Raw genomic sequence first — 66,703 nt, forward strand, 5'->3', positions numbered from 1 at the left:
CCGAAGGAAGGCCCAAGCCCCTAGGAAGGGCGAGGACCAATGAGCCACATGGTACTCAAGTGGGGCACCACTCCACATGAGCCGGGAGCACCGCAATCGGTTTCCCTTTCGGGAGTGGGAGCTGCTCTTGAGCACTTCCTTGGATGGCCCCTCTGGCACCAGCCAAGTCCATGCTCACTCCCACCCAAGGCCCCTCGGTCCCAGTCCCAACCTCAAGTCAGTTTGGAAGCCCAACTGGAGAGTCCCTTCAAAACTGGTTCCTGGACCTCACTATCCCTACTATACTTTTGGAACCCCCTGCAGCCCCCCCCCCCTTGGGAGACGCACGCTTTGGGCTTTCACCCCTTGACCCGTATTAGTATTTGGACTTAGTCTCTGGCTCGATCTCGGACCCGATTTCGGATCCGACTTCGGATTCGGGTTCGGACTCGATCACGGACTCGATCTCGGACCCGATCTCGGACCCGACCTCGGACTCGACCTCGGACTCGGTCTTGGACCCGATTTCAGATCTCGGACTCCGTCTCGAACTCGGTCTCGAACTCGGACTCGAACTCGGTCCCTGAGTCGGTCTCGGACTCGATTCCGGACTCTATCTCGAACTCGGTCCTAGAGTCGGTCTTGGACTTGATCCTCGACTTGGTCCCATCCGATGAACTCTTTGTCATTTCGGTCAAGCTTTTTGGGGATCCTTTTAGCCTACGACATCTCGGGGAGTCGGTTCCTTACAACTCCACCACCCATAGAAGAAGTTCGATGCCCACATCGAACGTCTCGTTTTATCCTACGACTTGTTGTCCATGTCTCCGGGGGCATCCCCCCACTTAGCGGTGTGCCTAAGTTAGCCTCCCCGGCCAAGAGCCCATGACAACGGAGTATAGGTGTCCCTATACTCCTCACCTCACCACGCCCTAGTATAGGGTCGGGACTTGAACCCAGCCTTGCTTTACTAGGGGGTTGGGACTCGAACCCAACCTCCGTAGAATACGTCTACAGATTCGACATCCCCGCGGGGAGTCGGGCGTAGTGCCCTACGCCTGGTCGACCTATCCAACCCATGCTAATTAGCTTACCTTTGGCGCGCCTTCGGGTCCCAACATATTGCACTTGCTCAACTTTGCAAATTGATATTTTTAATTGAATTTTGCATAAGTACATAGAGTTCTGCCTTGCAGAAATTCCTCCACTAGTTCTCGAGCGTTCGTTAGGTTCTCCTCCGGTTCCCATGTTGCTTCGCAGTGTGGAAATCCTTTCCACTTCACATGGAACTCTCTCACCTCGCGTCCTTGTCGCTTGCTCTTGCGCGCATTGAGGATGGCCTCGACTTCGTATTCCTCTTCCTCTTGGATAACCTCAGGTAAAGGTCTCACTTGGTCCTTGCGAAGCGGATCCTCAAAGTACGGCTTGAGTAAGTTCACGTGGAACACTGGGTGCATCTTCCCCATCTCTCGAGGAAGTCGGAGTCGGTAAGCCACTTTACCGATTCGTGCCTCAATTTCATAAGGCCCCGCGAACCTGCTTAAGGAACTCAAGATCAATTCATTTACAGGAATACATGCATCTTTACCTTTGGGTCAACTTTCGGCTGATCCCACTTGGTAGTCTGAGGTTCTTGGTGTTCAGCCACACCTTCTCCCCAGCTTGGAACTCCACATCCCGACGCTTTTGGTTCGCGTACTTAGTTTGCCTTTGTTGAGCCCGTTCCAAGGAATCCCTCACTAGATTCCAAATGTTGAGTCTTTCCGCCGTGAATGCCTCCACTGCGGGTAACTCTCCATGATACTCGGCCACGCCGAGTTCCACAGGACCTTCAATAGCTCGCCCATTGATGACTTCCCATGGACTCACCCCGATGCTTGCGTGTGGTGAGTTGTTATAACACATTTCCGCAAGTCCCAAATGACTTACCCAGTCGGTCTGGTCTCCCGAGACATAGCATCGCAAATAATCCTCCAGCTGCCTATTCACCCTTTCCGTTTGTCCGTCTGTCAAGAAGTGTTAGTGCCATCAATCTTGACTTAATACCCATTACCTGTCTGTGGGTGATAGGCTGTGCTGAATTTCAATTTGGTGCGATACTGTTCTAGGAGTGTCCTCCAGAACCTACTAGTGAAGATCTTATCTCGATCTGAGATAATCTCTTCCGGCCTTCCCCGCACTCGAACCACTTGTTCGAAGAACAGCTTCGCCACACCTTCCGCATCCACTTCCGTTGTGGTGGGTATGAAATGTGCCATTATCGAAAATCGGTCCACCACCACGAATATCGCATCAAACCCCTCGCTTGGGGGGAGTCCCGTGATGAAGTCCATCGTAAGACATTTCCACGGGCGATCTAGAATGGGGATGCTTTGCAACAAGCCCCCACTAGCCTTAGTCACGGCTTTTACCTGCTGACATGTTGGGCATGTCTTTACATAGTCTTGGACGTCCTTAGCCATATCTGGCCAATGGTACTTCCTTTTGAGTAAGCCCATTGTCTTGGGCACTCCGCCGTGTCCCGCAAGAGGTCCGTCATGACACTCTTCTAAGGCCACCTTCCTTAGTTCCCCTTCTGGAACATACACCCTCGTTTGCTTGTAATAAATGAGTCCGTTGCGTTCCGCATAGCCCGTTTTCTCTTCCGTTGGCAGCTCACCTCTCTGGTGAGCTTCCCGCGCCTCTAGATTCCTCAGCAACACTTCCTGTGCTAGACCATCGTTCTCATATGCTGTCCGCACATCGTCCCAAAAGGTTGCTGTTGCGCTGGATATTGCCAACCTCAAGCTCGCTTTTCGACTTAGCGCATCTGCCACGATGTTGCTCTTCCCAGGCTTGTACAGAATTTCGCAATCAAACTCGGCCAAGGCATTGGCCCACCGACCTTGTTTCCCTCTTAGGTCGGGCTGTGACAAGAAGTGTTTCGTTGCCACATTGTCCGTGTAAACCTTGAAGTGTCTCCCAAGGTAGTGTCGCCACTCCTTGAGCGCCTTGACCACCGCAAACAATTCCTTCTCGTGGGCAGGCCACTTCCGTTGAGCCTTGTCCAGCTTCTTCAAGAAGAACGCTACCGGATGGTTGTCTTGCTTTAAAACTGCGCCCAACGCAAAGTCCGAAGCATCCGTTTCTACCTCAAAGTCCTTACCAAAGTCTGGTAATGCCAATACGGGAGCCTTCCTCAACTTCCCTTTGAGGTGGACGAATGCCGCCTCGCATTCCGCTGTCCACACCATCTTCCCTTTTCCTGTTTGGTCCGTTAAGGGCAGGGCTACTCTCGAATAGTGTCTGATAAACTTTCGATAGTAGTTGCATAGCCCCAGGAATGCCCTCAACTCATGTACATTGGATGGTCGCTCCCATTCCTGGATCGCTTGGACCTTCTCCGGGTCCACCTTGAGCCCGTCCTGGCCCACCACATGCCCGAGAAACTTTACCTCTTGTTGAGCAAAGTCACATTTGCTCTCTTTAGCATACAGTTTGTGTTCCCTTAGTTTCTCAAACACCTTCGCCAAGTGTTCAGCATGCTCCTCTAGCGTCTCGCTATAGATCAGGATGTCGTCAATATAGACGACCACGAAGTGATCCAGATAGGGTACAAAGATGTGGTTCATCAACGCCGAAAACGTTGCCGGCGCATTGCACAGCCCAAAGGGCATCACTAGAAACTCAAAGCTCCCATACCTTGTTCGACAGGTTGTCTTCTCGACATCTTCCTCAGCTACCCTGATCTGGTAGTATCCTGACCTTAGGTCAATCCTCGAGAAGTATTTTGCCTTTCCCAACCTATCGAACAGGTCCTCAATCCTTGGCAAAGGGTACTTGTTCTTCTTTGTATACTTGTTGAGCAAGCGGTAGTCTATGCACATGCGCATAGATCCATCTTTCTTTTTCACAAATAACACCGGCGCCCCATACGGCGACTTGCTCAACCTAACATACCCTTTGTCCACCAACTCCTCTAGTTGGCACTTGAGCTCCTTGAGTTCTTTTTCGTTCAAACGATAAGGGGGACGAACCACTGCCTCAACACCCTCGACCAGCTCAATCTTATGTTCTATCGGTCGTGCTGGGGGCAGCCCCGCCGGTAGCTCCTCCGGCATGGTATCCTGGAATTGGTCCAACACCCGTTGGATCACTAAAGGTACTTCTTCCATTCCTGTCTTTCTGTCACTCTTCACCGAGAGTAAGCACAAAAAGGCCGCCTTAGTTCCCTTAGTGAGTTGTCCTCTCATAGACACCAGGTTTAAGCAGGAATCTTTGGCCTTGCTTTGCCCTACCTTTAGATCTTGGGCCTCCACCCTAGATCTTCTTCCTTGGGCATTCGCCAGTACCACAAGGTTTCTACCTTGACCATGCAGGGCTACCACGAATCGATTGAACCAGTCCATTCCGAAGATCACGTCAAATCCCGCCATGTCCAACACGGTGAAATCCATGTCCACCTTCCAAGTCCCCACTTCGACTCTCGCTTGTCGAAGTACCTCATCGGTGCTTTGGCTACCTTGAACAAACTCTATAGTCCTTGGTTCGCCTAGCCGCTGCACCGTTAGTCCGGCTTGCCGGACTATGTCTGCAGCCACAAAATTATCCGAAGCACCCGTGTCAATAAGGATCTTAACAAAGCTACCTCCGAGCTTCCCTCGGAGGGCTAGTAGATGTCGCGAACGACTCTCTACCAAAGTTGCTCGTGTAATGAGTAACTTTGAGTTAAGGACTGGATCACATACCTCATTTTGGACTTCACCCGACTTGATGGCCATATTGGCTCTGGCCTTCTTCGGGTAGGGACATTCCCTCGAGAAGTGTCCCGCTTCACCGCAGTTGTAACATACGTTGTTTCCCACGCTGCTATATGACTTGACCTTCTTATCCGTGGGTTTGTCTCTTTTCGCCTGACTCCCCCACGTACTCGCTCGCTGGCCCCCGGATTTGCCTTTCCGGAACCCCGAGGACTCATTCTTAGAGAAACTCCTCTTGAATTTCCCTCTGCTAAACGTTCCCCTTGGTTTGGCCCCTTTGCTGAACGTGGATCCCGACCCCGTCGTGTTCCCCTTTCGCAGGTTATCGTTGAAATGCACCTTGATGGCCGCATCCAACGCTTCTTTGTAGTTGGTCGGGTTCCACCGCATTACTTCACCGCGAGCCCAGGTTTGCAAACCTGATATGAAGGCATGGAACGCATCCATATCCCCCATGTCCGTGACAAGTATCCTCTTTGCCATAAACCCATTCACATACTCCTGAATGGTTCCGGTCTGCTTCAGCCTACTCAGCTCGTCCCTTAGATGCAGAGTAGCATTCGGAGGAATGTAAGTTGCGCGGATCCTCGCCTTCATCATTTCCCAAGTGGCCACCAGTCCTTCGTTGGCCTCTGTCGTTCTCCACCAAGACTTGGCATTATCTGCCAAGTATGGTTTCGCACATGGGACCTTCTCCGAGCTTGGTAATCGCAACGCTCGGAAGTAGTCCTCCATATCGTAGAACCAATCCTCCACCACCTTATAGTCGTTCACTCCCTTGAAGACCGGTGGGGGCTTTGGTTTGTACTTGGGAACTGCCTGAGGGACTGATTCCACTTCGGTCTGTTCGACCTTGTCTGGTTTTGCCTCAGTCCCTGCCGAAGGGTCCGCACCTTCTGCGCTGCCAGCATCCGCAGTCTTTCGCTTTTTCTTCCGCTTCTCGTCACGCTTTAGCTTGCATACGAGAGTCTCTAGCAGGGCATTGGTCTGTGCCAATTGTCCTTCTAGGACATCCAATCGAGCCTTGGACGACCGAACCTCACCACCAGACTCCTGTTTGGAAGTTGCCTCACTGGAGTCCTCCTCATGCAAGGATTCCTCATCCATCGCCTCCTGTTCGACCGGAGGCTCCAGCTCTGGAGGAGGTTCCGTCTCTGCCTGGGTTCGCTTACGTCCTGCCCTTGCCATCTCCCAGCAATCCGCCTCTATCCTTCGCTAGAACTGAGGAAGAGGCTCCGATACCAAATTGTAAGCCACAAATTTTTCCTTTCCACTTTGCCAGCTTACCTCGCCTATCCGTCCAACACTGCCTTGGCTTTTGCTAAGTTCCCTCGCCAAGGTTCTCGCCTATGGTACCAGCTCCTACTTGGTTTCAGCTACTCACTGCACGAGCACCGGAGTGTTAGCCATCCTTCCACGGATTCCCAAATCACTCCCAATCCCCCTCCCCGGGTTAGACTGGACTTAAGGTTCGGCTACACTCCCCACAAGCACAAGCAGCCAAGCACACCAAGCTTCCAGGTTCCTAACATCCCTTGGTACCACAAGACTTGATCATGGGACCCTCTAAATCCCAAGTCTTGAGTGCAACACTTGCTTCGGGACGCCGGGGCGAAACACCGTGGCCTAGCGGCCCGGTATGGGTACCTCTCGCCCCCCACTTCCATCCCGAAGGAAGGCCCAAGCCCCTAGGAAGGGCGAGGACCAATGAGCCACATGGTACTCAAGTGGGGCACCACTCCACATGAGCCGGGAGCACCGCAATCGGTTTCCCTTTCGGGAGTGGGAGCTGCTCTTGAGCACTTCCTTGGATGGCCCCTCCGGCACCAGCCAAGTCCATGCTCACTCCCACCCAAGGCCCCTCGGTCCCAGTCCCAACCTCAAGTCAGTTTGGAAGCCCAACTGGAGAGTCCCTTCAAAACTGGTTCCTGGACCTCACTATCCCTACTATACTTTTGGAACCCCCTGCAGCCCCCCCCCCCTTGGGAGACGCACGCTTTGGGCTTTCACCCCTTGACCCGTATTAGTATTTGGACTTAGTCTCTGGCTCGATCTCGGACCCGATTTCGGATCCGACTTCGGATTCGGGTTCGGACTCGATCACGGACTCGATCTCGGACCCGATCTCGGACCCGACCTCGGACTCGACCTCGGACTCGGTCTTGGACCCGATTTCAGATCTCGGACTCCGTCTCGAACTCGGTCTCGAACTCGGACTCGAACTCGGTCCCTGAGTCGGTCTCGGACTCGATTCCGGACTCTATCTCGAACTCGGTCCTAGAGTCGGTCTTGGACTTGATCCTCGACTTGGTCCCATCCGATGAACTCTTTGTCATTTCGGTCAAGCTTTTTGGGGATCCTTTTAGCCTACGACATCTCGGGGAGTCGGTTCCTTACAACTCCACCACCCATAGAAGAAGTTCGATGCCCACATCGAACGTCTCGTTTTATCCTACGACTTGTTGTCCATGTCTCCGGGGGCATCCCCCCACTTAGCGGTGTGCCTAAGTTAGCCTCCCCGGCCAAGAGCCCATGACAACGGAGTATAGGTGTCCCTATACTCCTCACCTCACCACGCCCTAGTATAGGGTCGGGACTTGAACCCAGCCTTGCTTTACTAGGGGGTTGGGACTCGAAACCAACCTCCGTAGAATACGTCTACAGATTCGACATCCCCGCGGGGAGTCGGGTGTAGTGCCCTACGCCTGGTCGACCTATCCAACCCATGCTAATTAGCTTACCTTTGGCGCGCCTTCGGGTCCCAACATATTGCACTTGCTCAACTTTGCAAATTGATATTTTTAATTGAATTTTGCATAAGTACATAGAGTTCTGCCTTGCAGAAATTCCTCCACTAGTTCTCGAGCGTTCGTTAGGTTCTCCTCTGGTTCCCATGTTGCTTCGCAGTGTGGAAATCCTTTCCACTTCACATGGAACTCTCTCACCTCGCGTCCTTGTCGCTTGCTCTTGCGCGCATTGAGGATGGCCTCGACTTCGTATTCCTCTTCCCCTTGGATAACCTCAGGTAAAGGTCTCACTTGGTCCTTGCGAAGCGGATCCTCAAAGTACGGCTTGAGTAAGTTCACGTGGAACACTGGGTGCATCTTCCCCATCTCTCGAGGAAGTCGGAGTCGGTAAGCCACTTTACCGATTCGTGCCTCAATTTCATAAGGCCCCGCGAACCTGCTTAAGGAACTCAAGATCAATTCATTTACAGGAATACATGCATCTTTACCTTTGGGTCAACTTTCGGCTGATCCCACTTGGTAGTCTGAGGTTCTTGGTGTTCAGCCACACCTTCTCCCCAGCTTGGAACTCCACATCCCGGGAAGTCCAAACTCAGGAGCTTACAGAGAGATGGTCGTCGGGGTAAATGTTGTTGTTGCCTTGAAAAATCTTTAGAAGAAAGAAGATGTTGGGGACAGCACAAGTGCGACGCATGTTCCCTCCGTGGATCTTAAGAACCATGCTACATGGATTCAGGCAAAGGTGTTTCTAAACAACCCCGAGGGGGAGGTGGTACCTGAGGGCTTAGCCACAGTTGTCGATCCAAGAGATGCGGTTGCTAATCAAGAATTGGGCTAGGATGATATTGGAGTTGCGATTTTAGAGGTTGTTGACACAGAAGAAAACAGTCTGACTATTAGAAGCATTGTGCGGTGGAAATTGAGGCACTTAGTGTTTGAGAATGTGAAGGATTCACAATCAAACACCACTACAACTGATGACAGAACATCTCTTCATGGGAAAAGAAAGTACACCTTCCTAGAGCGCAGCCAAAAGGATCTGAGCAACGAACCGAAAAGGCAGAAAATGGCGATGGAGGTTCGAATGGTCTTGACAGTTGCTTGTTGCAAGAGGAGGTGCTGTCAACATGCTGATTGGGATGCTATTGAAGAGGATGTGAGACACAGAATCCCTAGGCCCCAAAGTGGAGCCAGAAAGGGTGCCACGTGGTAGTGGCCGAAGCGAAAGCCCAAACGAGTGTAACACATTTGGACTAAAAGCTCTGACTTGGAAGGTCGAGAGCGGGAGTGGAACTCCCAACAAAGTGCTCAAGGAGTGAGCACGAAGCGAGCAATAAGCAAGGCTCCAAAAAGGGACCCAAAAAGGACCAACACATGACACGTGGAAGTGTCCGAGGCGGACCCTAGTTGGAGTCCGAGATGGACCCGAAGTGGAGTCCGATATGGAGTCCGAAGTGGAGTCCGAGATGGAGTCTGATATGGAGTCCGAGATGGACCCGAAGTGGTGACCGAGATGGAGTTTGATATGGAGTCCGAGATGGACCCGAAGTGGAGTCCGAGATGGAGTCCGAGATGGAGTCCGAGATGGACCCGAGATGGAGTCCGAAATGGAGTCCGAGATGGAGTCCGAGGTGGACCGAGACGGAGTCCGAGATGGACCCGAGATGGAGTCCGAGATGGACTGAGACGGAGTCCGAGATGGAGTCCGAGATGGAATCCGAGATGAAGTCCGACATGGACTGAGACGGAGTCCGAAATGGAGTCCAAGATGGAGTCCGAGAAGGACCCGAGATGGAGTCCGAGGTCGAGACCGAGACCGGGACCGAGACCGAGACCGAGACCGAGACCGGGATCGGGACCGAGACCGAGACCGAGGCCAAGGCTGAGACCGAGCCCGAGTCCGAGTCCGAGTCTGAGTCCGAGTCCGAGTTCGAGTCTGAGAGGGTGAAAGCCCAAAGCGTTCGTCTCCCAGACCCTGGGGGGTTTGGTGAGCTCCAAAAGTATAGTAAGGGGGAGGACTGCAGTGGAGCCAGTTTGGCCAGGAAAGGCCAGTTTGGCCCAGGAAGGCCAGACCCAGTGTTGGGTGATGAACTCACCACTGGGAAGTCCAAGACTAGAGTGAACACGGACCGACAAGCGGGGTAGCTTGGTGAAGTGTTCAAGAGCCGGCTCTAGTTCCCCCGGGAGATCGACTGGCCGATGCTCCCAGTCCAAGTGTGGGTGGCACTACCTACTTGGATACCAGGCGTGGCTCAATGGAACCTCGCTCTAAGCCCATGGCTAGAGCACCTAAAGGCAAAAGGCAGGGAGAGTACCCAGGTGGCTTGCGTAAGGCCACGGTGTTCCGAAATGTTGTCCCAAAGGCCTAGACTGTGGAAAGGAAGAGGAGCAGTCCTCTGGGGACGTGACCAAGGACACAGTCGTGTGGTGAGGAAGTCCCACAGGACCATGGGACTTAGTGGTCGGGCCTGTGGGCCTCGATCCAGTGGCAATGTTGGCAAACACGGCCAGGGGCAGAAAGGGACTTGGTAGGAACTGACAAAGGGACTTTGGGGAAGGCGATTCCCCATATCTGTGGGCATCCTAAGGATGCTAAGGTGTGGATCTAGGATGACCACTCGTGGACAGATGGCCCAGTCTTGGAGAGACGGGATGGTGATGCAAGTGGTATTGGACCACTAGTGCAGCAAAGGTGAATGGGCATGGCCTTAGCGTAACGGGCCGAGACGTCAGTGGTACCTTTGGGTGTCAGTCTTGGGACCGGACACGTGGAGCACTTGGACCAGGTGCAAGTGTTGAGTGGCATGGATGCCATTTTTTGGGCTAGCAAGTCCCAAGTCCTGAATTGGGCTGATGGAGGTTGTGAATGAGACTCCTCCAAGTGGTCGGAGGTGTGGTTAAGTGACTAAAGTAGAATGGAAAAATTAGTCTCTTACAACTTGGTATCGGAGTTGTTCCTTAGTCCGACTTTTATTGGTGCTCAAGTATATCACCATTGATGTTGGCATTGGAAGGTCCTAGGAGTGGGCCTATCCTTGAGGAGTAGCATGTCGAGAGGACATGGCTCTCCACTCAAGTTCATGCGTGAACTTGGGCACGATGTGGTGGATAGAAAAGGGCCAATAATAGAACGACTTTGGGATCTTGGGAACAGTATAAGGTTTCCTCAGAGAGCTGAGGATGTGATCCAGATGAGCGTTTGATGCAGCAAACGGGCTAACGTAGTTGTGGTGAACAACTATAATTGGGATCACGGGAAAGATGTAGACTCCAAAATAATAAAGGAGTCACAAAATTACCCTCATATAGTTGAGGCCGGTGCTCATAACTTTAAGACCAGAATTGATGACCATGGGAGGTCAAATATAGGAGAGGACACAAGTCCTCGAAATGGTAGCTGAGGTTACCCTTGATAAATGCTGGAACAACACAAGGAGTTGGGGATGTACTTAGAGGATGAGTTGGTATTCTTATCACATAGACAAGTGGTCCTAAGAGGCAAAAGGCTGCCCTAAGAGAACAAATCAAGTGTCGGAGTAACACTTGCAAAGATGGTCCTTGTGAGTAGGACCTGAATACAAGAAGTTGTATTCCAGTGAGCTGGCACCTCAAAGGTAGGACCTCATGGGTCGTCGGATGACAAAGTCCAAAAAGCTGGATGACTCCAATAGAGTCAAGGAATAATCCTAAAGGATTGATGGAAGCATTTAGACTGAGGTGTGTGGTACCCCACGAAGGATGGGGGGGATCATAAGATCCAAGGATGAGAACAGAGGGTATCTCATCGATGGCAAAATGTGCCATGCTAAAGTCGTGGGAAGGGTGTTCCCAAAAGAAAACAACTTTGAAACAAAGTTGTGTGTGACCTCTATGGTGCAGTGCTAACAGATGGTTGGCATGAGAAAGAGTGGTATTAGTCTTAGCAAAGACTTAGACACAAAGAAGAAGTGTCATAGAGGTAGGCTCGTGGAGCCGATGGTGTGGAGACACCAAATGTGCCAAGGTGTGATACCTTGAGGCTATGTTGGTGGGTTCATGAGAACCCCTTGCCAAAGAAATCCCAATGGAAATGGGAATGGCATAGCCTAAGTTGCAGAGCATGCAGTTGGAGTGTGGTGACCCAGATAATGATGGAGGTGTGGAAACACCAGCAATGAGTTGTAGGACTTAACAACTATGAGGCAACTAAGCGAGAGGTGCAAAATAATTGGTTAAATGGGTAGAAAGTAGCTACCCAAGCCTTCTTAATGGCATAGGGAAGTTGGATATACCCTTACGGGGGATAAGTTGTTTATGTTGCGATATAGTAAGTCAATGTCATGAAAGAAAATACTCATTGTCAAGGAAGCCGTCATTGGGACACCCGAACACTCTAGAACACCAGGAGGTGGTGTTTGATGTCGCGAGGGCAATAGATAAGGCCCAAGGGACTAAGTCCCTAGCGAATGATGGATAGAAGGTGCTATCCAAATGTCCAAGGTGGCAGAGACAGGAGAAGACTGTCTACTCGAATTGGACAAAGCCAAAAATGGAATTTTGGCAAGGCTAGTGATGGGCATGTAAAGGCCCATAAACAACAACGTAATCTCGGTGTGTGGGATTATAGGGTGAGCATACCTGGATTGAGGAACCACTCCCTAGGCTATCGAGTAGGTTCATCCCTAAGAATACGTGCTAAGGCATGATAGAAAGTGCAAAGCTATCCTCCTGGTCTAGAGGAGAATGACCAAAGGAAAGGTGTGAAGCCAAAAGCAAGAAGTAAGGGGGTAGAACCGAACCATCGGAATCGAAGGGCATAACCAAAAAGGAGGTGTCCACTAGCGCTTAGGCTTATAATGGCGTGTGCCCTCATGCCATTTACTTGATCACCAAATACCTTTTTCCCTTTGCACTAGTATATCTTAATACTGGTCTGAGAAATAGAATGGCATGTGCCCTCAGGCCTTTTACTAAATCACCTTTGAAAGAAATGCAAGCCTCTATGTCATAAAAAAAAGATACTAGAGAAATTCCTTAATAATATAAATGTTATTTAGTTTCATGAAAATACACTAATGGTCAAATGAGTTAAATGACTTCTCCAGACTAGCAATGCCTCTTGCTACACCTTCACAATTAGATTCGTTAGAAAAAGATAACATTGAATAATATCTAAATGTTCTCACCATTAAGTTATATGTCTGGCTAATAGGAATGACGTTCATCTTGGAAAGCTCACCACACGCTCAATGAACAAACAAATAGTGTGTGCGCGCATGCCATCGCTCTTCTTTAGCTTCAGATTCGGCTTGTTCACCTTGACAATGAGATTTATTATACAACCAGATGGACTCAGTCTGGACACAAAGTCACCGCGCTAGTCACCATGCCCCAGATATGTCTAGCCCCTGGACAAAAAACATATAATTTCACGTCATTTTCAAATACTTGAAAATTTGTACCTAGTCCCATTTTACTGAATAAATCCCACTTTAACGAAATAGAGCTTAGGTGTACTTTCTTTTCCCATGAAGAGATGTTTTGTCATCAGTTGTAGTGGTGTTTGATTGTGAATCCTTCACATTCTCAAACACTAAGTGCCTCAATTTCCACCGCACAATGCTTCCAATAGTCAGACTGTTTTCTTCTGTGTCAACAACCTCTAAAATCGCAACCCCAATATCATCCTAGCCCAATTCTTGATTAGCAACCGCATCTCTTGGATCGACAACTGTGGCTAAGCCCTCAGCTACCTGTGAGACACAAAATCCCTAGGCCCCAAAGTGGAGCCGGAAGGGCGCCACATGGTAGTGGCCGAAGCGAGAGCCAAACGAGCGTAACACGTTTGGACCAAAAGCTCCGACTTGAAAAGTCAAGAGCGGGAGTGGAACTCCCAACAAAGTGCTCGAGGAACGAGCACGAAGCGAGCAAAAGGTGAGGCTCTAAAAAGGGACCCAAAAGGACCAACACATGACACGTGGGAGTGTCCGAGATGGACTCTAGTTGGAGTCCGAAATGGAGTCCGAGATGGAGTCCGAAGTGGAGTCCGAGGTGGACCCGAGATGGACCCGAGTTGGAGTCCGAAGTGGAGTCCGAGATGGACCCGAGATGGAGTCCGATATGGAGTCCGAAGTGGAGTCCGAGGTGGACCCGAGATGGACCCGAGTTGGAGTCCGAAGTGGAGTCCGAGATGGACCCGAGATGGAGTCCGAGATGGAGTCCAAAGTGGAGTCCGAGGTGGACCCGAGATGGACCCGAGTTGGAGTCCGAAGTGGAGTCCGAGGTGGACCCGAGATGGACCCGAGTTGGAGTCCGAAGTGGAGTCCGAGATGGACCCAAGATGGAGTCCGAGATGGAGTCCGAGGTGGACCCGAGATGGACCCGAAATGGAGTCCGAGATGGAGTCCGAGATGGACACGAGATGGAGTCCGAGATGGAGTCCGAGATGGAGTCCGAGATGGAGTCCGAAGTCGAGACCGAGACCGGGACCGAGACCGGGACCGAGACCGGGACCGAGACCGAGACCGAGATCGGGACTGAGACCGAGACCGAGGCCGAGACCGAGACCGAGCCCGAGCCCGAGTCCGAGTCCGAATCCGAGTCCGAGTCCGAGTCCGAGTCCGAGTCCGAGTCCGGAGCCTGAGAGGGTGAAAGCCCAAAGCGTTCGTCTCCCAGACCCTGGGGGGTTTGGTGAGCTCCAAAAGTATAGTAGGGGGAGGACTGCAGTGGAGCCAGTTTGGCCAGGAAAGGCCAGTTTGGCCCAGAAAGGCCGGACCCAGTGTTGGGTGATGAGTTGCCCACTGGGAAGTCCAAGACTAGAGTGAACACGGACCAACAAGCGGGGTAGCTTGGTGAAGTGTTCAAGAGCCGGCTCTAGTTCCCTCGGGAGATCGACTGGCTGATGCTCCCAGTCCAAGTGTGGGTGGCACTACCTACTTGGATACCAAGTGTGGCTCAATGGAACCTCGCTCTAAGCCCATGGCTAGAGCACCTAAAGGCGATAGGTGGGGAGAGTACCCAGGTGGCTCGCGTAAGGCCACGGTGTTCCAAAATGTTGTCCCAAAGGCCCAGACTGTGGAAAGGAAGAGGAGCAGTCCTCTGGGGTAGTGACCAAGGACACAGTCATGTGGTGAGGAAGTCCCAGAGGACCGTGGGACTTAGTGGTCGGGCCTGTGGGCCTCGATCCAGTGGCAATGTTGGCAAACACGGCCAGGGGCAGAAAGGGACTTGGTAGGAACTGACAAAGGGACTTTGGGGAAGGCAATTCCCCAGGTCTGTGGGCATCCTAAGGATGCTAAGGAGTGGATCTAAGATGACCACTCGTGGACACATGGCCCAGTCTTGGAGAGACGAGGTGGTGATGCAAGTGGTGTTGAACCACTGGTGCAGCAAAGGTGAATGGGCATGGCCTTAGCGTAACGGGCCGAGATGTCAGTGGTACCTTTGGGTGTCGGTCTCGGGACCGGACACGTGGAGCACTTGGACCAGGTGCAAGTGTGGAGTGGCATGGATGCCATTCTTGGGGCTAGCAAGTCCCAAGTCCTGAATTGGACTGATGGAGGTTGTGAATGAGACTCCTCCAAGTGGTCGGAGGTGTGGTTAAGTGACTAAAGTAGAATGGAAAATTTAGTCGCTTACAACTTGGTATCGGAGCTGTTCCTTAATCCGACTTTTATTGGTGCTCAAGTATATCACCACTGGTGTTGGTAATGGAAGGTCCGAGAAGTGGGCCTATCCTTGAGGAGTAGCAGGTCAGGAAGACATGGCTCTCCATTACAGTTCATGTGTGAACTTGTAGACAAGGTGGTGGATAGAAAAGGGGCCAATAATGGAACGACTTTGGGATCTTGGGAACAGTGCAAGGTTTTCCTCATTGAGTTGAGGAGGTGATCCAGATGAGCGTTTGACTCAGCAAACGGGCTAATGTAGTTGGGGTAAACAACTATAGTTGGGATCACGGGGAAGATAGAGACTCCAAAAACAATAAAGGAGTCACAAGTTTATCCTCACATGGTGGAGGCTGGTGCTCATGAAGGTGAGACCGGAATGGATGACCGTGAGAGGTCAAGTATGGATGAGGACACGAGTCCTCGAAATGGTAGCCGGGGCTACCTCTAATAAATCCTGGAACAACCCAAGGAGTTGGGGGTGTATTAAGTGGATGAGTTGGTATTCTCATCACATGGACAAGTAGTCCTAAGGGGCAAAGTTTGGCCCCAGAGAACAAAATCAAGTGTCGGAGTAACACTTGTGAAAATAGTCCTTTTGAGTAGGACAGGAATGCAAGAAGTGTATTCCGGTGAGCTAGTGCCTCACAAGTAGGACCTTATGGGTCGGTGAATTAACCAAGTCCAAAACTGCTAGACGACTCAAGTAGAGTCAAGGGATGGTCCTAAAAGGACTTATAGAAGCATTTGGACTGAGGTGCGTTGTACCCCACAAAGGATGGGGGGGGATCATAGGATCCAAGGATGAGAACAAAGAGTATCTCATCAATGGCAAAATGTGCCATGCTAAAGTTATGGGAAAGGTGTTCCCAGAAGAAAACAACTTTGACACAAAGTTGTGTGTGACCTCTATGGTGTAGTGCTAATGGATGGTTGGCATGAGAAAGAGCGGTGTTGGTCTTGGCAAAGACTTAAACACGAAGGGGAAGTGTCATAAAGGTAGGCTCGTGGAGCTGATGGTGTGGAGACACCAAATGTGCCAAAGTGTGATACCTTGAGGCTATGTTGGTGGGTTCATGAGAACCCCTTGCCAAAGGAATCCCAATGGAAATGGGAATGGCATAGCCTAAGCGGCAGAGCATGCAGTTGGAGTGCGGTGACCCAGATAATGATGGAGGTGTGCAAGCACCAAGCAATGAGTTGTAGGACTTGACAACTATGAGGCAACTAAGCAAGAGGTGCAAAATAACTGGTTAAACGGGTAGAAGGTAGCTACCCAAGACTTCTAATATAGGGAAGTCGGATATACCCTTACGGGGGATAAGCTGCTTATGTTGCAATATAGTAAGTCAATGTCATAAAAGGAAATACTTATTGTCAAGAAAGCCATCATTGGGACACCCAAACACTCTAGAACACCAGAAGGTGGTGTTTGATGTCGCGAGGGCAATGGATAAAGCCCAAGGGACTAAGTCCCTAGCAAATGATGGATAGAAGGTGCTATCCAAATGTCCAAGGTTGCGGAGACAGGAGAGGACTGTCTACCCAAGTTAGACAAAGCCAAAAATGGAATTTTGGCAAGGCTAGTGATGGGCATGTATAGGCCCATAAGCAACAATGTAATCCCAGTGTGTGGGATTATAAGCTGAGCATACCCGGATTGAAGAACCACTCCCTGGGCTATTGGGTAGGTTCATCCCTAAGAATACTTGCTAAGGCATGATAGAAAGTGCAAAGCTATCCTCCTGGTTTGGAGGAGAATGACCGAAGGAAAGGTGTGAAGCCAAAGGCAAGTAGTATTGGGATGGAATTGAACCATAGAAATCAAAGGACATATCCAACAGTGGTTATGAAAGTTGGGAGTGGAGAAGCAAGAGGGTGCTCGAGGATGTTGTTGCTAGCAACCGTGATGCCATGGAGAGTCTAAAATATGGAATTGTCCATGTTAGACTATATGGCAACTATAAAGCTTGCGAAAGGGGAGGCCTTAGCAAGCTGAGGGACAGAGTTCCTTCAAGGTTCCCAAAGACGATTCTAGGTAGCGTAGTACCTAGAAAGGCCAAGTGTAAATGGTTTATGGAACGCGCGAAATCAAAGTGGCACAGCAGAAGCATGGTCTTGAAGCTTGCCATGAGGCAAGGTTATCAAGGTTAGGGAAGTAGTTCCCGAGTGTTCAAAGAGAGGGCTTTGAACAAAAGTCGATGGTCAAGGACTTTCACGCTTATGCAGGAACCATGTTACAATGGTCGGAGGACTTGCCAAGTGAGATTGGCACGTCGGGGGAACAAAGACCCTAGTTGAAGGTGATAACTTCAAAAGGGGTGGGCCATGGGGCCGAGCATGGAGGAGTCCATGCATGATCACAGACATGTCAAGTGAGAGGACTTGGCAGTGTGGAGGAACTAGGTTCCTAAGCTGTGATCTGTAGCGCACTTTAAAAATAGGTTGGTGCACCGGCGTGGGGAGTCACGCCAGGCATCTAGTGTGATGCCGTCCGTAGATGCATATACGGAGGTTGGGTTCGAGTCCCGACCCTCTAGTGCTTGGGTTCGAGTCCCAAATCACTAGGGCGTGGTGATGGTTTGGAATATGAGGACACTCATATTTCGGTGGTCATGGACTCTCAGTGGGGAGACTGGTTTGGGCACACCGCCAAGCGAGGGATGCCTCGGAGTCGTGATGCACGGTTAGATTGCTTAGTGTGAAAGCTCAACATATCTAACTTGAACACTTTGGTGCAAGTGGCACCAAGGTCGTGGTGAGTGAGATGGGGACACCTAATCTCAGTTGCTATGAACCCTTGGCCGTAAGGGCTAGCTTGGGTGCACCGCCAAGTGTGGGGGATGCCCCCAGGGTTATAGTCAACAACTTGGAGGTCTAGAAAACCAAGTACCTCTTGGCAACTCTGTTAATGTGCCAAGGTGAAATCACTAGGTGATCTTATGGCCAGAAAAGGACAAAGTCCTTGGTTGGCTAAGGAATGAAGTTCCTGGTTCAAATGTTGAAATTGAACTGTTTAAGGTGGTGTGGCTTGGTCGTGATAACCAAGTGGGAAGAGCACCTAAGGGAAATAAACTATGTCCGTGCGATGGCATAGTGAGTCCGAGGAAAGTAGTCTCTATAAAAGACCCATGGGAGGGTCACGAAGTTGGGCCGTGGATAGAGCCCATAGCAGAAGATGCTAAAGAGACGTACTAGGGGTGAACATCCTCCGGACTTGGCAAAGAAGAGTCTTTGCTATGGAACCGAAACAATACCTCAAGGAGGGAGGTAGAGATTCGATGTTGCTTGGTGCAACAATCAACGGATAGGAGCAAAAGATGAGTGGCCAAGATAGGGCCGTGGAATCCCTTGGAAGGAATCCAAGTGACAAAGTTAGGCGAGGAACACTAATGTGTTGGACGCTAACAAGTTGCGGGAAAGGAAGTGTGTTTTCAAGGAGGGATTCCGAATTGCTTCGATTTGGCGAAAGTGGAAGCTCCAAGGGAGGGAGCGGTAAGGTAGCCAAATGATAGGGCGATGGACAGCCCTAGCACAAAGTGTGATAAATGGAACTTAGTGCCCAAGGTGGCACAAAATAGAAGAGAGGATGATGGTGCCCTCAAGTAATGAACTTCCTAGGATAGGGAAGTGGAGTCGCACAATCTGTGCAATGCAAGGTGTTGGAGACACCTAGGAAATTGACTCCAAGAAGTCAAAATTCAAAGTTCCAAAGTGCAAAGGTTATATCGATGGAAATTGAGACTACTCGAGAAGGAGTAGTGGGATTGACTTAGAGAAGGGTCTCTAAGAGGTTTAGCGAGCAAAAGGTGAGGCTCCAAAAAGGGACCCAAAAGGACCAACACATGACACGTGGGAGTGTCCGAGATGGACTCTAGTTGGAGTCCGAAATGGAGTCCGAGATGGAGTCCAAAGTGGAGTCCGAGGTGGACCCGAGATGGACCCGAGTTGGAGTCCGAAGTGGAGTCCGAGATGGACCCGAGATGGAGTCCGAGATGGAGTCCGAAGTGGAGTCCAAGGTGGACCTGAGATGGACCCGAGTTGGAGTCCGAAGTGGAGTCCGAGATGGACCCGAGATGGAGTCCGAGATGGAGTCCGAGGTGGACCCGAGATGGACCCGAAATGGAGTCCGAGATGGAGTCCGAGATGGACACGAGATGGAGTCCGAGATGGAGTCCGAGCTGGACCCGAGATGGACCCGAGATGGAGTCCGAGATGGAGTCCGAGATGGAGTCCGAGATGGAGTCCGAAGTCGAGACCGAGACCGGGACCGAGACCGGGACCGAGACCGAGACCGAGACCGAGATCGGGACTGAGACCGAGACCGAGGCCGAGGCCGAGACCGAGCCCGAGCCCGAGTCCGAGTCCGAGTCCGAGTCCGAGTCCGAGTCCGACTCCGGAGCCTGAGAGGGTGAAAGCCCAAAGCGTTCGTCTCCCAGACCCTGGGGGGTTTGGTGAGCTCCAAAAGTATAGTAGGGGGAGGACTGCAGTGGAGCCAGTTTGGCCAGGAAAGGCCAGTTTGGCCCAGAAAGGCCGGACCCAGTGTTGGTGATGAGCTGCCCATTGGGAAGTCCAAGACTAGAGTGAACACGGACCGACAAGCGGGGTAGCTTGGTGAAGTGTTCAAGAGCCGGCTCTAGTTCCCTCGGGAGATCGACTGGCCGATGCTCCCAGTCCAAGTGTGGGTGGCACTACCTACTTGGATACCAAGTGTGGCTCAATGGAACCTCGCTCTAAGCCCATGGCTAGAGCACCTAAAGGCGATAGGTGGGGAGAGTACCCAGGTGGCCATGCCATGTCAGCGATCCACGCCAAGATTATTCGCCGTGTAAAGGAATAATTATGCTGTGTGTGTACGTCCATTTATGGCAATATAAGGCCACACGCCATTCAAAGAATAATGCTAGTCGAGCATTTTTTGGATCATTTTTGGGTTCAAAATTGCATGAGCCCACACGCTATAAAGTTTACCTGTACCAAAAATAAAAACAGCTTTATTTACTTGGGAATTTAAGTGGTTGAGGCACTTTTAAACTTACAAACACATGCCCTACTTACATTCCTTTGGTTGCTTAAAATTCAAAAATATTATAAACCTTTCTTTTTGCATTTTCAATGTTTTCAATTATGGTTTTTGATTTTCGCAGGACCAGCCTAGTAATCTATTTGCATCCCGTCATGTTTATAGCTAGCTTTCGTTTGTCCCCTTCACTAGCCTGAGACACATCTGCTCGGCATCGGCCTCTCACAGCATTTGCCCAAAAAGGGCATCTTTCTTCACGCAGCATTTGCCACATGTTTAGGGTTTAGGGTTTAGCAATTCAGTAGCTTGATAAACATGCAAATACAGAACTTGATGCAAAATCCTTTGATATGTCAGGACCATAAACACATTTCAATAGAGGGTCCTTTCATTTCATAACTCCTTACGTAGATCTTGGTGAAACCAGAGTTAGTGAAGTTGGTTTCTTGTGATCCCGCATCTGATTGTGATGTCCCTTTGCAGTGTCGATGGAAAGGTCAATGCACACCAAACTGTAGAATCTTGGAGCAAAATAACGGTCGGATCTATAGCAAATGCCCTTGAAACATTGTAAGGCTCGTGTGGTCTCATTTGGTGTCCGATCGAGATGCTTCTTTGTAGGGTCATCAAGAAGGACATTGTATACCATTCTTTATTTAGCTGAACATCTGGCATTTTTGGAAATACAAGATGCTTTGGAATATCCAATCATGCATGGTATAAATATAGCGAGGGTATTAAATGATATCCCAATCATGATCTTTCTTTTGGATTTTGCGTGCATGCAGTCCGAGGAATGATGACGTTGCGGATTTCTTTTGGATTTCACGTACATGCATGTGCGCGGCAATCCAGAAATTAATGGTGGCGCCCAAGTCCGAGGAATGATGACGTTGCGGGATTACCAACCATCGTGACATTTCACACGTGTGAGGTTAGGTTTTGCATTTTGCTTCGTACTAGCGCTCGCACACTCGCGCTCGCATTGCGCTCCCACTCGCGATCACGCTCACATTCGCGCTCATCTACCTTCTCTACAGGTTTCTCGTGTGCATCGGCATCCACTCGCGCTTGCATCACACTCGCGCTCGCATCGCGCTCGTGTGCATCGGCGTCCACTTCAAGACACACCCAGTTTGTAACTTCGCCGCCAACTCCGCCGCCCACTCCGCCACCCACACGCAGCCCACTTGGCGTCCCGGGAGATTTCAGCGCCACTCTCCAACTGTAAGTGGCAGAGTAGCCTTGCTGCTACGATCCGCTGCACACATAGTGCACATTCGCCAGCGAGTCCGGCCTCGATTGTCACACCTCCATTCGGCTTCAAATGGTAAGTCTTTTAGGCCAAGTAGAAAATGGCATGAGGCCACATGCCATTCAGTAGCAACATTGGCATGCACCGATTGGGCTCTCGAGTGCAGTCCGGTTACAGATGGCGTGTAGCCTCACGCCATCTTAGGATGCAGCCTCAAGACATCTGATGTAGTGGTGAATGGCATGTGGCCTCACGTTATTTCCAGCTGCTAGCTTTTCATCTGTCAGCTCTAATTGTTGTGCATTTTTGAACAGGCAAGGAATTGCGTTCTTCTTCCAGCCACTGTCAATGTGGATGCAGAGAAGGGGGAGGAGCTCACCAGTTGGACTTTCGGGATGGAAGGCAAGAATCTGAGGCTGTACAACACAGATGGTGGGAGAAAAGAATGCATGGGGATCCTCATCCAAGTGATAGACACTCCATGCAGTTCCATGCAAGAATATGGACTAGCACTTGTGGTAGAGACAGCGTCTGCCTTCAAGATCCACCTTGCACATCCTAGCGGCTTCCCGAAGGGGGGCAGCGGCTATGAGGAATTCCTAGAGGGAGCTAGGGAGAGGTTGTCCAGGAGGCCCACAATTTCAAAGACGCTGCGGGTCTATGAAGATCACATGGAATCCACGGACCTCACCTACGGCGATGTTCAAAAACTATATTCCAACATTGAGCCATTGAGAGTGCCTCCAGTTCGCAAAGCGAAGGGGAAGGGGGTCGATCTGGAAACTACCCCGAAGCAAAAAAGGGTGGTCAAGCTCAAGCCGACGTCCGACTCTCCTGCTCCAAAAAAGAAGCTACTCGGTGATGCCATTGCCTTGGGTTCGAACACTACACCCACCAAAAAGAAGAGCCGCAAAGAGCAGAAAGAGCAAGAAGAGGCAGCAAAAATCATCGCAGATAATAGTACTTGTTACTATTCCAACAAAGTATATACAATCGACGTGAGCCGTATCGACATCCAAAGCAAATACAACCACAGGCTAGTATCTGATGAGTGGGTGGAGAAACTGAAGCAGAAGATGCTGGCAAGTCCAGTAACACCCGACATCGCAGACGTGATGTCCTACTATCGAACAATGAAGGGCGAGACGAGGTTTCCAGACTTGATCAATAGGAAGATGTTGGACGATCAGAACATCCGGTTCTATGCCGTCTCCGGGCAGCATTCTAGCTTGGCGATGCAAGAGATAGCTGTGGATATTATGGTGGGCGAGGAGGTGAAGAAAGTCTTCAAGACAAGAGTTGTCCGCCTGATAAAAGGCAACTCGCCCCTCCGATCTATCATATACATCTCCCATGCACAAAATGTCAAGCAAGAAACGTGCTACAAATCGGGACTGCATGATACATTGGCACGAACACGGAAGCTCTGGGTTCAACTGAAGAAGCCACAAAAACCAGGACAAGGACGTGCACTAGCAACTAGCGCCTGGCAGGTAAGGCTCGTTGCATGTGGCATAGCATGTGGCCTCACGCCATTTCCATTGCAGGAATTCTCGAGTCTTCTCTCGAAAACACTGGGGGTCAATGACACACTCAGCATCCATAACATTCTACTCGCGACAAAAGTTGTTTTTGACAAATGGGTAGATGTGCTGAGGAGGTACCATGACGGGGAGTTGCTAAACTCAATGGGTGTAGAGGACGGCCGGAAGCCCAATGATTTGAAGCTCAACGCCTTGTGTTTCTCGCGGTCTCTAAACAACGACGACCTTCTGACAGTGGCTAATGCTCTTCTACGTGGTGAGGTAGTCTTCAACAAGACCAAAATGACTCCCGGCCATATTGTGACATACGAGGACTTGTGCACGACTCTGAGAGCTCGTGCGCTATTGAAGGATTGGATCTTCGAGCAAGTGGCCGTGGAGAGCGTGAGCATCGACACCACACAAGAGATGATGGAAGAGCTGGAGTTTTCAAATGAAGACATCGACGAGTACGTGAAGGGGGCCCCCAAGTTCATCGATCTGCTGCGGGATGCCACGAAAAGTAAAGCTGAGAAGTTGGATCAGTATCCAAATTTCATTAAGAGGGATGTCGACCGCCGGCTTCAGAAACAGCTCGACCCTGCAGTAGAGGAGAACCTTACCGGGTATACGTGAATTCGGATGAGGATCAAAGGTGGAGGAGCATCGTTTCCTGCGGAGATGAGCAGGTCAAGAACATTTTTTGTGTGATGGACTTCACAAACGAGGAGATCACTCATGCAGGCAAAGTCAACTCCATCATTGACTTAATGGTGGGACTTGCAGAGGTGGAATCTTCAGTCCACTATATGATCTAGGACTCCGAATCCTATCACAAGTTCTGGAAGGCCTTGAATGAGGTGAAGGCTCGGTTGAAAGGCAAGGAGATGCGGGAGATCCATGGGATAATGGCTAAGAAGAAGATACCGACGAATGTCTGCATCTTCACACTCGCCCTTGTTATTGGTCCTGCAGCAAAGTGGGACTGGAGTGACTTCCCAGCTTCATTCGACAAGGCCGATCGAATTGATCTGAGGGAGGTCAATTTACCCGTGCCTGAGGAACTGAAGACGGCTATGGAGCTTTCAAATCCAGAGAAAGCTCCAGGTGCAGCATGGGAAATGCTCAGCTGGGTCTTCAACGCAATAGCGGGTGGGTCACCTGCTTCCGACTCCAAGGGCAAATGCGTTATCGAGTACAACTGCGGCAGACTATTCTTTCGAGCCGCACTACTCAAGGGTGTCCCGTGTGTTGCAGTGACAAACTCCATTGAAGAGGTGACTTCAATGGAGCATATAATTACAGTTGCCAAAGAAAAACAGTATCTTCTCTACGAACCTGGTGAGTACGCACTTTAAGTTTAAATGTTATCTCACAAGCTCTGTACGTAGGAGCGTGGCCACCCCCAGATGCTGAAACGGCGTTAACAGCTACTGTTGAAGATACCCATGTTGGGCCAAGCTCACAACCTGCACAAGGTAAGGTCACGTGAGGCCTCACGCCATTTTGATTATAAATCGTTGTGAATATTCAGACACGAGGACTGAAAAGCGCACTGGTGGCGCGTCGAAGAAGGACAAACAGACAAGCAATAGGATAAAAGGAGGTACAAATTATATTTGCAATGGCGTGTGGTCTCATGCCATTCCTTGCAGGAGACACTTCTTCAAAGGCAAAACAGGCAAGCACCAGCCAAGCTCAAACTGACAGCGGTCATAAAAAGTGAAAGCACGTTGGACAGTCGTCGGGATCAGAGGCGTTTGATTCGAAAAGGAAGAAGGGCAACAAAAAGATGATAGGTAATGCCTCACGGTTATAGCGTGTGTGCTCATGCCATTCATTGCAGATCAAGGGCTGAGTGAAAGCAGCTAGTCACCACCTCCTGACTCAGATTCCTATGGCGGACTCCCCTTCCCCAATCTCAATGGAGAGGTACAATGGATGAGGGATGCTTTTCAAGTCAGGGCCACATTTTTCTCATCTCATTGTCTTCAAAGGGTGCAAGAACGTGCAGAAACCATGTTAAGACAGTCGGGTGAGGATACGGTCCTAGGTCACGCACTAAAACAGGCTATGGATGTCTTGTATTTTGAGATGGAGACTCGGCCAGATGATTTTCCCAAGATGGTCCTGGAAGAACAAGCCATCCGGCCTAAGCAGCCTATGGAAGAAATGCAGAAGGGGGATGAGGAGCCAGAGAAAGATAATGAGCAGGAAGAGCAGAAGGACGAAGAGGAGGACAAAGAAGAGGAGGACGAAGAAGAGGAGGACGAAGAGGACTTGGATGGTCCTCACAATGGTGACGATCACAATAACGACGACGACAGTGATGACGATGATGGCCAGCCTGAGGTGGCCAAAGAGCAGCGGAGGAAGGTCATACAAGACAAACCATCAGGTAAATAATAGTACATCCATTCCTAACCTTTTACCATTTCTAACATTGTCCATATAGGTCGCAGAGCAAATCGTAAGTAGAGATTATTTAGTTGAATTAAGATACAAACTCTAGCCTTTAGTGTCGAGGAAGGATAGTGTCAAGCAAGGGTCGAAACGTATGTCCAATCCTTCAGAATCAGCAGTGCGCCCAAGTGATATCGGTCCTAGTTCCTCAATAGCAGTTGATGGTAAATACAGTATAGTCGATTCAATGTGCTAATGAGTTTGTTTTTAGTAGCTAGTAGGGAGGATACCATCTCAATCGAAGGGAGATATTTGGACATGAATATGGATCCGCCAGTGGACTCTACTTGCCTGCAAGAGTCATCAGAGCTGGTGGAGGCTACTATCCATATCAACGCCAAGCAAGCTGACCACGCTCCACTTGATGCTGCCTATACCACTGAGTCAATCTTGTCCACGTATCCAACTGACGGTGACCAGGCGCCATTGGACCCGCATGAGGCCGCCTCAGCCGCCGAGCCGGTCATATCCTCATTTCCAAAGGACTCAACATGTGCCCAATCGTCTGACTACGCGCCATTGGAACCTCCCTACACCGCCCCTGCTGCCTGTTTGGTCATGTCCACTTTGCCAACGGAGGCACCAGCTGAAATGGCGTGTGATCACACGCCATCGGAACCACCCCATGCCACTGTTGAGCCAGTTGTACCAGAGTCTACAGCTGAAATGGCATATGCCCACACGCCATCGGATGCGATTGACCCCACATTGCAGAGGAGAGTATTTCCGCCCTTCACGTTTCCTCGACCAAAACCCTCTCAACGACCATCAGGAGCACCATTCGCTAATATTGTAGATGGTAAAATTGACTTGTACCATTTTTTATGCCGACGCATTTCATTTCAGAGTCACGGCGAAGGTACTGTATCGTTTTTGATCTGAACGGTGTCCTTTTCTCCCATGAGCGTGGCTCGTCCTCGAATGTCACTGCACCCTCCAAAGCCTGCAGTCGCAAGTTAGTCAAAAGAGACAGATTCACATTAATCACAAGGGAGAAACTGCGGGATCTAATAATGACCATGCGACACTTAAAACAGAGGGCCGGGTTCAATTTGCAATTGGGAGTTTGGACATCCATGATGCACCACAATGCATTAACATTGCTACAGATGATGCACGATCAGACGCGAGTAATATTACCATTTGACTTTCTCCTAACGCAGGAGGATTGCTTAACTATGGTCCATGTGAGGGGTAGCAAGCCCATTTTCGTCAAGCCAGAGGCTGTAGTGATGAACCAGACTGCTAGGTCAAGTGAAATCCTCATCATCGATGACTCGCCGATTAAAACTGCAGCGAACACGCACACATATGCAGTGCACCCCATCTCTTGCAGTATGGAAACTAGGGAGAAGAAATCGTATGTTCTGGGGGACCTTGCAAAACGGCTTGGAGTGATGGTGATAGAGAACTGGCCAGTCCAGGAGGTGGCTGCAGAAATCAACCAAATGGCAGATGGAACGGTATATCAGAAGCCATTTGATCGGACAGACACCAGTCATCATTTATGGCATGCGCATCTCCATAATCTGCTCAACCAGATGGGTTCTTCGACCACTGAACATGAGCGTGGACGTATTAGAGAAGAGATGGCATTACTATTGGGTTTAAATCCTGATAGTGTGGAGAGTGATGAAATTCCAAGATTATTGTATAGGCGTTGGAGGCAAAAAATAACAGTCTGAGATGGCATGTATTTATTTAAAAATGTAACTTATTATGGCATGGGGTTCCATGCCATTGTATTAATATTAAAAGACAATTTTTTGAGAGGATTTGCATTATACTAGAAGTGTTACAGCATGTTATTGGAAGTCTATGAAGTTCTTTTATTAATAAGGGGAAAGTAAAGATTGAATGGGGACTTGGGCTCCACCTAGACTCGGAGCAACTGAGCCAATATTAAAAGGATGGAAAGAAATTGGACGACGATGACAAGGAGAAGAAAGAGGTGAAGCAGTGGCAGGGGGAGGAGAAGTGATTGAGTAGACATTTCCTTGTTTTAAATAAAATGGCATGTGCCTCAATGCAGTTGAATTTTGTTATATTTATATACTATATAAAGGTTTGGAAACCTTATTTTACAAGTGGGATAATGACAATTCCCACTTTAACGAAATAGAGCTTCACTGTAGTCCTCCCCCTACTATACTTTTGGAGCTCACCAAACCCCCCAGGGTCTGGGAGATGAACACTTTGGGCTTTCACCCTCTCAGACCCGAACTCGAACTCGGACTCAGACTCGGACTCGGGCTCGGTCTCGGACTCGGGCTCGGGCTCGGTCTTGGCCTCTGCCTCGGTCTCGGTCTCGGTCCCGGTCCCGGTCTCAGTCTCGGTCCCAGTCTTGGTCTCAGTCCCGGTCTCGGTCTTGACCTCGGACTCCATCTCGGGTCCTTCTCGGACTCCATCTCAGATTCCATCTCGGATTCCATCTCATGTCCATCTCGGACTCCATCTCAGACTCCATCTCGGGTCCATCTTGGACTCCATCTCAAACCCTAACTCGGGTCCATCTCGGACTCCATCTCGGACACTTCCACGTGTCATGTGTTGGTCCTTTTCGGTCCCTTTTTGGAGCTTTGCTTATTGCTCGCTTCATGCTCGTTCCTTGAGCACTCCGTCGGGAGTTCCACTCCCGCTCTTGACCTTTCAAGTCAAAGCCTTTTAGTCCAAACGTGTTACGTTCGTTTGGCTTTTGCTTTGGCCATTACCACGTGGCACCCTTTTGGCTCCACTTTGGGGCTTAGGGATTTGTGCCTCACATTACACAGAGTTAGCCACCATTGTTGCTCTTTTATCCCCATTTATCCTTTAAGGTTCTAAAGATTCACAATGACCATATATCTAAATTTCATTCCATAATCATATATACTACACTCACCCCCACTCAAAGATGTCAATGTTGTCATTGATTATTAAGGAATAACTCAATATGTATAATTTCAAATTTAAAGGTAGAAATATACTTTACTCAAATGTCTAATCAATAAGAATCAAACCTCTATGAATTGCTTTAATACCACATATAACACACCTTAACTATCTTCCCTTAAGCTAATTAAAAGTGGAGTAATTACTTGTTAATGGCTATTTTATCCTGCTACACTAACGAAGGCAAGTACACCAGAGGATGTGTACAAACTCCTGTATGGCAGGTGTGGATACAAAGACTGGACCCGAGCTGGAAGTTGTCAATCTTGTTCCTTTGTGATTTACAAACCCATGCCAGCATGACCCGTCACCACTCCAGACTGCTGAATTCTTAAAGGGTGACGTCACACATACTTTTTCAGCCTCTCGTCAGCTTGATCCTGGGACTCGGAGCGCAGGTGGAAAACGAAGTGTACCTGTCGTCGACTGTGATGAGGACATTGGAATCAGTAAGCGATCACCACTGCCATTGAGAGGCCAGCTTTCTTGCCGTCACTCGTCATTATCTCTGCATAGCAAGGCAAGAAGGATTCCGTGACCAAAGGAAAACGACGAGGTCATACATTCCCAATGTCCTAAGGGCACGTCGCCCGCCTACGCTCGAGGTGCCAGCAATGTGAACAAATAGAAATGGTCCCAGATGTCGTGTGGGAGTGTGAGATTGCGCAAACAGTGTGGAACAGGTGAGCTTGGGTGCAGAACCACAACCACTTTGAGCCAGTCTCGACAGTGATTTCCTCCTGGTGGAGGATGTCCCTTTGGTTCATGAGCCCAAAATGGCTGCCATGCTGTGGATTAATGGCAATGAGGACCCTTAGATCGACCTTACGGTGGAACTGGACAATGTGGCAGTATGACATCGCTGCCCTACTGGGAAACCGTTCGTTACCAGGAGTTTCCAAAACGCTATAGTCCGCCTCCACCCTGAGTTCGACCACATCGGTCCTATAGCTTTGGCACCTCCACTCGTGCTAGTTCTCGACTAGTCATAAGCCCATTGCAGAATTCTTTCACCTGATATGTGAAGAAACCATTCCCTCCTCTCTGGCAGGCCGTGGGCTCCCAGTCCAGGTCCTCGATGATGAGTCTCCAGCATCCGTCCCCATCCCCCATCAATCCGTTTGGGCAACTGGCACTATCCTCCCTTCGACCTTGTCGTCCAGTACATCCGGCATCTGTTGAGCTTCGCCTACAAGAATGCCCCCCACCACTCTCAGCGGGCGACCAGTGTTTTTCTCCGGCAACATCGCAAACCAGAATTCTAATCTTCCCAAGCCGGCACAGGGGCTGAGAACACGCCTGCTTCCCTCTCAGCTCCTCAATAAGCACGTCTCGCTGGATCGCTACAAAGTCCCTTTCCTGTAAGCAGCGCCGCCCCCTGTCGGGGCAGAAAAAGATGATTTCTTGCAGCATTTTGTGGGTGCTGCCGTGCCAGTTTTTTATGTCGTGCCACTTTTTTCTGACGAGACGAAGAGTTTCAGTCTACAATGGTCAAATCGACAGCGTGCTTGGCTACGGAATCGTGAAAGAAAAATCCAGTCTTCAAACAGTTAATCCCAAAGCTTTCACTGGATCGCTCAAACAGTGAGAGTGATATCACCAGTGAGAATGAAATGTACTGGCCTCATGCTGGGTCTTCTCGCGGGATTAAGATCCACGCACATGAGCGCGGTCTTCAGAGCTCGGCTTGCCTCTCCAGCGTCGAAGTCCCCATTTAGTCTGAAATCCACTGTGTCCAAAAGCCGGTTGTCCATGTAACAGTCTTGCACCCATGGAAGCAGCAAGCTCTTCCCTGTGTTGAATTTGGTCACCACCTTTCTCCCACACACCACCTCGAGCGCCACCATTCCAAAACTATACACGTCCGTGGTTGGAGTGAATGAAAACGTTTGGAAGATCTCCGGAGCCATGTATCCGAGCGTTCCAGCAATGGTGGTCGATTCCATGTTGTCAGCTCTATCACGCTCCAGTGCTCGAGCGAGGCCAAAGTCTCCCAGTCGGGCATTGAAGTCCGCGTCAAGCATCACGTTGCTACTCTTGATATCTCTGTGCACGACTTGCTGATCCCAGTCTTCGTGGATGTAGAGAAGCGCCGCTGCGAGGCCGCAAAGAATTCTATACCTCACCTCCCAGGGAAGAACGGGCTCGTCGGGATCGAAGAGAGCTCGATCGAGGCTCCCGCGAGGCATGAAGTCGTAGACTAGGATGAGCTCTCGCTTTTGCTTGCACCACCCCCGGAGCTTGACGAGATTACGATGGCTCAGCTGGCTGATGATTTGCACCTCGGCAAGAAACTCTCGTTCGCCTTGCTGTGAGTCTTTGGAGATCCGCTTCACCGCTACTAGAGACTGATCGTTCGGAAGCACACCTTTGTAGACGCTGCCGAATCCGCCCCGGCCGAGCAAGTTGTCTTTGCTAAAGTTGTTTGTTCCGGCGCTCAGATCTGCGTATGAGATGCTGTGAGGGAGCTGGACGAGATCGTTTTCCTGCGCCTTTCGCCTCCTTGAGAGCGCTACCAAGGTTGTCACTCCAATGATTCCGAGCAAAACTAAAAAAGCTGACGACAATGAAGATCCAAGTATGATTGCCCGAGAAGTCTGCGTGTCACCTCTGCTGCCAGGATCCTCCGTCACCGGGAGGAAGAGCTCGCTGCTATCAAACTTCCACGACAAGATCTTGTGGAAGTCGATGTTTTTCGATCCAGATCCAGCGGAGAAGCCCACGAAAGTATTCTCTTTTGAAATGATGGAGCATATATCAAAGCTGTGCTCCAGGACCAGGCTTCCAACTCTGGTCCTCGTCACGTTGTCCGAGACGTAAACTCGCAGCCTCTTAGCGGTGGCGTTGTAATCGATCCTAGCAGCCATTGGAGCTCCGGAGCCGAGAAAGACCTGGAAGGGATAGAGCGAGCTCGAGCTGATGGATAGCATGCTGTTGAGATTGAGACCGACGTGATTGTTGTCAATGTCTTGGAACGCTGGGTACATCCCTGGCTGGTTTCGAAAGGTGTCAAACTCCACCGCTGCCAGATTGTTGGACGGAAATCCATTCGTGTTCTTGTCAAAGAGGCCCATCCAGCGTCCATAGCTCTCGTTCGAAGGCGCGGTCGCGTTCGGGGCGATGGTAAACGCAAAGCCATCGGCGTTGACAAGGTCAGACTCTTTCTTCTGGATGAGGAAAGTGAAGTCAGTCACGAACGAGGCCATGAATCCCGACGAGTTGCACAACTGAATGGTCTGCCTCCGCATTGCTCTTCCAAAGCTGAAGGTGCGATCGCCGGTGAGAAGGAGCGCTCCATTGCTTATGTTTGCATCTCCCGAGAGGATGAAATCCGCCAAGAATTCTGGGAAATTCTCATATCCAAAGCTTACCTGGCACTTCACTCCAAGATTAAAAGCCGAGAAGAAGAGCAGCAACACCCAAATCACTCCGACCACCATGATTTCGCTTCTCGATACAACAATTAACTCAACTTCAGTCATTAAAACTCCAACTTGGTTGTACGTGTCGCCGAATGGTAGTTCCACCTAATTGTAAGAAGTCGTGATAGGAATTCTTATAATAACGATACTAACAGTCAATCTTGAACATTTGGTAATGGCTAATTCGTTGCTAAGGAGTTTTTTTTTTCATTGCGCATGGTCTTGAAGGTTGAAGGAAACTCCTGGCCTGCGATAGTCAGTGATAGCCACGAGTTAGCATTTGGGATGCTTGCAGGATCGAAGTAGCCACAATCCCGTGCCACAGGGGTTTTGGCAAGATGGTATGACCAGGCGCGCTGGAAGAATCGATCCGGCACTTGAGACGTCGAGCAAGAAGCCCCAGAGCGATGGAATTGCGTGGAACGTTTTGACTGCGGTATTTGCCCAGGGGAGAAATGAGAAATCTCGAGCACTGACAGGCGGTCATGCTGGAAAGAATCCCACTGCGGGATCGCTTCTCCATATGCCTAGTCTGGGTCTCTGCGCTCGAGAAGCAAGGAAAGCAATGGAAGTATGAGCAAACAGAAAAGAAAGCAAGGGGAAAAACAATTGCATTGCTCTGACATCTGAGAGATATTGAGCACTGGGAAAAACAGGAGGGCAACTACATTGTGACGTCCAGGGCTTTCTAACTAATGAGAATGTTTGTGTAGGTCCTTGAAGTGCTAATTCTTTCTATGTTGACAAAGCGTGGACAAGTGGACGACGTCCAGGACCAAAGTTTAAGATGCTTCATCTTTGTTTCCACAAAGATACCGCTGCTCATAGCTTTCCTCTCCAGGAAGCTGAATACGAGGCCTCCCAGCTGTTAATAGATCTAATAAGAAAAGAGATGGGGACATGAATTATTATGGCTTCATCCCAACACCAAACATAGATCCGGTCCGTTACATGTAAGTAACATTTAGCATACTTTTATTAGACTACTATAGCAAATTGGATTAAAATGTTTTTTGAGTTGATCGTAATCGTGATGAGTCCAAACTTATTGTAGGAAATGACCAAGTTGGACAACGAACGACTAGCCTTGTAAGCAGTATATGAATGAATGAATGCCAGAACGAGTATTTCCATTGAGTTAAGTAAACAAGGGTCCAACGTTTCCACAGTGCGGCCTGATTTTTCTTTTTTCCCTTGGATTTGACTGTAGAGAAGCTGTGAGAGCCGGATTGTGTGCACCAAATGGAAAGGATTCCATTTTGTTTTTGCTTATTCCTCGTCCTACTTCCTCTGGATAGACGCACACTGCTCATAACATGGCTCCAGAGCACAAAACACTAACGGTTAGGAAGCTATAAAACAACAGGAAAAGCTTCGCTCAGAATATAAACCGGGTTCTGAAGAGACAATGTACAAGCAGAAAAAAATGCATAGAGCAACTTACTTGGTCCTCCTCCTCAGCTTTGTTCCCGGTATTCTTTCTGTCAAGGAGCCACAGAATTCCTCATGCCGCTGCCTCGCATTTGATCACGATTGCTGGCCATCTTCTCGAGTCTGGAACAGCTTCAACACGTCAGTGGAGGGACGGTTGATGAGAGTCTTACCTCCGGCTGCTCCTTGCCACGACCCCTTCTTTGACGAACAAGGCTGCAAAGAAGTCCAAGAAAGCTGGGAGCTGGAATTCTGGAGAACAAGCCAGCCTGGTGCGTTGTATGCCTCAAACTTTGAGAGCCTTGGAGACCAGCACCGCTGCTCGCTTGCCTCCAACAGAAGCTCAACATGCTTCCAAGGTGCCGTTCCGGTCTACGCCGTAAGTGTCCTGGACCCCTTGCAAGTCATCTCGGCTGTCAAGTTTGCCTCCAGGTATAATCTCCGGCTTGTAGTTAGAACTTCCGGGCATGATCCCACTGGTCGCAGCACAGCCCCGGGTTCATTCGCCATCTGGTTGCACCATCTCAAGAGCATAACTTTTCACGAGAGTTTTGTCCCGGAAGGATATTGTCCTGATAAGAATTCACCACCACTGGGGAAGATCCCTGCCGTGACCATCGGTGCTGGCGTTCAGTGGGAAGAGCTGTATGCAGCAACTCACGAACGAAACTCTGTCATAACAGGAGGAGCATGTTCTTCTGTAGGGGCTGCAGGTGGTTTTCCTCAAGGTGGCGGCCACAGCTTGCTCTCGCCAATGTTTGGACTTGCTGCAGATAACATTCTCCAATATGAAATTGTTACCGCTGGTGGTGAGCTCCTCGTTGCTAATGACTGGCAAAACCAGGAACTCTTCTGGGCACTCCGTGGTGGAGGGGGTGGCACTTTCGGAGTTGTAGTTTCTGCAACATATAGAACCCATCCTGCTCTTGAAAGTCTCGCCTTTGCTCTCTACAACTTCACTGCCACCACTGTCAACGCCTCCAACCCCATGGGAAAGCTGGTGAAGAAATTCGTCCAGATCAGTCCCGAGCTATCTGACGCTGGCTGGTCAGGGAATTTCTTCCTTTCAAGACGAAGCCTGGTGCTCGTCTATCTCCTCCCGAACAAAAACGTCTCCTTTGCGAACGAGACACTGACGCCGCTGACGACTTACGCTGAGCATCAACCAGGGATGGTCCTTGAGACCAGTTTGCTCGCGTTTTCTTCCTTTCAGGAATGGCATCTAGCTGTTCAGTGCGGTGGCCAGCCCAGCTGCATCACCTTCACCAGACGAAGCCAGTTGAGATTTCCCGGAGCATCGAGCTTGATTCCCAGAAAAGTCTTTACGGATTGTCCTACGAAGATTTCCCGGGCATTGATGAAGATAACCAACACTCCTTTCTCCATAACCGGCGTTTCCAACCTTGGAGGAGATGTGGCACGGCCACGGAACAACGCTGTGAATCCGGCATTGCGCTCGGCACTTTGGCATATCATCCTGGCAACAAACACCAACGATAACACAACTCAGGCGGAATATGAAAAGTTTGCGAGGCAGATCACGCATGCAAACAAGTTGCTACCGGGTTCAGGAGCTTACATGAACGAAGCCGATTTCAACGAACCGAACTGGCAACAATCCTTCTTTGGAGAGAACTATCCTCGCTTGCTTGACATAAAGGACAAGTACGATCCAACTGGTCTGTTTGTGTGCCACCAGTGCGTTGGGAGCGAGAAATGGAGCAATGATCTCAACTGCAAACTGAAATAAATAGAAATAAAAACAGTAGCCCCCTTTGAATCCATCTTACGTTGTCTTCTGTTGTCAGTTAGAAACAGAGCTCATCTCCTCACGATCTCTTCTCGTTTTGTTCCGGTCGAGAAAGAAATTGTCGCTCTGCGTAAAACTACGAAGGGTTTTAAACCAAGCCAGCCAGCCAGGTTTTTTCTGTTCCATTTGAAACAAAGGTACGATTCTCACGATAGTAGGCTGAAAAAACGAAAAAAAAAAAGTTCCATCCAGAGTGAGCAACAACCAGAGACAAGTTGCTACCTTAGGCGGATAGTAGACAAGCTTGAGATGATCCAAATATCTCCAGAAATCGCTATTGGTTTTTGAGGCAGCTCTGGATCCTCGAGTGCGCCGTGGAGTCATGGAGCGCTTGCGTGAGTATCTGAGATGCCAGGAAGAGAAGTGCAATATCGTCCGCGACCGCAAGAACTTCTGGATGCCCGATGCGTGAACGAATAAAAATAGAACTCAGAGCCATTAGGTCGGTCGATCAAGAAGGAACGATGAAGCGATCTAGGTGTAGGAATCCACAGCACCTGCTGGAAGAGAGCAAGAGAGGGGACCAGGGCTTGGCGCCGATGGCTTCATACCGGTACTGGAAATGCGGCGCCAGAGAAGGGCAACGGAGGCTCGGGCGTTTCCATGCGCTCCAAGTCACTGTTGAATCCTTTGACCAAGAATGGTCAAAAAGAATGTAAATTTTTGGTAGTACCACGTATGAAATGCAGGAATATCATCTGGAACTGGAAAACAAGAAACTCATGGTGGAAGGATCCCACTACATTGTGTCCGAAGGTTGGTAGTTGATGGTCTAGTGATTAGTGAACTCATCCTATAATTGCTAACTGGAAAGCTTAGAAGATGTAGCGTAGAAGCCAATCCACGTGTCGTGGTCTAAATTCCTGGTTGTTGCATCGCATTCTTAAGAGCAAGCCAATGTCACTAGGAACACCAACGAAGAAAATACTTCAGAAGTTTTATATAGATATATATACACCGCCACATGGCAAGAGACATACTTTGGAACGTGTGTTAGAAATCATTTAAAGATTAAAATTTTAGAATCAGATGCAAGAAGGGAGCTGTAATATTTAGATTAGCATGGTGCAATTATTAATATATATCTTTCTGCTTCTAATATGCTTTCAAATTGTAACCTCCTCACCTGTTGAAGTACATGGAGTTTATGGCCCTGAAGGGATTCTTAATCAAAATAATGTAGATTACTTGATGGCATTTCTAAACACCTTATTACATGAAGCATTACCTGCTGGAGGTGTAACAGATCCAGATGCTAGTTTTGAAGCATCGGTACTGATTCCAAACAGTAATAGAGTAATGCTAGTATGTCTTCATATGATTGATGCTGGCATCATCAATTTTCATCCATCTCCAGGTTTTTCAAGTGTTGAATGATCAAGCGTCAAGCATAATTATAAGCTCATTCAATCAATTATATAATAATCTTGTTCAAACAGGACCTATGTATTTTGCGGTAAGTATAATGTCTTATTATGGACGTTTTATTGTTAATTACCGGGTTATTAGAATTCCTAGATCTCGTCAATTAATATTAAAAAAACGAAAAATGTTGCGAAATGATGATGTTGATATGCATTCAGCTTTCAATCATGTCATGTTAAGTGGTGAATACGATGAACCTTATTCTTATTTGTATGAATCAAAAAAGTATCTACATAACTTTTCAAACAATTACATACTTATAATTCAATATAATTGTAACCTTGTTTTATATTTTAAGAGCACTATTAAATGGAGTACTAAAACAGAAGACACTGATTTTGATTGCAAATTAAGAATTCAATCTGATGGCAATTTAGTGATATATGGTGCATTCAATTTGAAAGCTAGATGGTCTACTAATACTTTTTGTATCCCAATTTATAATTGTTTTGCAAGTTCGATATTATTGCTACAAAACGATTGCAACTTAGTTTTATATAGAATAGGAAAACCAGAAATACCAATTTTTGCAAGTGGCACGTCATGCTAACTTAATTAAGTTTTTTCTATATCTATGAGAATTTTGAACAACCAAACCAACTCCTCTGCCAAAAGAAAAAAAACAAATAGGTTTTGTAATAGACCAAGCCGGCCGTGTGTGATTCTTGAGAACTAAAGCTACGCTGGAATAGCTCTTTAATGTGCAGAGACTTTCACATTTCGGATCAAAGATCAAAGGTAAGCATTCTTTTCATGATGATGATTTAGAGTTCTGACGAGGTTGGAGAGGAGAACGTAGTGTGAAGAACAGCCAGACGGTTGCAAGTGGACGGCCTCCTCGGCGGCCCTCCGGCTCGCTCCTTGATCGGAGCCACCACACGACGCTAGCAGTGATCTCCATGCGACAATGTCCGGCTCGAAAGGCATGGCGAGCACAAGCTCTTCAGCCTCTCGCACGAATCCACTTCGTCCCAGCAAGTCCACCACGCAGCCAAAGTGCTCGGCCGTCGGCTCCAATCCCTGGAAGTCGTAGATGAAAACGAAGTGCTCCAAGGCCTTGGCGAGAAACCCCGCGTGGCTGCATGCCTGGAAGATGCTCGTAAAGGTAGCGTCCCTGGGCTCGACTCCATGGAGATTCATCTCGTTGTAGAGCGAGAGAGCTTGCAAAGTCCGGCCTTGACGGGCATAGCCAGCGATCATCGCAGTGAAAGTGTTGGAGTCGGGGCTGTTTGCGTTCTTGAGCTCCTGGAAAACTCGAGCGGCATCGTCCACTCTCCCCCAGCTGCCATACATGAAGACTAGCGCGTTCCCAACGATGGTATTTGAGGCATAGCCGAGCTCTCGAGCCCGGCGATGGAGCTCTCGCCCGAGAGAGGTGGCCTGGTGCGCGGTGCAAGCTCCCAAGATGGTGGACATGGCGATCTCGTCCGGCTTCACTCCTTCCAGGTCCATCTTCTTTGCGAGTAGCAGCGCCGAGGAAGATTGGCCATGCTGGACGTAGGCCGCGATCATGTTCGTCCACGAGACAACGTCGACGTTCTTGCTGCTCGAGCCGAGGAGACGATCGAAGATTGCCTCGGCATCGATCAAGCTGCCGCAGCTGGCGTACATATCCAGCAGCGAGTTGAGAACCTCGACGCTGGAAAGAAGCTCCACTCTTCCAGCGGTATCCATGGCGGTGTGGAGCGCTCGTCCGCTGGCCAGTCCTCCGCGATCCATCTTGGAGCAAGTTTCCAACGCGTAGAAGATGGTGACCTCGGTGGGAGCAACGCCGTCGAGATCCATCTCCCGGAAGAGCTGGAAAGCAGCTTCGATATAATCGCGATTCTCTTGCTGAGCGAAGGCCGCGATGATCGTCGTCCACGACACGGTGTTCTTGGAAGGAATCGCCAGGAACACGAGCCTTGCATCGTCGAGACTGCCACACCTCGCGTACATGTGGACGAGCGCGTTGCAAACTGCTCGATCCGACTGGAGCTCCTGGCGGCGATCGATCACTGCCGAGTGGATTCTTTTCCCAGATTCGAGCCTTGAGCAAGCGCCTAGAATGCTGCTCACAGCCATCGCGTCCGGCACCACTCCCTCATCCTCCATTGTGGCGAAGAGATCCATTGCTTGGGTGGCGGCGCCGCTCTGGACGTAGGCCGCGATCATCCCGTTCCAAGTCACGTTGTTCTTAGCTGGCATTCGATCGAAGGCCTCGCGCGCTTCATCCAGTCGCCCACACTTGCCGTAGAAATTCACGATCGCGCTTCCAACGATGAGATCCGAGTCTAGGCCACTGGCCTCGACGCGAGCGGCAATCTTCCGTCCGGCAGCCAGCTCTCCACCGCTAGAACACGCGGCCAGGAGCGCTACGAATGTCACGGCGTTGGGATCCACTCCATCGCAGCACATCTGGCGGTAGCACTGGATCGCTCGCTGCAGCTGCCCGTTCTGGGCAAATGCCGTCACCATGATGGTCCACGAGAAGACGCTTCTGTTCTTCATCCGGTCGAAGATGGCGATGGCGTCGGCGAGGCTGCGGCACTTGGCATACATGTTGACCAGCGAATTCCCGACCATGAGATCCTGCTCTTCTCCATCCTGTTCCCCATAGCCGAGCTCCTTGACCAAGCTGTGGATCATCTTTCCCTGCTGGAGATCTTCCAGCGATGAGCAGGCCCCCAAGAGTGTAGTGAGCGTCACCTCGTCTGCTCGATCGCCCTCTTGGTTCATTGTCCGGAAGAGCTGGAGAGCGTCGCTGCCGTGATCTGCGCGGACGTAGGCGGAGATGATGATTGTCCACGAAAAGACGTTCTTGCGCGAGCTCATTGTGTCGAAGGCCTGGCGGGCATCGGTCACGCTGCCACACTGAGCGTACATCTGGACGACCAGATTTTCCAGAAACCTCCTCCTCTTCTTTGCACTGCCGTCGTGAAGATTGTGCTCGCAGATTTGAGCGTGGATGGTCTTTACTTCTGCTACAGAGCTGCAGTTCCTCAGCAATTCAGCAGCATCCCCAGAGATCATCAGATATACTAAAACTTCCCTCGATCCTGAGAAAAACATCTAAGACATATTAACTCATTAGCAAGTTGTTACCTGCTAAGCAACTCTTTTTCTTCTAGAAATTCTTCGATACTGGAACAGGACAAAGAATGATATCAGCAAGAAATGGATGGCTTGTCACCTTATAAGGAGCTCGATTATAACGACGTTGCCATGGTTATAGTTCCCAAGGCCATCACAAGCATGTAATCTTGACTGAGTTCGTCACGAGAAAACGTGGGAAGTTTCGAGATAAAACACGCAAGCATGCCAGAATTGATAATCGACAAAACTAACGAGACGTACCACGACTTCCTCCTCAACCAAGCCATTTGGATCTGTATCATGAATGAGCTCATGAGCCGTAAGTCAAAACTCAGGAGAAAGACATTACCAGGAAAAGATTTGCCGCTGTTGCGCACAGTACTGCTACACAAGTGCCCGTCTGCTCGCCGAAGCAGACTGGTATGGTGCGAACTCCCGTAACTCTGTCGCCAGCCATGTCCTTGACATCCATAAGAATCTCTCGGCCGAGAATCGACAAGAAAAGGTAGAAGCTGGAAGCAAGAGTTCTCTGAGGAATCACGCTGACACTACCGTGTGTCACTGCAAGACCCCCGGCAAAAATGGCGCTGGCAATCACCCCGGATACGACAATGTTCTTCAACAGCGTCACCTTCTTGACCAGCGGCGTGTAGACAAATGTGATGTACGCCGAGAGTGTGATGAGTAGCCTCATGATGGGTTGCTCCAAGCAACAAGTTGCCAGCATGACGCCTCCGTAGATGCATCCAGCAACCAGTCCAACCTGCGAAGCAAAAGATCATTCTAGAGCGAAGCTTTTAATTTTGAAAGACTCACATCAGCCGTGGTGATTTCTCCACTCAGCAACGCCGAGTTCCTTTTGTTGAGACCGTCGGTTCCAGATATATGATCGTAGCAGTCGTTGACGAGCATTGATGCTGCTAATATGAGAGCGCTACAAGCTGAACTTGTCCACACAGCTGGCATGCGTAGCACGCTCGGGCTGTAGTTTGCAGTCATCCAGCTGCCTGCGAAGCTTAAAAGGAAGGCCGGGACGAGATTGATGGGCCTGGACATCTCGAACAATCCCCGAGCGAAAGCGCTCCTTCTAACGGCTGTTAAATCCCGCTGTTTGCTACTACAAACTAAAATCCCTGTCGATCTGTTGCTGCTCCTTCTTAGAACTTCAGAACCATTCCTTCTCGCGCGGACTAAATTCCCTGTGCTGCTCTTGCTTAGATTGTCTGTCGAATAAAGCAAGCTGCAAATCAGTGGCCTGTCCATGGAGCGGAAAATGATTCACCAATCCCGAGGCCGAAGCATGAAGTAAAAAACGCCCTCAAGAAACAACCCGTCTCTCTCGTGCCATCCTGTATTGCTCATCTATCCATATCGTCGTTGAAAAAATGTCTCATCCAACTTATTCTCCTTCTGTTCGCGTGTATTACGTGCCCGGAACGCAAGAATGATCGAACCTTCCGGAACTTGCACACCAGGTTAATTTAAACACTTGTCACGTACGTTACACGCGAAAGGCTAACTAGCTACACATGGCAGAAAATCGTTGCATTGCCCGCTGGAATTGCAAGCCCTGCAGTTTAAGAGACAAACGTTTGAGAGGCCGATAAATAAAAATGAAAACGATGCAGGTCATTTACCAACCTGCCAGTAAAGATGCCTGCACTCGGAGCATTGCCAGAATAGTAAACCGTCCTGCAGTAATACATCTTCCGAAATTTTTTGGTTGGGGGCAGCAGCCTTTGCTTGCTGTGCGGTCAATGGTTTGGGACAGAGCTCTCCGTTGCACCTCGTGCACCTCGAGAGTAAATGCTCTTCGGAGACTGTAAGATGGAACGTCTCAATAATCTGAGTAAAGAAACTGTCAAAAAGGACAGCGCTAGCGACGCATTGAATCGTACCTCAGTAAGTTGCTCTTTCTTTGTTAGGTGTTTGACACGGTACGCTTGGTTGGATGGAATAAGGCGCTGCCTGAGTAGCTTTACGTCTCTTGTTAGTAGAATCCTCCCTTCTCTTTGAGCTTGTTCGATTAGTTGCCTAGAAGAATACAATCCAGCGGAATAATTCTTCTCTCCAAAGGAAAAAAACAAGAACCTGGCGTCGGGTTTTAACCTATGTGGACAAGCAGCGTCAATTCCAACGCAACGTAGCTGACGAGCTAAGCCTTCGATCTGTTCAGAAGGAAAGAAAAAAATGCGTTAAAATTTATGCACTTAGCCCGCCGAACTTACCATAATATCACACAGAAACTTTGGGCAACCATCACCTCCCACAACAGGATCCCATGGCGGAGGTCCACACCACTCGAACTCGGCCTGCCCCTGAGATCTGTTTGTGTCCCGTACCCTCCGAGTTCTGATTTTCTTTTTTGGGTCGGCTTGCAGTGACAGCGTCTGCTGAAAAGTTAATAGATACGCAAGAAACTTTCCAGACCTATCTGCCTTCTTGCTCATGCTCCTAAACCTCGTTACAAGAGGGCTTAACTCTTCATCAGGATAGAGTAGACGAGCAATTCCGACCGAGGCAACTGCGAATGTAAAACGTCAATGAGAAGGCCACAGATCGACCAGAGTCGAAACCAACCTGCTTTTGATCGTTGCATGTCGATTATATAGGGATGAAGAGCGTCCAGAATTGCTAGAAGACAATGCGCATCAGCGGCAGCATAAGATATTTGTTCTTCAGTCAGTGGCCTCAGCTCCCAGTCACTACATTGCAAACTCTGCGCAAAAAATAGCTTCACTAGTAGCAGCCATGCAAACACACTCCATCCCATACCTTGCAAAGAGGTCGACCAAAAACATCTCTACATATGTGGGATAAGCTCGGAGTATCACCCGGGAGTTTACGTGGATTTTTCCTTTTCACTTCATGATAGAGCTTCCCAATATCAATATAAGGCTACGCTACAAAGAGAAGGACATGGAAAATGAGCAAAGTTACGAGTAAAAGAGGAACTCAGGCACTTACCTCACAGGAGAAGCTCGCAGTGGACGAAAGCGATGCAGCGAGATTGATTAAATCTTGTCGAAGCTTGAATCCCAGCTTTAGAATTCTAGACGTTTCCAATGCCTCTTCCAGTGGCTGAAGCAATGCAGAAGCCGGGATCGACAACACATCGACGATGAACACAAGATCACTCTCGGGGCCGAAATCTCGCTTCCGGCACGCAATCTGGAGCAGCGAAACCCTGGGGTGCATACCAGCTACCAAGACAGGCTTCCACTCAGCATCCAGCGCGATCACTGACGATTCTTGCAGCGCCAGAAGAAATCCCTGGAACGCCTCGCCATCGATCGAATCGACGAGCCTGATGCTCGAAGGCGGCAGCGGCACGCTCCAAAACTCGTCCTCCATAGCCAAGAATTTAGGGTTTATCCTCTTCCGTACGCTTTCAAGCGTACGTCCCTTGTTCCGACCCGTTGGAGATTCCTTGGCCAGGAGGAAGAAGGATGCCAGCGTCTTCTTATCGCCAGCAGCAAGGCGTGAACTGGGGTCTGGTCGTCGGCGGCGCCGTAGCGACGGTCTTGTCGCTGGCATTCACACGGAGTAGCAAGAACAAGAGCAAGAACAAGGCGGCGGCGGCGGCGGCAGCGATTCACCCCGAGCAGCACGGCAATGGTGAGAATCCGCAGAGATTTCTTCTTCTTTCTCCCTGGTGTCTTGTTCTTGGGCCGTAATATTTCTATCTGGAATGCTCAGGTCTCGCAGCGATGGATGCCGAGTGCATGGTGTTGCGTCGCGAATCGAGCAGCGGCAGTAGCAGCAGTGGCAGCAGCAGTGAGATTTCTTCCGATGGTAAGCGCAGATTTCCTTTCCCAGTTGGTCGAGAATCGACGGAAAGCCCCTTTCTTTCGTTCTTGATTTTTTATTTTCCCTCGACTTCGTCCAGGAATCGTGCATCGCCAAGCCGTGCATCGATTGAGACACCAGCTCAAGAGCCGGGAGGAGATGATCATGGAGATGCAAGCACAGCTATCGAGCAAAGAGAAGGCGCTCCACTCACACACCTCTCTCATCGCCAATCTCGAGCGGCAACTCAAGGAAGCCAACGATTCAATCTTTGAGGTAGAGCGAGTAATCCAGGAGCTTCACGGGCCCAAGGCCAACACCAGCACAGGGCAATCCTCTGGATCATCGGGGACGACAGAAGTGGCAATCGACATGGGAACCCAGTGCAGCAGCGATAGCGATGAGCACCAAGAACACGAGTTGGAAGGAGAAAACAAGCTGATCGTCAAGAACAGCGGGAAGAACAGCGAGAACAACGAGATGGTGTTGCATGCAAAGGAAGGTGACTATCAGCTGGTTTTCGAGAGAGCCAAGCATCTGGAAGCGGAATTGCTGGGAATTCGTGCCATGGCACAAGAGATGGCCTCGCTGCTGGAAATGTCCGAGCGAGAACGATTGAGGCTCCATCACGTTGTAAGTCAACTCCAACAAAAGCTTGCGTTCCAGGTACGCTCGACATTCTTTGTTCGATTGTTTTTTTTTTAGTTTGCTTTTGTTCCTACTGTGTGTGACACGATGTGTTCTTTCCTTCTTTTTCTTTTTCCTATCATCAGGCAAAAGAGCTGAACACGATGCGAGCGACGACACACTTTCTCAAGGTGTCTCTCGGAAGCCGGTAATATTTTTCTTGGAGATTCTGGAAGTGGTGGCTAACCAGGATTTATAACTTTCGTGTAGGAGATCCGGGGATGACTACACGGACTTATACAACAAAGCTGCCAGATTATCGAGGGACGAGGATGGCAGCCCCTTACAACTCAGAAGCAGTAACGCCCAAGCAGCACGACCCACCAAGCAGCGGTATAGTGAATCAGCGTCGGTTGACAGCAGCTTGGAAGTCTCGGAGATCATCGATCCTTCTGTGAGGGACGAAAACTCCACGAGCAGCTCAACGGGATCGTACTGGTCATCAGGTGGTCGAGACGATCAAGAGCTAGAGGAGGAACAGGAGGGTGGAAGGATGGCGGACTACAGGAGTTACGATTCTCCAGGCGTAGTACGGATAGGAAGTCCCACGATTGTGGGAAGCAGGAGCTCGATGGAGAGTGGCACAGCACAGAGGTACTTGTTCAGCGACGATCAAGAGCTGGGAGAGAGCGAAGAACTGGAAGGAGGAGAAGAGTTTGCTACTGCTGCTACTGCGAGAACTACTCGATCTTCCCTGGAAGCAGTAGTGGAAGAGGAAGAGGAAGGGTCGTCTGGATCGAGCTCGGTGATGGAAGAAATGCTGGACGAAACGCTCGAAGATCTTGTCAAAGCCACGACGCCGCGTGCCACTACCATCACTGGACGACGCTCTGTATGATATGATCTTAAACAAAAACCCTTGGTGTTCCAGTTCTAGGGTTCTTGAGAGGAAGGAAAGGATCTGATCGATGGCGGCCGCCTGGAGGAATCTTCAGCACAAGTCCACCGCCGCTACCGAGTATGTGATGAAGCACGCCGGCGAGTACTACAAGACGCTGCTCGAGCGGAACAAGCATTACATCGTGGAAGAGCCGACGGTGGAGAAGTGTAACGAGCTCTCCAAGCAGCTCCTCTACACGCGCCTGGCCAGGTATGGATGGAATCCCTTGGATTGATCGCGGAATCGCGACCCTTCTCTCTCGCAGCTTGCCCCATCGCGCGGAATCGTTCTGGAAAGAGGTGGAGATCGTCAAGGCCAAGTTCCGGAATCGGCAAGAGCTGAAGCTCGAGGAGGTCGGGATCGCTGCGCTGTTCGTGGGCGAGTGCTACGCGTGGTTCTGCGTGGGCGGGATGATTGGGCGGCGATCGATCACTGGCTACCGCGTCTAGACCAAAGCTTTTGCGATTTGGAAGAGATGAGATGAGAGTAACAAGACGAATTGATGCTGTGTGTTCTTGCGGCATTCCTTTCCTTTTTAACTTTCCTTTTTGATTGGATGGAATAAAATGCTTGGACGTATCATCTTCTAGGCTATTTCTTTCTTCTAAGAGAGAAAGAGCCCTAATTCACACCTCGGCATCCGGGAGCTCCGGTCTCGCCTAGCGTCGGGTAAGGGCGCCTCCTCCTCGCGATTTCGTGATTGATCGATTGGCGCGATTGATATTTCGAGCAGATCTGCCGCAATGGGCGTGAAGGAGTACGAATGCCAGCCCCTGATTGGTAAGATCTCGGCGATGCTAAATTTCGTCCTCGCATTGGAATCCAGGGACTGAGAGCTTGCTGTGGTGTAGACTATCGGACTGTTGCTGGAGTGTCTGGGCCTCTGGTGATGCTCGACAAAGTCAAGGTATTCTGTCGCTTGTTGGAAGCTTTTCCATCGCTCATAGCTGTCGATTGATGTTCCACCAGGGCCCAAAGTTCCAAGAAATCGTGAACTTGAGACTTGGCGATGGTTCTTACAGGAGAGGTCAGGTGCTGGAGATCGATGGCGAACGGGCCGTGGTGCAGGTCATTGATTCAATCTCTTGTTCTGGCGACCGAGTTACTGAGCTTCTCCTCTTTTCAGGTCTTCGAAGGGACTACTGGAATTGATAACAAGCACACGACTGTTGAGTTCACTGGAGAGGTGGCTTGCTCTTTCTTCCTACAGTGATTTTGACTCTACTGTATGCTTTCCAGGTGTTGAAAACCCCGGTGTCCATAGATATGCTCGGTAGAATCTTTAATGGTTCTGGGAAGCCTATCGATAACGGGCCCCCGATCTTGGCAGAAGCTTATCTAGACATTTCTGGTGATACATCTTCTTCTACTTGATATTCAACTGACCTCTAGATGTTCTACAGGAAGCTCCATCAACCCAAGCGAACGTACGTACCCGGAAGAAATGATTCAGACTGGCATTTCGACCATCGACGTTATGAACTCCATAGCCCGAGGTCAGAAAATCCCACTTTTCTCGGCTGCTGGGCTGCCGCACAACGAAATTGCTGCTCAAATATGCCGACAAGCCGGACTTGTGAGACACTTGGACGCGGGGAACGTTTTGGAGGTACTTTTGTTTTCCGTTTATCTTCTGTCTGTTGTTGAGACTGATGAGTTTCTTTCGTATCCAGCGTGATGTTGAAGACAACTTTGCAATCGTCTTTGCAGCTATGGGTGTGAACATGGAGACTGCACAGTTTTTCAAAAGAGATTTTGAGGAAAATGGATCGATGGAAAGAGTCACATTGTTCTTAAACCTGGTACGTTATGGATTGACAATGCCAATGCGTTTTTACTCCTCCATCGTGCTTCGTACAGGCGAACGATCCCACAATCGAACGTATCATTACTCCCAGGATTGCGTTGACGACGGCAGAATATCTGGCTTATGATTGCGGGAAACATGTGCTTGTCATTTTGACCGACATGAGTTCGTATGCGGATGCATTGCGTGAGGTATGATCGTATGTTTCAAGTTTTTCATGAGAGTTATGATAACCATGGCTTTGTGTAGGTGTCTGCCGCTCGTGAGGAGGTGCCTGGTCGTCGTGGATATCCTGGTTATATGTATACAGATTTGGCAACAATTTACGAGCGTGCTGGACGAATTGAAGGACGAATGGGATCAATCACTCAAATTCCCATTCTCAGTATGCCAAACGATGGTACGAGATGTCTGATCATCGAGATCATCTACTGACTTACTCGCAGATATCACTCATCCGATTCCTGATCTCACTGGTTACATTACTGAGGGACAGATTTATGTGGACCGTCAACTCTACAATCGTCAGGTTTGTGCTGGTATTTTGCAGTGTACATGTAACACTGCTCTTTGGCTGCTTGTGTTTCAGATCTATCCACCTATCAACGTGTTGCCATCGCTTTCTCGTTTGATGAAGGTACCACACAGGAGCTTAATAGATATCCGGTTAACGATTTTTTGTTTTCTTTTGCATAGAGTGCTATTGGAGAAGGTATGACCCGAAAGGATCACTCCGACGTTTCGAACCAGGTGAGCGATTGTGTCTACATCATTATGCCGTTTAACACTGTCTACTGGTTTTGCAGCTCTATGCAAACTATGCCATTGGCAAAGACGTTCAAGCGATGAAAGCTGTCGTGGGAGAAGAAGCGCTGTCATCTGAAGATCTGGTAAAGCACCAGTTTTGCTTTTTGATGCCAGTATGTTAACCAACTGTGTTCCTTCCCTGCAGCTGTACTTGGAGTTCTTAGACAAATTCGAGAGAAAATTTGTCAGTCAAAGCGCTTACGACACAAGAGACATCTTCCAGTCCTTGGACTTGGCGTGGACTTTGCTCCGGATTTTCCCCAGAGAACTACTGCGCCGCATACCAGGAAAGACTCTGGATGCATTCTACAGCAGAGAGTCCGCTCACTAATCGATCGACCCGGCGGAGGGGTATGCAATTTTCTATAATCGATCGAGGTGGTATTTCTTTTATAAATTTCTCGCCGTGACTACTTAAGCGCATCAATGTGAGCTTTGCTTGCCAGAGCCAGGAAAGAAGAAGAAGAAGAATAAAAAGAGGTTTTTTCCTCCGGGAGAAAAGCAAATCTATCAGGAACGAAGTATCGATTTGTACAAGTCGGACACCAACAAGTAAGGACCGCTTTGGCTGTCAGTCATGGCAAACTCGGCCGCTCGAGTAGCTCCAGTTATGTCGCCTTGGTTCTTACAAGCCGTGAGAAGCGCAGTCCAGGATCTATCGTCGGCCTGGAAAGGCATGCACTGGAGGAGCTCCTCGGCCTCTCGAGTTCTCCCGGCCCTGGCGAACATATCAACAATCGAGCAGTAGTGCTGCTGCTCGGGAACGACGCTTCGATCCAATACCATCGAGAGAAAGAGCTCCCGTCCCAGATCCACAACGCCCAAGTGGCTACACGCTGCGAGAGCTGCCGAGAAGGTGACAGCGTTTGGCCGAGCACCGTCGAGCTCCATCATCCAGAGCAGCTCCAGAGCTCCCGAGGAGTCATCGAGATGCCCAAAGTGGGCATACGCCGCGATCATGGCCGTCCACGCCACGCAGTCCCTCTCGGGCATAGCGGCGAAGATCTGCCAGGCGTGGCGCAAATGCCCACTCTGGGCATACACGGTGAGCATCGCTGTGAGCGTGCTATCGGCCACCATTGGCGCTCGATCCAGCGCTAGCGCGGCCTCGTCCACGAGCTTGTTCCTGGCCAGAGACGCTATGAGGCAGATCCACGACACGATATCTCTCCTGGGCATTCGATCGAATGTTGCTCTGGCCTCGCTCGCGCTGCCCTCGCGGCCATAGGCTTGCATCATCGCGTTCCAGGAGACGAGATCTTTCACTGGCATGCTCTCGAACAGAGCCCTTGCGCGATCGATCTCGCCGCTGTCGGCGAGCGCGCCAAGCATGATCGTCCAGGATTTGGGGTTGGAATTGCGCTTGGCGATCTCCTCGGCCTCGCAGACCCTGCCCCCATCGGCCAATCCCGACACCATGCTGTTGGCGGTGATGGAATCCCACTCGGGCATTCGCGAGAACACCGCCGCGGCGAGATTGGCGTCGCCATTCACAGCCGCCGCCAGCAGCATCGCGTTCCAGGACACGAGCGATCGATTGGGAGCTCGATCGAAGAGATCCCGGGCCTCGATCGCGCTCCCCGATTGCCCATACGCCGTGATCATCAGGCACCAGGAGACGACGCTGCGCTGGGGCATCTCGTCAAAGATCTCCCTCGCGCACTGCATTTGCCCTCTCTGGGCATTTGCCTGGATCATACAATTGAAGGACACGATGCTCCAACGTGGCATGCGATCAAAGGCCGCGATCGCATCCACGTGGCGCTCTGACCCGGCGAATCCAGTGACGAGCGTGTTCCACGTCACAACTGTGCGGCCGTTTGGCATGGAATCAAACAGCATCCTTGCCTCATCGGCATGCCCGTTAATGGCATAAGCCGCCAGCATGGCGTTCCACGTCACGGTGTTCCTCTCTGGCATCGCGTGGAAGGCCGCCATCGCGGCGTCCACGTCGCCATGTTGGCCGTGGGCAGCCAGCATGGCTGTCCAGGTCACTACCGTACGCGCGGGCATTTTGTCGAAGAAGGAGCGCGCGTCGTACAGACTCCCCGTTTGAGCGCTCGCGACGAGCATGGAGCTCCAAGTGATCACCGATCTCTCCGGCATGGCGTGGAACGATTGGATCGCGGATTCGAGCCAGCCCATCTGGATGAATCCCTGGATCATCGAATTGAGCGTGATGATGCTGTGCTGCGGCATGCGATGGAAGAGATCTCGGGCGCTGTGGAGCTGATTGGCGGTGACGCAATTGGAGAAAAGGGAATTCCAGGTGATGACGCTGCGATCGGGCATGGCGGAGAAGAATTCCCAGGCGTTGGGCAATTGCCCATTGTGGGCATACGCGTGAATGAGGCAATTCCAAGAGTGGGAATTGGGGCATTCGAGGGCATCGAAAACGCCGCGCGATTCGTCCGGGCGGCCGCATCTCGAGTACGCGTCGATCAAGAGATTGGCGAGGAATGTGTCGTGCCTGTGATCGCTGCCGCGGATCTGAGAATGGATCCATCGCAGCTCGTGGAGATCTCTTGAGCAGCTCCTCAGTAGATGCGCTAGGCCATTGCGATCCATCCATTCACATTTTAGGGCATCATTTAAAACTGACCGTTGATTCCAGCACGATGAGATTCTAGGGTTCTTGCGATTCCAGGTTAAGAATGAATGCGAAGCGCGGCAAGGAGCGCGAGGATTTCGGTAGAATTCTCTTTGCGGTTTTGATCACTTGCAAAATTTTCCTTCTCGCCGATGCAGTTGAGTCGCGGAAGAAGGCTAAGCAAGTCGCGGATTTTTACAGCGGGCGATCCAACCAGTCGCGAGAGGAGCGCGAGTCGAGCCCGATTATCCATCTCAAGAAGCTCAACAATTGGGTGAGTGGAAAGAAAGAACGACTGCATTCTTTCCCTTGGAATTTTTCTTTACTCTCTTTGTTGTATGTAGATCAAGAGCGTTCTTATACACTTGTACGTTCACAAAGGAGATTCCGTGCTCGACCTCGCTTGTGGCAAGGTAGGATGAAATCTCTCTACATTTTTCTCGCTACTATCACTCACTTCTTAGGGCGGCGATCTGATCAAATATGACAAAGCGAACATTGGAAGATATGTTGGCGTTGACATTGCAGCTGGATCGGTAAGTCGATCGAGATTGTTTCATAGAAACAAAAGGGATCGATAGAGAAAAATCTCTGACCTTTTGTTTCTTTTCAACGAAAAGATTGATGACGCGATGAAGAGATACAACAACAGGAGGCAGAGACTGTCCTTCGCAGCGGAGCTCTTCTGTGGAGACTGTTACGAGGTAAGTAATTTTCTTTGCTCGTAAAAAATATTTGATGCATTTTGTCTTGCAGGTAGATCTCGAGAGAAGCATCCAGGGAGGCTTCGATGTTTGTAGCTGCCAGGTACTCGTCCAAATCGAATCCCTTCTTCATGGTTTTGACTATTCACTTCTTTTTTCTCTCAGTTTGCTCTACATTACTCGTGGTCGACGATAGAACGGGCAGAGCGAGCTTTGGATAATGTTTCCAGAATGCTCAACCCGGGTGGCTTCTTCATAGGGACCATGCCAGATTCGAACGTGATTGTCCAGAAGCTCCGAGCTGGTACGTTTTTTACCAGCAGCGTTGATTCCAGGGATGATGTTTGTAAGCAGCGCAAGACCTCGAGTTTGGGAACAGTGTGTATAACATAAGCTTTGGGGAGGAACACAGAACCAAGGTAGAGCTTTTACTTTTGATGAACGCCGTATACTTGCTGTTTACTTTCCAGAGATTTCCTCAAGCCACTCGTTTTGGGATCCAGTATCACTTCAAGCTCGAGGTGCGTTGTAACTTTTTCCCCCGGTTCTTAAAGCATTTCTGTTGATTGACAGGATGCTGTGGATTGCCCAGAATGGCTGGTTTTCTTCCCTTATTTCCAGTCTTTAGCGGCGAATGTAAGTATTTTAGTCAGAATGTTACATATTCCTTACTGGTTTTTTCCTGTAGTATGGGTTAGATCTTGTGCTTAAACTTAACTTTCATGACTTTGTCCACAAGCACATCAAAGACGACCACTTTATTGATCTAATGCGGAAACTCGGTGCTTTGGGAGATGGAAGTGAGTTTTGATGTTTCCTTTCTAGTTTCTATGTTTTGTTTCTTTTCTCCCAGGTAATGGAGACACCTTATCTCCAGACGAATGGGAAGCTGCTTACCTCTACTTGGTATTCGTCTTCAAAAAGGTCTTCGAATTTTGCTATTGCCTTGATGCTGTTTGTGCTAAATCAATTTTGTGTATAGAGGGGCGAGCCAGGCCCCAGACGACAACAGAACGATCGGCGAAGACAATGGAGTATGATGAAGGCTGAAGATATCAAGAAGCTAGTGACGTGAAGCTACCGAGAAAACTTCCTGTAAATTGAGAAAAGCTTTCCGTCCAGCCATATATCCCTGGAAATTGCACAATGCAAACGACTTGGTTGGCCGCCAGTAACTCATTGCAAGTCTCCACCAATTCAGGCAGTGTATTCCAAATGTTCTTCTCTACTATTGAATAATCCTGGAGATGATCACCTTGAGAAAACAAGTGGAAACCATGAAGATCCAAGAACTAAGCTTATTACAAAACTATGGTCACTTGGTGACTGGAAGTATTTTGTCTTTTTTTTTTTTTTTTTTTTGAGATTTGACTTCCTTATACGTATGATCAAAATTCCCACCACCATTTGTTACTCCAACTCTTCAAAAGGACTAAAACTGACTGTCTCTCTGGAGCTCGCTGTAGCTCTTCACCATTCAAAAGATGAGTGCTTGACTGAATAGAGTAGTGAAGCACAAGCATCCAAAAAAGCTAACATTTATTCTTCTCGCTTTCGTTTTTTGTAGCGTGACACGTCCCACGACCATTCTTGTCACAGCCCAAGGGATATAGCCTCTGGGACTATTTTATCATACTAACCAGAAATTGCCCAGCAAATGCTAGCCAGACGCATTGGAAACTCAACTCCAAAGATAACAGACATATTGCAACTACATCAAGCTCAATCTCCTAGACTCTCCAGCAATCTAGACCAAGTGCATTGCTGATGGAGGTCTACAGTAGTCTTTTGTTGGTCTCTTTCTAGTCCCAGTCAATCTTTTCTCTTGCCATTGGACTAATGAAAAACAAAATGCTCTTGAAATCAAAAGTGTTTGTCTATTCAAAGTTTACAAATACACAGTTTGTCTATAGCTACAATTGAGAAGAGGAGGAAGGCCTTAATAGTTGCCCAAGTTAGAATTCTGTCATTAGGGAGTGTAAGCCATGCATGTAGTCACCATAACCTCACTACTGTAGCCGGGTGGTCCAACTACCTTGTTGAAGGACTTGTTTTGACATGCAACCTCTTACAGCGAGAATTTGATCTCTTCTTCCCTATAGTAGCTTCCAGACTTTACGTCTCTATAATCTCTTCAGAAGAGTTTGAATTCCATCCGAGCTATACCTGCCATCAACATACCTGAGCTTAATAGTTGAATGATGAGAAAAGTTTAAGCAAGATTTGCCACGAGTCATAGTCATAGGTGATTGCGTTGGGAAAGAATACAATGCACGTTTTGTCTGAGACAAGAATGCAAAGCCTCTGCTACCCTGCGGTTTATAACTTTTGGGATCTGACCGGTTGGTGGTGTGTTTGATTGCCTGTGGCCTGCGCTGTGATGTGAACATACTAAGAAAATCACTAGGATGGAGTCCATATGTTTGGGCAGCGTGGAGAAATAACTTCACTTGTTCTTGCAGTGGTGGCACCTAGTTTGCCTCTCAATCTTGAATTTCTTACAAATGTGGCAAGTGCAGCTACTGAAATAGATTGAGGATCGTGTGGAATGAAGTGGCCGTCAACATGTTTGTAAAACAACAACAAATGTACCCCTTTGAACTTCTTAGCATACATTCTTGAAATAGCTTGGAGTTAACTGCATATTTTGTCCCATGATTTGTCTTCAGTAACGTTGCACATGATAGTGCAAGGGGTGACCTTGAAGACATTGGTATCCTTAGTACCTCTCAAGTTGTAGAAAATACATATATGCTTCTCTTCAGCAAACCAACATGACTTGAGGTCATGATAAACATTCTCCATACAAGGATTGGCTCTTATAATCAAAGAAAAGGACAGTCAACTACCTTGAAATCACTCACTTTCTCTAGATCATCAGAAATAACGATGATGTTTGTTGTGTTTGGAGTCTCCAATCACTGCAATAGTGACCATGCAATAGGAAGATACAGTAGCAGGAGGGAACTCCTTCAGCAGAAGAATATCCAAGGGATGAAGAAAGTCCATAGTAGAGGCAAGCCACTCTCATAGAAGTCTGTGCGAAAACCTCTATGGCAAAACAATGGTAGTTTGGATCTTAGCCTTCACCTTATAGTGCAGAATGCATTACCACCTCAATGGCTTTAAAAGGTGGGCAGCCAAGGCTAGGGAAGCTGTGGCAAGATGCTTACCAAAAGCATCAGTGAAATTGATATTGATAAACCTGGAGGTAAGTGGCCTTGCAGTGAAGGTGGCTTCGTGCTGGAAGTCATAAGGTGAAGTGTGTCTTTGAGGCATCCCAAAAGGCAGCTCCAAGATGCTATGTAACTGTAAATTTGATCAAGATGGAGCAAAAATAATATAAAAGAAAATGCTTACCACCAGTCATGCTTTGTGGTGAGAGTAGAGCTTGGGCAGGTTTAGATCTACTACACTCTTTCCAAGATGGAAAATTTTGAAAACTACCACCACTATAGATGGTTTAAGCTTCAGTAAAAAAGACTAAATAAAGAGCATTTAAATAAAGTTATGGTTTGGTCAGCATTCTTCTAGTCCACTAAAACTTTGTTTGGAGCTTGGAGAGAAAACTCACAACAATTCTTCAATTGAATGTACAATGTGTTCTTACCTATTGCAGCCATGAGAACTTGGGGAGTTTGTGTGTGCTACTCTGGAGAAGCCATTTCCATGTCCTCACAATCATTTGTTTGGGAAAGGTGAAAATTCCAGACATTTTTTCAAAAATTGTTATTTGAACAATTGATAATAATGTGACTTGGTCAGAGTGATTAAGTGGGGAACACATTTAAGGTGAAACTCATAAATTTATTAAAATTATGCCCCACATACAAGCAAGACTCACTAAGGGGTGAATACCTATGGACTTAGCAAGTTATAATATTTTCTGTGGAACAAAAAAGTACCCTAAAGATGAAAGTGGTGATTTTATGTTGCTTGATATATAAAAATAAAAGATTAGTTGTCAAGAATGGGCTTAGTAAACTGTTAGAGTGAATTCAAATAATATATAAAGTGAGAATTCAAATTTAGGGAAATGTAAGAGGCAATATCATTAATAAATTTAATCCAAATTATAGGTATAAAAGGTGATACAAATTGGGACATCTTAAGGTAGTAGATTGAAAAATTTACACCTACTCTATGAAATTTAAACTTATCTTTTAAAGCTATCCTCTTATGCAAGGTTGAATTACTGAATAAGGATATCTTGGATAGATACAACTAGTTTTGGAAGATAGATATAAGAACACTAAAGTTGATGGGATTATAAATAAGTCCAAAAGAGAAAAAAACTCTTTAGAATATTCTTCCATGCAGTGGGTAGAACTTAGTCTCTAGATTGATAAGAGGTATAGTGTCTTTAAATAAAGAACTCTTCCAGATGGGAAAGTAGAGTTTGTATAACAAATATGTATATAGGAAGGTGTCAAAGACATATAAAAAATTGACATAAGAAGTTAAATGTTAAAGTTTTAAAAGATGATCCTTATACTAATATAGTTTGAGACTACTCCGAAGTGGGTAGTAAAGTTGAGATAAAGTATCTCTAAAGGATTTAGTGGGATCCAAGCCACAAATACTTCACCTAAATTATAAGTCAAAGAGTGCAAATTTGTAAGGCATGATGAGCCTTTGGTGTTAGCTTGGTGTAAAAAGATAAAAAAAGTTATCCATAATAGAGTTACTTAAAAAAATAGGTTATCATTTGATGAGGACATTGAACTTTGTCTATAGGTGGTGGAATTGTAAAACACAAATAAGTAAATTTTGAAATTGAGCTGAATATAAGCTATGTACCAGTGGCTAGAAGTTTAACAAGTGTAACACATTTGTACCAAAAACTTTAAATTGAAAAGTCAAGAATAAAAGTGGAATTCCTAAAAAAGCACTCGAGAGATAGGGTTGGGTAATTTTTCATGAGCTGAGCTCAAGTCAATGAAAGTCAATGAAGTCAATATACTTTACCAAATACAAAAGTTGATGTTTAAATGATTAGTTTGGGACGAGCCAACAATTCTATTCAAAACTTAAGATATATTTTTAGTCCAAGAAAAAGCTAAATAATATAAGTCTAATAAGAAAATAAATATCATAAGTCAAAGAAAAAACTCTATATTACCACTAAAAAATTTGACTAAAAAAAAAACTAAACTTAGTCTTCCTCGGCATCCACATCCACAAGAGGAGGAGTTCGTATAGTATTATGCTCTCTAACTGTGGGCTCTTGTTGTATATGAGCTTGTGCCATTACTTCTGCATAACATGGCAAATTATAGCCCACATCATCAATCCACCTAATATACATAACCATGATGGAATTACTATAATGAGAAATTTATACTTTATTATCACCTATTATAAAATGTCCTAAGAATACCTTCAAATGCACTCTCCTTTTCTAGTGTAAAAACTGCATGCCCAATCTCTTTAGCCACTAGCACCATCGAACCAAAACCTGTTGTAGCATCAAGCACAATCTCCTTAGGAGGACAAAACAACTCTAAAAGGATTTGCATGGCCTTTGGTGAATGGTGTCAATAGCTAGGGAACTTTATATGATGGTCCTTGTTGATGACATTCGGGATGATATTTGTTGAGCTATCATATCCTGGCAATGCCAAACCTGCATGCTCATCAGCTCATATAATACTATGACGGCAAGAGTAGCGGTAGAGAGCATGGTAGTTCCATGCTAAAACCTATAATGAAAAGAGGCAATCAATTTAAGATATGAAAAATAAGGAAATGCAAATCTTTTGGATTCAGCCACCTACTCCTTTTATTTCAACTGTGATGTTTGAGAGTAGGCAGCCTGATGCAAACTCAACCAATCTAGAGTCATCATTCTTCACCATCATTGCAAGAAGACTTCCCCAAAATAAAGAACGGGGAAGAATGACTAGCATAATGCCCTCATATCGCAAAACCTTGGATGCCACATCCACTGCTTGAGAAATATAGTCCGGTCGAAGGATGTTCCAGGATGGAGCGTTGCTTTGTATAGATGGTAACTTATTAGGCAGGTCAAAGAATGCAAGGTCGATGCCAAAAGTATTGTTCATTCCAAATCCTCACATCCATCGATGGAATATAGAAGACTCTCAGCTCACGTTGTTGGAAAGCTGAAAGTAGTCCCCAATAAGTATTTCCACGTTGCCAACACTTCCCGTAGGAGAAAGAGTGCGAACCTGAATAGTGTTCAAAATTGGGAAATATTAAAGTTAATACATGTTTTGTTTCATACCTGTTTATGTGAAGCCAAAGAAGATAACTCTTGAAGGTCATCCTCTGTAGCAGTGGGGAGGGATGGAAAGAATGCATTTATACGTCGACGTATAGAGTGTTGGCTGGTTTCTTCGACATCTACAACAAAATTACAATAAGCAAGGTCATTGGAAATCAAGTTCTTACTCTCTTGGACGTCCTCACTATGGAGTTACCTTCGTATATTTCAAGCAATCGGGGCTGGACAAGCAGCGGCAGTAGGATTTGGGGAATGAGCAACTGCTGTAGGATGAGATGGGGTAGAAGAGTTTTCAGTTGGGTTCTCCACTCATTCGTCTTCGGTCTACTCAATATGAATCTCATCTCTATCTTTGAGGCATCTCCACTCCCTCCAAAAGTGCCTCTACAATAAAGTAGAAACATAAGTTACTACTAGCAAATTTTACTCATCAAACCTGGATGACACTTGAGGTAGAGATTAAGCTCAAAAGGTGACGATGGCATTTGCCTCCACAACTCCAAGTACCATGGATAAAGTTCTCGCTCCTGTGTAGTGGAACATTAGAACTCTGGCTCATACATGCCAAGTTTCTTCCCACCAATTAAGAGCTTGAGAAAAACACTTGCTATATACATTAGAGCACCTGGGCAATGATTTAAATACATACAAAAGAGCCATGATTAAATAAATAAGTCAATTTTTTACAATATACCTATATGCTATGCAGCATGAGAAAAATGGTTGGCCCGGCTGGTTCTTGAAATATATAGAGCTTGAGCTGCCATCAGGAAGCCATCCATCCCCAAGCTCTTGAAGGGAAGCTTGAACATAATCTGGAAGTGTTATGCCAGTGTGGGCACTAGTAAGGAACTTCGTATCCCATACTTGAAGTAGCTCCTCAGCAGCTGTAATACTCTGAGTGATATAGAGCTTCTCCTTCATCACATTCTCAAGTTTGCTCTCTAACCTCTTATCATTGTTACGATGCCAAGTGTTGAGGAGTTCCAAGCAAGAGGTTTGTTTGTTGAAGGAGAGCTTGCTTTTTGCGATGTTATAGATCAATTCTTCAGGTGCTTTACCATTTCCTACAAGGACAAGGATTTCAAAGTGGAATGAGAAAGATAAAAGGGACTAACTTACTACCATGAGAGCATATCTTTGCAATGCAATCCAACCAATCTTTATCATGGTGAATGTCTACAATCGCAAGTAGCTTCTTCACCTTTGATTTCTTTGAGTTCAAAATGTGCTACTCAATTTGTCACAATTCAAGGTTCTTTTGCACCTCATCCCTCACTTGCGTAATCTTCAAATATGAGTTTTGCTCTGCCTTCACAATTGGCTAAAAGGAAAACTTGTGAGTAGAAAACACAAGTTCATGCAAGAAAAAGATACCTTTGCCTAGACCGCAACCAAAAAATCCATAGGCACCTGATACCAAATAAGCAACTCTTGGCCTTTGTGTGCTACAAGCTTTGCTTGAACCACTTCCATAACCTCACGACTATGCAGCATCTGGATTTCGTCGAGAGAAAACATGCCAACATATCGAAGGTGCTCGATATCATAGACCAAGGTATGTACTAGGAAAGTAAATTGATTAAGCCTGTAACATAGTTGGTGAGAACAAAGGTTATAAGTAAAAGATTCTTAGATGTTGATCTTATGACATACCAAGTTGAGCTTCACAGCTTGGTTTCAATCTTGTGGCTCCATAAGTGTCACTAGAACACAAATATATCGCTCGTCATTGTCCTAGAACTTCTCTTGGATACACCTCCAAAATGCAAGCCACCAGTGGTTTCCATCAATAATGAAGAACATCCGGCCTACAAAAGCTTGTGTTTCCATGTGGCATGCCATCAAAGTATCAAACTCCTGAGATTTCCTCTACCATATTTGATCCCAAGTCTGCTCAATCTCGTGAGTAACCATGTCTATGCAATTTGTTTCGGGGAATGATGATGACACAATAAATGTGCCCGAATCCAACCTTTGTGAAAGAGGTATAAATAGCCATGTTGAGGTCATAGGCTGAGCACACCCAGTGACTCTGCTTAAGATGGCAAAGTGGAATCTCAAGATGTTGGGATCCTTTCCAAGCCATTTCACCTAACACCTTGTTGATAGTTCGTTTTTGAGCCTGGACAATAGTCTCATGTACTCGCTCATTCAAGATTGTGTTAGCCTCTAGCATAGTTACCACCTCATTTCTGTGACCTTTAGGAGCAGTAGCATGTCCACCATTTCCACCACCAAGATCTGCCCCACCACCTATAGCACTAGGTGCCTCATTTTTGCCACTAAGTTCTACACCACCACCTATGGCACTACCACCAGCAGCTTCTCCTGTGCTATAGCTAGCTTCTGCATTTCCACGCTCTCTAGAACCATCTGGCTCCTGCATGCTAACACCTGGATTAGGATCAACCATTACTTGTATCTGGACACCACTACTCCCACCATGGTCTTCCTCTGAAGCAGTGCTTTGAACTTGTGAGGTGTCCCTAGTGAATCTAGCACAACAATCTAGTCATTTTCCTGGAGAACGGGTCCATTGAGGTTGACCAACACGCTTCTTTTGTTGTGGCATGATTTATATATCTACATGAAAATGACAAATAAACTCGAGTAAACATTTAGAAAAACTGCAAAGCAGTTCCCTTGGCACTAAGAAGATCAGTTTGTCACTGAACCGATCTTCTCAGTGCCAAGGGAACAAAAAAAAGAAGAAAAGAAGCAATTCCCTTGACACTGGGAAGATTGGTTCATCGCCAAACCAATCTTCTCAGTGCCAAGGGAACAAGAAAAAGGAAAAAAGAAGCAGTTCCCTTGGCACTAGGAAGATTGGTTCATCGCCGAACCAATCTTCTCAGCACCAAGGGAAAAAAAAAAGAAGAAAAGAAGAAGTTCCCTTGGTGTTGGGAAGATTGGTTCGACATTGCTAAACCGATCTTCTCAGTGCCAATGGAACGACAAGAAACAAAAAAAGATCCAGAATTTGATGTGCTAGGAAGATCAGTTCATTGCCAAACTGATCTTCTCAGCGCTAATGGAACGACAAGAAAAAAAAAAAAACCCAGAATATGATGTGCTGGGAAGATCAGTTTGTCACCGAACCAATCTTCTCAGCACCAATGGAATGACAAGAAAAAAAAAAAAACCGAGAACCTGATGTGCTGGGAAGATTGGTTCATCGCCGAACCAATCTTCTTAGCGCCAATGGAATGACAAGAAAAAAAAAACCCAGAATCTGATGTGCTGGGAAGATTAGTTTGCTGCCGAACCGATCATTCTAGCGCGAAGTAGTTGTGAGACACAAATTACTTGTGAGCTAGGAGCAAAAGATGGGGAGATGGAAAAGCAGTAGAGAGAGGCATACTTTGATTGAGGAGTATCTTTCTAGTGTCTTGAAGAGCATTTAGCATCTTGACTGAGAAGCATCTTGAAGCATTCAAGTGTTTTTCTCTTGCCCTTCCTTGCTCAAACCCTAGCAGTAAAACCCTAAAAATTAACGGTCACGATCAATTTTTTAATAGTACTTGGATATATTTATAGGACAAATCCACTATGAACATAGATTTCATGTATTCTTTCCAAAGAGACAATCATTCAATGCTTTAGATATTAATTGTATAATTGATTGTGAGAGGAATAATACTGTTGAAATGAATGGGGTTATGAGCGAGAGGCGATGATTAATCATGAGAGTTGTATCATTAATTTCTTGTTCTCCCTTCCATCTCCATGCTCTTTTCCCTTCAAAAGAGTTTTATTCTGTTGTGATAAATGAGAAAGACTAGAGCTCAAAAAGGTTGGTTCATGCACGGTTTTTCCGGTGGCTCTTTAACATTCTCATATATCTCTAGATTTTAAATGATTGTATATTTTGTTAAAATCTTTAACTTGTCCTTTGTAAGGACACAGCTAATTAAAGCTCACAATACAGAAGAATATCTTTGTTCTTTCTTATCAGTTTCTCCCCAAATTTTTTCTAAGTGCTTGAGCAAGGAGAAGATATGAGAGAATTCTACTTGAAGTTTGATTAAGAGCCTCCAATTGTTTTCTCTAAGAATGTTATAGGAGAGAGCTTCCTCTGCAGAAGATTTAAGTTGAAGCCGGGATCAATTAGTTTGGAGAATGTATGTCGGGATAAGGGTAATCAGATAGAAAAATCCATTCTTCTTGACAGTGGTGTGGGAGAGAATGGGATTTAATGGGATCTTGATAGATGTACAAGTCGGGAGATTCTAGTTATAGGATCTCCAAAGCAAGTAAAGGAGAGTGCGTCAGTTTCACAACCAACTATGCAAGGAGTGAAGGATGAAGTTGTTATTTTCTCCAGTGACAAAAGTGAAGAAGATGAGCTTCTTAATATAGCTTCCCATACAAGTAGGTGTGTTCCTTTTGGACCAGTTTTTGAAGCAGTGGATAAGGCATTTCGGCAATCTCGATCATTACGGTTGGAATTGAAAGAATTTTAGTACATGAGAGGTGAGGAGCTTCTGCCTTCCTATAATGGGAATATATTCTTTGAATTTCCACCAACTAGTTTGTCAATCAAGAAGAGGGGCATGGAGATGCGTCTTGATCCACATAATTGGTGCAGAGTAAAGATGACCCACTTCTCCCATTTCGACGAATCTGTGTCCATAGTCCATTGTGGTGGACAGCTTCAATGTGTCGCTGAGAAATGCATTTCTGATCATGGCAAAAATATGTGTTTCTTTGAAGGCTCAGCAATCAATCCCCCTAGGCATGATAAGATCGCTATAGGGTTTAAATGTTGCAAATGCGGGGCAACACTTGTTTGTCAAGCATGTTGTGATGCAAAAATGTATTATTTTCTTTCACGGGATGGATGTTTAGATAGAGCAGCAGTGCATGTTGGATACCACCAACACGCAATAGAGGAAGGAATCCGCCGTGATTCTTTTTGCAATTTGAAGGCTGCTATTACTACAGAGGCTAGGAAGAAAAGTGCTGCAACTCCAAAGTGTGTTCAACAGTCTATACTAAAGGACTATGTGGTGAATACGTTGCTACAAGCTAATAACAAAAAAGAGTTCACAGAGAATAGCTTGAAGGACTTGCTTTGAAATATAGAACCCATGACAAATTTAAACAGGTATAAATTAATATTTAACTTTACTTTATTACTAGAAACACTCCTTTTTTTTAGCAGAATAAAGAACTGGATGCAAAAAAGGCAAGATGGAAAGCTTCAATCTGGATTGGATGTGATTTTGGAGTAAAAAAGAAAATGTCTCTATGAATTTATTCATAAGAGTTTATTTGTTAGCCAAGTGACTTCGAACATTCAATGCCCTTTCATCTTTAAAATGTTCACCCTTGGTCTTGCTTCTGGTGTGGACCTTGTACAATGAATGGATATAGATGGAGACAGGGACTTTGCTAATTCCTGGATCCATTTTGACCATATGGAATGAGTTTTAGGCTGGTCAACAATGGGAGTTTATATTTATGATCACAAGTAAGTGGTTATTCATTTTCTAAGGATCCATATTAATTTACATTATAACCATTCCTTCTATAGGCTGTAGTGTAATTTGACTATAGCTATAGCCGAATTCAAGATTCAAGATTTCCAAGCACAAACCGTCTTTTGGACATGTATGTTCGAGATTGTTGAACAACAAACTGGGAAGAAACCCAACTTCCGTGGTTTCATGGCAAATGTTGCTAGTGCTAACTAGTTGGCTGTACAACAAGTATTCAGAGGTGATAAAAATCAGCCATTACAAGGTAGAGAGAAGAGTTGTGAGTTTTATTAGGTTTTATTAGTTTGCTGGTATAGGTCCAAACTTAGATAGGTTTCGAGAGTGGGTTGGTAAAAGGACAACACCAGTAGCAGGGTCAATATCTAAGATAGTGGGGGAAGTTGTTACTGGAACTCCTATGGAATCAAGCCATGAACCACTTGGGGACATGAGGACAGCCCGTTTGAAGCGTTGACAAACACTTGATGGGCCTAACATCACTCCTTCTAGCTCTCACCATCCAGAGTTTGACTACCATTTTGTTTCACGACACCGGAGAAGAACTAAGGAACAATGGAGGAGGTGCTAATTGTTACACAAGTAAATCCAATGCCAGAGGTTGAGAAGATTATTACTCGTGAGCCAGTTTCTTGTATCAACTGGGCAATTCAAAGAGTCAGTGCCAAGAGTAATGCGTGTTGCTCTGGAATGATTGGGAGTTGAGGTCAATGTCTTCCATTTGTGCGTTCAGGTTCAAGTTCTTCAATAGTACCATATTTCTGGGGTTGTCGAGATCTAGGGGTAAAGGGCCGCTAGTCAAGTTGGATTTACTATTGTGGGACTGATGTTACTCATACAAACCGGATCCACAACTCAATTATCTTGAAGCTAGATTCTGTGCCAGAGGAGTGGCCAATTAAGCGAAGCTACAATCTTTTAAAAGAAGAGATTGAAAGGCTGGAGAGAGTTGGTTTCAAGCTGAAGACTTGCTCAAATGTTGCTATTGATACTACTATGCCACCAATGTCAACACTAGACTGGAATACACGACCAGCTAGAAATGGGAAGGCTGTACAATATAGGTCTTCCATTTCAAAAGGTGCACAAGAGAAGATTAAGCTGGCAAAGGCTTTAAAATGCACAATCACAAGGATAAATTACATCAATGCCGTGGCTAAGGAGTTTGTGTTGTTGTGACTGAGTCGTCAAAGGGTACGAGTTACACTATCAGAATCTAAGAAAATCCATCTTGTACGTGTCCAGATTTTATATAGAGGGAGAACAGGGGAAAGGTATATTTAACTTGCAAGCATATCTATTACATTTTTATGCAGGAACTAAACCAAGATCCTAAGGTTAACCATCACATCCATCAGGCAAACCTTACAATTGCAAAGCTTCAGAAATGTTTCTAGATCACTTTTGTCTATATTTATATTTGTATTTTATTGATCGAATTTACTTGGAAATATAGATTAAATTAAAATTTGAAAAATGAAAAGATGTTGGTTTGGGACGAACCAATGTTTTCCTTGTGTTTGAGAAGTTGTGAGCTCAACTCATGAGCTCATGAGCTCAAAACCTACCTGGGCTCCAAGAGATGAGCACAAAGCAATCTATAAATGAATTTTTAGAAAGAGATGAAAGAATGATTGATATGTGGTACATGTCATAACATATGGAAGTGTCAACATCAAATTGAGTTTAAGATTGAGTCTAAGACATAGTTTGAGACCAAGTCCAAGTGTTCAAGTCCAAAACTAAGCTCAAAACTAAATTTGAGACTCTAAGATTGAGTCTAACATTGAGTTTAAGACTAAATCTAAATATTAATATAGTTTGTGGGTGAAAGCCTAAAGTGATCTTTTCCCAAACCTTGAGAACTTGCAAATCCTTATGGGATAGTAAGGGAGGACTCCAAGGAAACCAATGTAATTAAGGAAAGCTATACTTGAGTGGTGGGTGATAATATGAACATTGAGGAATCTAAACTTAGAATGAATATAGTGTAAGCGATTAAATTTTCCATTTTACTTTAATTACTTAACCACACTTTCAACTACTTGAAAGAGTGACCTCCATAAGTTCCATTCCCAATTTGGGGATATATTAACCCCGTGAATGACATGTATGTCTTTAACTTTTGCACTTGATCCAAGTGCTCCATGTGTTTGATCCCATAATTGACACCCGTAGGGTACCACTAACATATCAGCCCGTTACGCAAAGGTAATGTTTATTCACCTGTGAGACACAAATCCCTAAACCCCAAAGTAAAGCCGAAAGGGTGCCATATGGTAGTGGCCGAAGTGAAAGCCAAACGAGTGTAACACGTTTGGAATAAAAAGGCTTCGACTTGAAAGGTTGAGAGCGGGAGTGGAACTCCCAACGGAGTGCTCAAGGAATGAGCATGAAGTGAGCAATAAAAGAGTCTCTAGAAAATGGATACAAGAGGACCAACACATGACACGAGATGGACTCGAGATGGACCTGAGATGGAGTTCGAGATGGACCCGAGATGGTGTCTGAGATGGACCCTAGATGGCGTCCGAGATGGAGTCCAAGATGGACCCAAGATAGACCCGAGATGGAGTCCGAGATGGACCCGAGATGGACCCGAGATGGAGTCCGAGATAGAGTCCGAGATGGACTGAGATGGAGTCTGAGATGGAGTCCGAGATGGACCCAAGGTGGAATCCAAGATGGAGTCCGAGAAGGACCTGAGATGGAGCCCGAGATGGACCCGAGATGGAGTCTGAGATGGACCTGAGATGGAGTTCGAGATGGACCCATGATGGAGTCTGAGATGGAGCCGAGATGGAATCCGAGATGGAGTCCGAGAAGGACCCAAGATGGAGTCCGAAGTCGAGATCGAGACGGAGACTGAGACCGAGACCGAGACCAAGACCGAGAACGAGGCCGAGGCCGAGACTGAGCCCAAGCCCGACTCTGAGTCCGAGTCTGAGTCCGAGTTCAAGTCTGAGAGGGTGAAAGCCCAAAGCGTTCGTCTCCCAGACCCTAGGGGGTTTGGTGAGCTCCAAAAGTATAGTAGGGGGAGGACTCTAGTGGAGTTAGTTTGGCCAGGAAAGGTCAGTTTGGCCCAGGAAGGCTGTACCCAGATGTTGGGTGATGGGATACCACTGGGAAGTCCAAGGCTAGAGTGAATATGGACTGACAAGTAGGGTAGCTTGGTGAAGTATTCAAGAGTCGGCTCTAGTTCCCTTGGGAGATCGAATGGTCGATGCTCCCAATCCAAGTGTGGGTGGCACTACCTACTTGGATACCTAGTGTGGCTCAATGGAACCTTGCTCTAAGCCCATGGATTGAGCACCCAAAGGTGGAAGGCGGGGAGAGTACCCATGAGGGTCGCATAGGGCCATGATGTTCCGAAATGTTGTCACAAAGTCCTAGATTGTAGAGTGGAAGAGGAGTAGTCCTCTAGTGTGGTGACCAAGGATACAGTCATGTGGTGAGAAAGTCCTAGAGGACAGTGGGACTTAGTGGTCGGGCCTGTGGGCCTTATCCCAGTGGCAGAGTAGGCAAACTCGGCCATGGATAGAAAAGGGACTTAGTGGGGATTGTAAAAGGGATTTTGGGGAAGGCAGATCCCCTTGTCTGCTAAGGAGTGGATCTTGGATGGTCACTTCTGGATGGATGGCCTAGTCGTTGAGAGATGGGACTTCGATGCAGGTGGTGCTAGACCACTGGTGGTACAAAGGTGAATGGGTATGGCATTAGCCTAACGGGCTGATATGTCGGTGGTACCTTTGGGTGTCGGTCTTGGGACTGGACATGTGGAACACTTGGACTAGGTGCAAAGGATGAGTGGTATGGATGCCATTCTCGAGGCTAGCAAGTCCCAAGTCCTGAATTGGACTTAAGGAGGTTATGAATGAGACTCCTCCAAATGGTCAGAGGTGTGGTTAAGTGACTAAAGTAGGATGGAAAAATTAATCACTTACATCACCCTTATCTCATTGGTAATTTAAGACCACCCGTGCCATACTTCCATCTCTCAAAAATTGGGCCATCCGTCCATGAGTAGTCATCCTAGAATCACACCTTAGCATCCTGAAAATGCCTAGAAACGTAGGGAACACCCTTCTTTAATATCCCTCTATCAGTCCCCACCAAATCCCATTCCATCCACGTGTAAACGACTAATTTTTCCATTCTACTTTAGTCATTTACCCACACCTCCGACCATTTGGAGGAGTCTCACTCACAACCTCCATAATGT

At 47.6% G+C, this 66,703-nt stretch overlaps 10 protein-coding genes across 11 annotated transcripts; 5 read left to right on the forward strand and 5 right to left on the reverse strand.

Moving 5' to 3' along the window:
- Nucleotides 1-29,829: 29,829 nt before the first annotated feature.
- On the reverse strand, nucleotides 29,830-31,778 carry LOC9653144 (L-type lectin-domain containing receptor kinase S.4). Its single transcript, XM_002985516.2, has one exon. It carries the CDS (start codon nucleotides 31,744-31,746, stop codon nucleotides 29,884-29,886), a length of 1,863 nt encoding a protein of 620 aa, XP_002985562.2. The 5' UTR covers nucleotides 31,747-31,778; the 3' UTR covers nucleotides 29,830-29,883.
- Nucleotides 31,779-32,071: 293 nt separating this feature from the next.
- Nucleotides 32,072-35,381, forward strand: LOC9653358 (uncharacterized FAD-linked oxidoreductase ARB_02478). The gene is made up of 4 exons (XM_002985453.2): nucleotides 32,072-32,299; nucleotides 33,095-34,846; nucleotides 34,968-35,079; nucleotides 35,263-35,381. Exons 1-4 carry the CDS (start codon nucleotides 32,072-32,074, stop codon nucleotides 35,379-35,381), a joined length of 2,211 nt encoding a protein of 736 aa, XP_002985499.2.
- A 1,692-nt stretch (nucleotides 35,382-37,073) lies between these two features.
- LOC112340615 (pentatricopeptide repeat-containing protein At3g09040, mitochondrial-like) lies at nucleotides 37,074-39,641 on the reverse strand. Its single transcript, XM_024659386.1, has 3 exons — nucleotides 39,567-39,641; nucleotides 39,479-39,517; nucleotides 37,074-39,432 (listed from the first exon to the last, which is right to left on the reverse strand). Exon 3 carries the CDS (start codon nucleotides 39,404-39,406, stop codon nucleotides 37,127-37,129), a length of 2,280 nt encoding a protein of 759 aa, XP_024515154.1. The 5' UTR covers nucleotides 39,407-39,432; nucleotides 39,479-39,517; nucleotides 39,567-39,641; the 3' UTR covers nucleotides 37,074-37,126.
- On the reverse strand, nucleotides 39,541-40,761 carry LOC112340617 (4-hydroxybenzoate polyprenyltransferase, mitochondrial-like). The gene is made up of 3 exons (XM_024659390.1): nucleotides 40,286-40,761; nucleotides 39,819-40,232; nucleotides 39,541-39,762 (listed from the first exon to the last, which is right to left on the reverse strand). The coding sequence occupies exons 1-3, from the start codon at nucleotides 40,730-40,732 to the stop codon at nucleotides 39,583-39,585; spliced, it is 1,041 nt and encodes a 346-aa protein (XP_024515158.1). The 5' UTR covers nucleotides 40,733-40,761; the 3' UTR covers nucleotides 39,541-39,582.
- A 158-nt stretch (nucleotides 40,762-40,919) lies between these two features.
- On the reverse strand, nucleotides 40,920-42,818 carry LOC9653359. Its single transcript, XM_024659391.1, has 6 exons — nucleotides 42,437-42,818; nucleotides 42,050-42,372; nucleotides 41,698-41,993; nucleotides 41,368-41,637; nucleotides 41,111-41,314; nucleotides 40,920-41,039 (listed from the first exon to the last, which is right to left on the reverse strand). Exons 2-6 carry the CDS (start codon nucleotides 42,240-42,242, stop codon nucleotides 40,989-40,991), a joined length of 1,014 nt encoding a protein of 337 aa, XP_024515159.1. The 5' UTR covers nucleotides 42,243-42,372; nucleotides 42,437-42,818; the 3' UTR covers nucleotides 40,920-40,988.
- A 21-nt stretch (nucleotides 42,819-42,839) lies between these two features.
- LOC112340616 lies at nucleotides 42,840-44,815 on the forward strand. The gene is made up of 5 exons (XM_024659387.1): nucleotides 42,840-43,087; nucleotides 43,169-43,264; nucleotides 43,359-43,924; nucleotides 44,032-44,093; nucleotides 44,156-44,815. Exons 1-5 carry the CDS (start codon nucleotides 42,919-42,921, stop codon nucleotides 44,781-44,783), a joined length of 1,521 nt encoding a protein of 506 aa, XP_024515155.1. The 5' UTR covers nucleotides 42,840-42,918; the 3' UTR covers nucleotides 44,784-44,815.
- On the forward strand, nucleotides 44,793-45,404 carry LOC9653360. Its single transcript, XM_002985454.2, has 2 exons — nucleotides 44,793-45,035; nucleotides 45,091-45,404. Exons 1-2 carry the CDS (start codon nucleotides 44,854-44,856, stop codon nucleotides 45,272-45,274), a joined length of 366 nt encoding a protein of 121 aa, XP_002985500.1. The 5' UTR covers nucleotides 44,793-44,853; the 3' UTR covers nucleotides 45,275-45,404.
- A 5-nt stretch (nucleotides 45,405-45,409) lies between these two features.
- Nucleotides 45,410-47,945, forward strand: LOC9653146 (V-type proton ATPase subunit B 2). The gene is made up of 15 exons (XM_002985455.2): nucleotides 45,410-45,494; nucleotides 45,559-45,605; nucleotides 45,677-45,732; nucleotides 45,795-45,893; nucleotides 45,952-46,011; nucleotides 46,065-46,176; nucleotides 46,229-46,434; nucleotides 46,499-46,627; nucleotides 46,686-46,823; nucleotides 46,882-47,032; nucleotides 47,079-47,161; nucleotides 47,222-47,269; nucleotides 47,329-47,382; nucleotides 47,439-47,522; nucleotides 47,585-47,945. The coding sequence occupies exons 2-15, from the start codon at nucleotides 45,569-45,571 to the stop codon at nucleotides 47,768-47,770; spliced, it is 1,443 nt and encodes a 480-aa protein (XP_002985501.1). The 5' UTR covers nucleotides 45,410-45,494; nucleotides 45,559-45,568; the 3' UTR covers nucleotides 47,771-47,945.
- A 4-nt stretch (nucleotides 47,946-47,949) lies between these two features.
- On the reverse strand, nucleotides 47,950-49,377 carry LOC112340631 (pentatricopeptide repeat-containing protein At4g02750-like). The gene has a single exon (XM_024659441.1). It carries the CDS (start codon nucleotides 49,375-49,377, stop codon nucleotides 47,950-47,952), a length of 1,428 nt encoding a protein of 475 aa, XP_024515209.1.
- Nucleotides 49,378-50,011: 634 nt separating this feature from the next.
- LOC9653147 (mRNA cap guanine-N7 methyltransferase 1) lies at nucleotides 50,012-52,042 on the forward strand. 2 transcript variants are annotated; one of them, XM_002985456.2, is made up of 13 exons: nucleotides 50,012-50,130; nucleotides 50,188-50,303; nucleotides 50,374-50,442; nucleotides 50,494-50,565; nucleotides 50,650-50,733; nucleotides 50,786-50,836; nucleotides 50,899-51,037; nucleotides 51,088-51,152; nucleotides 51,204-51,254; nucleotides 51,307-51,369; nucleotides 51,422-51,533; nucleotides 51,587-51,657; nucleotides 51,716-52,042. In XM_002985456.2, exons 1-13 carry the CDS (start codon nucleotides 50,094-50,096, stop codon nucleotides 51,806-51,808), a joined length of 1,023 nt encoding a protein of 340 aa, XP_002985502.2. In that variant the 5' UTR covers nucleotides 50,012-50,093; the 3' UTR covers nucleotides 51,809-52,042. The 2 variants fall into 2 exon arrangements, with proteins under 2 accessions (XP_002985502.2, XP_024515157.1); XM_024659389.1 differs by having other exon boundaries at nucleotides 51,088-51,254.
- The last annotated feature ends 14,661 nt before the right edge of the window (nucleotides 52,043-66,703 follow it).

The sequence above is a fragment of the Selaginella moellendorffii genome, unplaced genomic scaffold (genome assembly GCF_000143415.4).
Source record: "Selaginella moellendorffii unplaced genomic scaffold, v1.0 SELMOscaffold_68, whole genome shotgun sequence".
Classification (NCBI taxonomy): Eukaryota; Viridiplantae; Streptophyta; class Lycopodiopsida; order Selaginellales; family Selaginellaceae; genus Selaginella; species Selaginella moellendorffii.

What these genes read in the sequence shown, in the direction of transcription:
- LOC9653146 (XM_002985455.2), top strand. Translation starts at nt 45,569, where the DNA reads ATGGGCGTGAAGGAGTACGAATGCCAGCCCCTGATTG. An exon ending in GCGAACGGGCCGTGGTGCAG is followed by an intron (nt 45,894 to 45,951) that starts GTCATTGATTCA and finishes TCCTCTTTTCAG; the next exon opens with GTCTTCGAAGGGACTACTGG. An exon ending in AGCTTATCTAGACATTTCTG is followed by an intron (nt 46,177 to 46,228) that starts GTGATACATCTT and finishes GATGTTCTACAG; the next exon opens with GAAGCTCCATCAACCCAAGC.
- LOC9653360 (XM_002985454.2), top strand. Translation starts at nt 44,854, where the DNA reads ATGGCGGCCGCCTGGAGGAATCTTCAGCACAAGTCCACCGCCGCTACC. An exon ending in CTCTACACGCGCCTGGCCAG is followed by an intron (nt 45,036 to 45,090) that starts GTATGGATGGAA and finishes TCTCTCTCGCAG; the next exon opens with CTTGCCCCATCGCGCGGAAT.
- LOC9653144 (XM_002985516.2), bottom strand. Translation starts at nt 31,746, where the DNA reads ATGGTGGTCGGAGTGATTTGGGTGTTGCTGCTCTTCTTCTCGGCTTTT.
- LOC9653359 (XM_024659391.1), bottom strand. Translation starts at nt 42,242, where the DNA reads ATGGGATGGAGTGTGTTTGCATGGCTGCTACTAGTGAAGCTATTTTTT. An exon ending in AGTTTCTGTGTGATATTATG is followed by an intron (nt 41,638 to 41,697) that starts GTAAGTTCGGCG and finishes CCTTCTGAACAG; the next exon opens with ATCGAAGGCTTAGCTCGTCA. An exon ending in GCAGGCATCTTTACTGGCAG is followed by an intron (nt 41,040 to 41,110) that starts GTTGGTAAATGA and finishes CTTAAACTGCAG; the next exon opens with GGCTTGCAATTCCAGCGGGC.
- LOC112340615 (XM_024659386.1), bottom strand. Translation starts at nt 39,406, where the DNA reads ATGATCTCTGGGGATGCTGCTGAATTGCTGAGGAACTGCAGCTCTGTA.
- LOC112340616 (XM_024659387.1), top strand. Translation starts at nt 42,919, where the DNA reads ATGCCAGCGTCTTCTTATCGCCAGCAGCAAGGCGTGAACTGGGGTCTG. An exon ending in AACAAAAGCTTGCGTTCCAG is followed by an intron (nt 43,925 to 44,031) that starts GTACGCTCGACA and finishes TCCTATCATCAG; the next exon opens with GCAAAAGAGCTGAACACGAT. An exon ending in AAGGTGTCTCTCGGAAGCCG is followed by an intron (nt 44,094 to 44,155) that starts GTAATATTTTTC and finishes ACTTTCGTGTAG; the next exon opens with GAGATCCGGGGATGACTACA.
- LOC9653358 (XM_002985453.2), top strand. Translation starts at nt 32,072, where the DNA reads ATGACCAGGCGCGCTGGAAGAATCGATCCGGCACTTGAGACGTCGAGC. An exon ending in AAGCAAGGAAAGCAATGGAA is followed by an intron (nt 32,300 to 33,094) that starts GTATGAGCAAAC and finishes ATAAAACAACAG; the next exon opens with GAAAAGCTTCGCTCAGAATA. An exon ending in AAACCAAGCCAGCCAGCCAG is followed by an intron (nt 35,080 to 35,262) that starts GTTTTTTCTGTT and finishes TTTTTGAGGCAG; the next exon opens with CTCTGGATCCTCGAGTGCGC.
- LOC112340617 (XM_024659390.1), bottom strand. Translation starts at nt 40,732, where the DNA reads ATGGACAGGCCACTGATTTGCAGCTTGCTTTATTCGACAGACAATCTA. An exon ending in GAGAAATCACCACGGCTGAT is followed by an intron (nt 40,233 to 40,285) that starts GTGAGTCTTTCA and finishes TTTGCTTCGCAG; the next exon opens with GTTGGACTGGTTGCTGGATG. An exon ending in CAGCGGCAAATCTTTTCCTG is followed by an intron (nt 39,763 to 39,818) that starts GTAATGTCTTTC and finishes TTCATGATACAG; the next exon opens with ATCCAAATGGCTTGGTTGAG.
- LOC112340631 (XM_024659441.1), bottom strand. Translation starts at nt 49,377, where the DNA reads ATGGCGGCCTTCCACGCGATGCCAGAGAGGAACACCGTGACGTGGAAC.
- LOC9653147 (XM_024659389.1), top strand. Translation starts at nt 50,094, where the DNA reads ATGAATGCGAAGCGCGGCAAGGAGCGCGAGGATTTCG. An exon ending in CAAGGAGCGCGAGGATTTCG is followed by an intron (nt 50,131 to 50,187) that starts GTAGAATTCTCT and finishes TCGCCGATGCAG; the next exon opens with TTGAGTCGCGGAAGAAGGCT. An exon ending in TGGTATTCGTCTTCAAAAAG is followed by an intron (nt 51,658 to 51,715) that starts GTCTTCGAATTT and finishes TTTTGTGTATAG; the next exon opens with AGGGGCGAGCCAGGCCCCAG.